The 72,089-nt window shown below is 41.3% G+C and overlaps 1 protein-coding gene across 2 annotated transcripts; it reads left to right on the forward strand.

The window, feature by feature from the left end:
* Positions 1 to 8,141: 8,141 nt before the first annotated feature.
* FAM204A (family with sequence similarity 204 member A) lies at positions 8,142 to 39,995 on the forward strand. Of its 2 annotated transcripts, none has more exons than XM_059173059.1 (8): positions 8,142 to 8,286; positions 13,378 to 13,619; positions 14,147 to 14,234; positions 14,368 to 14,398; positions 14,584 to 14,683; positions 25,341 to 25,430; positions 39,377 to 39,483; positions 39,763 to 39,995. In XM_059173059.1, exons 1-8 carry the CDS (start codon positions 8,214 to 8,216, stop codon positions 39,812 to 39,814), a joined length of 783 nt encoding a protein of 260 aa, XP_059029042.1. In that variant the 5' UTR covers positions 8,142 to 8,213; the 3' UTR covers positions 39,815 to 39,995. The 2 variants fall into 2 exon arrangements, with proteins under 2 accessions (XP_059029042.1, XP_059029043.1); XM_059173060.1 differs by lacking the exon at positions 8,142 to 8,286 and adding an exon at positions 8,335 to 8,806.
* Positions 39,996 to 72,089: the final 32,094 nt, after the last annotated feature.

Here is a 72,089-nt window from a genome sequence, read left to right on the forward strand (position 1 = left end):
TCTCTCTGCCTGCCTCTCTGCCTACTTGTGATCTCTGTCAAATAAATAAATAAATCTTTAAAAAAGCTTTGTTCACACAAGAACCTATATGCGAATGTTTTAGCATCTTTGTTTATACCTCATAATTGCTAAGGATGAAAAATAATCCAAATATCCCTCATTTGGTGAATGGATTTTAAAAAGTACATTATAGCTACACAATGGAACACCACTCAGCAGTACAAAGGAACAACGTGCTGATGCATTCAAAATGAATGATCCTCAAATTCATAATAGTACATGAAATAGAAGAGACAAAATTCTACATGCTATTTGATTTCACATACATGACTTCATTCTAGAAAAGGCAAAACTATGAGGACAGAAAACATCTCAGTGGTTCCAGGAGCGAGGGTGGAAGGGTGGTTTCCTGCTAAAGGGAGTATGGGAACTTGGAGTGATGGCAATATTCTCTATATTGTTTGCGGCAGTGGTTACATGATTATATGTAGTCTCACAGATCGTGCACTATCAGGGGTGAATATTATTGTATGTAAATTCTACCTCCATGAATCTGACTTAAAAAAAAAAAAAAAAAAAAGGAATGGACAGGGCACCTGGGCTGCTTGAGATTTTCGCTCTTCCTCACCCCTACCCCTCCCCACTGAGTGCGATCTTTCTCTAAAATAAATAAATCTTAAAATATAATGGAGGTGAAATAAAGATATTTTCAGAAAAAAGAAAACTAAGATAATCCAGGGCCAGCAAAACTACAGTATAAGATATACTGAAGAAAATTCTTTAGAATAAAGGTAAAGGAAAGCAGATTAAACTCAGGACCACAGGATGAGATGAAGAACGCTGGAAATAGTAAATATGTGGGAAAATGTAAATGACTTTTTTTGCTCTTTATTCTTTTATTTTTTAATTAAAAATTTTTTTTTTTTAAGATTTTATTTATTTATTTAACAGACCGAGATCACAAGTAGGCAGAGAGGCAGGTGGGGTGGGGGGGAGGGGGAACAGACTCCCTGCCGAGCAGAGAGCCCGATTTGGGCCTCTATCTCAGGACCCTGGGATCATGACCTGAGCCGAAGGCAGAGGCTTAACTCACTGAGCCCCCCAGGAGCCCCTATTTTTTTTAAAAAAGTATTTATTTGACAGAGAGCAAAAGCAGGGGGAGTAGCAGGTAGAGGGAGACGGAGAAGCAGGCTCCCTGCTGAGCAGAGAGCCCAACACAGAGCTCAATCCCAGGACCCTGAGATCATGACCTGAGCCAAAGACAGAGGCTTAACCAACTGAGCCACCCAGGCACCCCCGCTTTTATTCTTTTAAAATACATATGTTGTTCAAAGCAAAACAAAACACTGTATTGCGGGATTTACAATACATGTAGATTTAATGAATGTGACAACATTAAAGATATGTTAAGAACAGTAAATGAGCTTGTCCAGTTTCAAGGTTCCTCCAATTTACAGGAACTGTTAAAATATTAACCTTAATTAATCTGTGAAATGTTAAAGGTAGATACTGTAACTCTTATAGTAACCACTAAAATATAAGACAAAGATGTAAACATAAAAAGCCAATATATAAATGAAGGATGTAGGAAGTGAGCTGGGAGAAGGAAGACGGTCCTCTAAGGGGTGCACAAGCCTAGAGGCAGTATGGCAAGGTCTGTGGGGCTGAGTACCAGATTTGGTTGGATCACTGAGAACATGCCTATTATTCAAGACTATGGAATGGAATGTGCTTTTCCTAACTGGAAAAGATAGGTACACTCAAATTTTAAATCAAAGTTTAAAAATAGAAAACACTTCAAAACAATTTCCAAGATAGGACCTTGCAAGATTGTATGAGGCAGATCATTCAGGATGACCTCAGTTTAGCAAATACATAGTTGCAAGTAGTTATTTCTAAAGAATTATAGGAAACTCAGAATCGTTATTTCATTGGAGACAGTATCCTAAGTGCCGATTAGATTCCCAGGCCTTAGTAATGCCACATTGCAATAAAATCAGGCAAAATATTTAAATTATAATGCTAAATAAGAAATGACTCTCCCTTACTCTGGTGGAAACTTTGGAAGGCATTCTAAAGATTTCTTTTGAACACATTCAGGTGAGATGCTAGTTCTTTATTTAGCTATTTCACTTTAAACTTACAGCTTTCTTTTTCTTTGCAAGCACAGCATCATCTCGTGCTTGGCAGCTGGGATTGGTGTGGTGGGAAGTGGTGTTTAATAGGTCACAAAAAAGATGATGGGAGAGCAAGACACCAGCGCTACTGGGCTAAAACTGGAAAGAGATTTCTAGGTGGTGTACCTGTATCTGTGAAGAGGAGATTAGTTGACATGGGATTTCCAGACTCTGAACTGTAAGGATCAAAGGAGAAGCAGAAATCACATTCTCTCTGCGCCAAGCAGAAAATGTGTTGGGTTGCTCTGAAAGCAGAACACTAGGAGGCCACCTAAACGACCAGTATGTTCCTGGAACAGCTTTGTTATTCTTTCTTTTTTTTTTAAGATTTTATTTTTTTATTTTTAGAGTTATTCTTAAGAATGAGTCGAGGATGTGGTGCTGTAGGTGGAAAAGAAGCAAAGTGGCATACAACAGGTTGTTTGTGAGGGTTATTTGAAAGACTGATTTAATTAAAATTGTTTTGTGGGAGTTCATAGTTCATAGTAAAGGAGGTGTCCCTGAAGGTTGGGTTAAATTTGTAAAACTGAATGCAGAATATAGATTTTGGAAAGCAGGGAGCCAAAATAAGGTCAAAAGCATGCAAGTAAGAATGAAAGGAAATGAACGAATGAATTAATGAGTGAATGAGGAAGATACTAGACTTGATGCTCGATATACCCCCAGCCTCTATGACCATTGCCTTTGTCCAGACTCTGACCACTTATTCCATCATTGTCTTCCAGCTGCGTGCCTTTCATGTTGGCTCAACTACCTCCAAAATCATCTTTCCTATTCATAAGACGGTCATATTAATTTCCCTGGGGAATCTGCATCATCATATCCTTGGCTCGAATTCTCTAATTCCCTCACTGTATTCAGGCAGAACCTGTCTGTTTGCATGACAGAACGCTCCCAGAACACCAACGTGGTGTTATGTTTTACCTAAACCACAGCTTTCTTGCCCCTCGGCATTGGTTCACGTGATTTTCCTATGTCACCTTCCCCATCGCTCTTCATTGCATGTATTGACATTTTTGTTTCTGTCATCCATCCGTCCTCTCCACAAACATTTACTGACCACTTACTACTTGACAAGGATTGTGCCTTCAACAGAACTCACAATCTATCTGTATAGACTGACCTATGACAACTAATTGTATCTTGATGGAATAAAGCCCTAGTTGTGCTATGTATCAAGTATTATGAAGACATAGAGAAGAAAAGCATGAACTTCACGAGTCAGAGAAGGTTTAACTTAAGAGGTAACATTTGATCTTGTTTTTGAAGGATCAGAAGATGTTCCACATGTATAAAAGAGAAACAGTGGCACGTGAGTGGCACAGTTGGTTAAGCGTCTAACTTGGTTTTGGCTCAGGTCTTGATCCCAGGGTCATGAGATCAAGCCCCACGTCAGGTTCCATGCTTAGCACAGAGTCTGATTAAGACTCTTTCCCTCTCCCCCTCCCCACTATGGTCTTGGTCTCTCTCTCTCTCTCTGTCTGTATGTCTGTCTCAAACAAACAAATAAATAAATAAATTTTTTAAAAGAAAGCTATCTCAGTCAGAGGAAATAGCCTGTGTTGAATCCCACCTAGCTTATGTTTCCATTCTATAGGATTTCTATAGTTTCTACTTATATCATGCACCTCACAATTTTAGTACTTATGGTGTAAAATGTATAATTTATAATCACATTAGCTGTCTCAGACTACAAACTTCTTGACCAGCCAGTTTGTGTACTTCATTTGCATTCTCCTTGAACCCTAGCAGGATTCAAGGTTATCACTGGGCACGTAATATGGCCCACAAAGATGGTGTCAGATTAATCTGGTAATCTGTCAACACTTATGGACTCCTTACATTTTTTTGTGCATATGTTCTAACAGAACTTTATTAAGACACTAAAATTTGGATTTCATATGTTTTTCATCAGTAATGGACTATTTTTCTTTTGATTTTTAAAAGACTTATTTTTTTTGTAGAGCAGTTTTAGGTTCACAACAAAACTGAGGGAAGGTACAGAGATTCTTTCACATGTTCATTGTCCCCACACCTGCACAGCCTTCCCCATGATCCATATCGAGTGGTACATTTGTCACAGCTGATAAACCTACATTGACACTTCATCATCGCCCGAAGTCGATACTTTACATTACAGTTCACTCTTGGTGTTGCATACTCCAAGAGTTTGCACAAATACATAGTCATATGTAACTATTATTATGGCATCATACAGTAAATTTTCATTGCCCTAAAAATCCTCTGTGCTCTGCCCGTTCAGTCCTTCTCCCCCAAACACACACACACACACACACACACACACACACACACACACAGACACACTTAGTTCTTATGTGTAAGGGAAGGAAACTAGTATTTATTGCAGCAAACTGTTGACTACATACTAGATTCTGTGTTAAAAGCTTTACACATATTTCTTCATTTACATTAATCATGCACTGGGCTGTTTTGGAAGATGAAGGTATTCTGGAAAGGTAGATGAACATAGGCCTCAATGTAACAAACCAGAAGTAATTGAAGAGGATTCCTCTAATGGGATTTGATCACTTGCTATGTACTAATGGGGATGCAAAGTGGAGATACATTTTGCTCCTGAAACCTCTCTTTTCATAAACTCTCACCAAGTATGCATCCTACTTGGTAGCAATGATATCTGTACTTTTCTGACTGTGCTAAGCTGGGCTTCATTGGGAACTTCACCTTAAAAGGAGCAGTGTTGACCATGAAAAGAGCATGAGCTTCAGAGTCCGGTGAAACTTCCCACCTGGTTTTCCATGTTGTGAGCTGTGTCACACTAGGTAAGTTTCTTAAATTCTTGAAGACTTAATTTCCTTGTCTGTAAAATGGATATAATAGTAACTACCTCATGAAATGATACGATATCTGTTGCAAAATACACAGCATACAGAAGTGCTCTAAAAGCCTCTCTTCCTATGTACAACCTATTGGAACTGAAGAAGTTGAAAGTGCCAGACGTGACAATAGGATGTAATAAAGGATGTTTGGCAACATCCTTTATTACAGAAATTTTGTTTCCTCAAATGTCAACTCTTGCTGATGTCATAGTGTTAGTTGTTCAACTTACCCTTGGAAGGCCAGCACTGTTTATAGATGGTTCAGTTTGTAAACTTAGAAAGCAAATCCAGGGGGAGAAATTGTCACACATTTCCAGAAATTCAGAACTCCCTTTTTTCTATCCTTTTGCATTAAGTCGCTAGACTACTTTTTCTACAATGCAGAACACGAAGCATTTTGTACAGGCGGAAATTAATTATTCTCTTTCTCAGTTTCAGTAAGAAGGACATTTATTATATGTTCCACGAAGTCATAGTCAGTTTTCCAAACTGAGAAATATTTCAGGGATTTCATTATATTTGGGGAAGTTTTCATCAATCAGAGACTTAACAGCTACCAAGAAAGAACTCCACAATTAATCTTTTATAACATGAGTGTGACTTGTAATCTCCACACTAAGAAAAAAATTACTGAATATAGGGGAAAACTCTTCATAAACTATAACATTTCTTGGCAAAGAAAAACTGCTTTATGATTTTTAAGATATGTTTGAGAATTTAAATGAAATGTACATGTTTGAAATTAGTGCCAGATGCAACAATTCAAGCCCAATTCACTAGCTGCATCACATTTACTGTGATTTAGTAAAAGGGATTCAATAATTCTATGTTTCATAGAAATCTCACAAATACAAGTATTTCATTCACAAAATGTATGGTTTGGCAGGTTTCCAGGGCAGGAATTTGCTGGGGGAGAGGTAAATTTATTGATTAAAATAAATCAAATGACTGACAGTTCCCCAGAAAACTGGCAAAACAATGGTATTCAGAGACTGGAGGTCTTACAACCAGAACCAGAAGAAAAGTTTGAGCTATTTACGTTTATTTACATTTATTATAGGAATCCAATAATATGACAGAGTAAACAATCAGACATTTGAGAATTCTCAAATTTTAAAATACATATTTTTGGATTAGGACTTTCCAAACTTTTTTTAAAAAAGATTTTTTTTTTTTATTTATTTGACAGACAGAGATCACAAGTAGTCAGAGAGGCAGGCAGAGAGTGATGGAGAAGCAGGCTCCCTGCCAAGCAGAGAGCCTGATGCGGGACTAGATCCCAGGACCCTGGGATCATGACCTCTGCTGAAGGCAAAGGCTTTAACCCACTGAGCCACCCAGGCGCCCTTTCCAAAACTTTTAATATGAAACCTGGTTGTGTATGGGTCTTGGGATTAATTATATTTCTCCTCTGTCCTTTGTACATTTATATGTGTTGAAAAATGAGTACTCTGACAGACTATGTGCAGAAGCAGCTCTTAAACAGGTCAACATCCCTTCCCTTCTACCCTGTGTCTCAATTCTTCCCCCTCTGTGCTCTCTTCCTCCGCTGTGATCACACTTCCACCAATAGCATTTGTTATGAACCAAATGTTTATTGTACCCCCAAATTGTTTTGTTAAAACTCTAACTCCCCATTGTGGCTACATTTGGACACGGGCCCTACGAGGAATTAATTAAAGTTATATGAGGTCATAAGGGTGGAGCCCTGATCCTCTAGGATTAGTGTCCTTATAAGACAAGGCACCACATAGCTTTCTCCTGTGCACACGTTCTTTCTCTGCAAACACAACAGGAAGGGATCCTGTGAGTACACAGCAGGACTGCTGCCTACAAGCCAAGAGAACAGGGTCCTGAATGAAACTTGTCAGCACCTTGATCCTAGAGTTTCCAATCTTTAGAACTGTGTGAAATTAATTTCTATTGTTTAAGCCACCCAGTATTTTGTTATTGTAGCGTGAGCAGGTTAAGACAGTAATGAAGAGGCCCAAATGCATTAACCATAGCAGCACTTTTACTCACATCCTTTCTTTAACTGCCTGACTTGTTAAAGATTTGGATTGGGGAAAAATGCTATTTGAGACCTGGACACAGTTGGCCAGGAGACTTTCACACAGATCCTGAAGTCACTCAATCTGCTTCTATTGTAGAATCAGAGAAGGTCAGCAGGAGAAGGACTTGTGTGACCTGATCTTGTCAGTTCGGGTTTTATTATGATTCTGAGATTACAGAAATCTATGCCATAAACCTGGCATATCCCTCTGGGAGACCCTGGGGGTGAGGTAATGTTTAAGCTAATAAGCTTAAACATCTGTTTACACTAAATCATGATATATTAGAGTGCAGTGCAAAAATTCTTACACATTTTCAGAATGCTTCAAATAAAGACATTATAATGTTAACAACAGTAACAAGTAGCTAAGACTAAAATTACTATAGGCAAGATGATGTGTTAAGGACTCTATGTGTATTTTCTTTTATCATCCTCACGAGGATAGGAAAGTGGTCTTATCATTATTATAGAGCACTATTTCGGAAAGTGGAAGCATTTCTAAAAATCGCCCGCACTCTCATCACTATTACATTATTCTGCTTTGTATTCTTCATAGCACCTTTTTCCTCTTATTTTCTATGCTCCCCCAAACCCCTCCTCGGGACCCGAACCAGTGGCTGTCACGGAAAGGGGGCTCAATAAGCTTTTAGTCAAGGCCACACATCTGATCAGTGCAGCAGATGGTAAGCACCAGGAGAGCAGGAGTCGGGACTGTTCTCCGCTAAGCAGAGGCTGGCAGGGTGCCTGCTCCATAAATATGTACAGAAGGAAAAGAGGAAGGAAGGGAGGGAGGGAGGGAAGAGGGAGTGAGGGGTATAAGGCTGAAGGAATGGAAATATTCCTTTAAGAGCCTATAGAGCATCTACAGCGAACCTCCCGCCTAGGTGGAATGAACTCAGTTCAAGGTCTAAGCCAGCAGTTTCCTCATTCCCAAAACCAGCGAGAAGCGGGGAATGGGGAAAAGAACAAAGCCTTTAAAAACGTCCAGAAGAAAGGGGGAAACAGTGAGAGAAAAGAAGCAGAAAGAACGAATCCGGCGCTACAAACAGATCTGAAAGCAAAGCTAAGCGCGGTCGGTTGCCATGACGACCCTGGGGCCAGAACGGCCCCCGTCCATTGGCTGAGATGCCGGAACCAATGGGAAGGCGCGGTGTTGGCGGGGTCTTAAGATGGCGGCCGAGCGGCCGGCTCCTGACGGGTGAGTACCGCCGATAGCTGGGCTGCTTCCCGGCCGCCCCGACCTCCGACTTGGCGGGTTCGGGAGGGCCGGGTGCGGGGAGCCAATGAGCAGGTGTGGGCGGCCTCACGGCCGAGCCGGCAGAGCCCCCGGCTAGGCCCACGGAAGCATTCGTAGGGCTGGTCGCTCTCTGCTTCGCTTGGAAGGGACGTAGCGCCTTCCCGAAGCCTGTTGGTGGGAGAGGGGTTCTCCGTCCCACCCCGGCCAAAGAGAGAGGGTGAAGAGGCTTTCGACTGGGGAAACAGCCTCCGGTTTACAAGTGCTGTAGCCCGGGGAAGAGCTGCAGTTACGGGGAGTGTCAGCGGGCTAGACGTCCTGCATCCGAATCTGCGGCGCTTAGTTCTGTGCCCGGGACGGGGTGCTTCCCGCTGGGGGACCGGAGTGTGGCTCTGCCGCCGGCGAGCCTGCCGAGTTCCGGGTCGTGCCGCAGGCGGGAAGCGGCGTACCCTTCTAGAGCCACCCTCTTGCAGTCTTGAACCTTGTAAGTATTCTCGCGGCGGCATCCGCCTTAAAGTGAGCCTCGAAATGTTATTGGTTAAGTGGAAATCTTTCCGTGCGGGGCCTTGGGACGTGTTTTCCAGGCCCTGACCGAACACGGTCTTTTATTGGAACGTAAGCCTACATACAAACTCCTGCCAAGTAAATAGTTTGGGTAATCAGACTGGGAGCTTAATTCGAAGTCAGGCCTCTGATTCAGTTTATCTTTTTGAGAAAAGACAACACATTTCATGAATGGGACTTTTACATGAAGGTTGATACATGCTTGAAAGTATTTTAGTTAGGTCATTCCGAGTCATGGAAACTGGTTGTTGTGTGAATAATTTAACATGATGGTGGGTGGATGGTGGTTTATGGTTTTTATACAGGTTGGGATTAAATTCAGATCAGACAAAATTCAGGTTTCTGTGATTATTCTAATTGAATAAAAAATATGAGAAGACAGCTTCGTATGGTGAAAATGAGTTGAAATTCTGGAATAGTAGTGACAGGAGGCATTTACCCATTAAACTGCTCAGATTGGGTTTTGGTTGTAAGCAGTCGCCTGATCTTCCAGAAAATAAGACATTATTACCCAATGTCATTTTTATGTATACATTTAGTATAGGATCTTACGTAAGTTTCTGCTTTTAAAGAGTAAGACATTTTTTTTCTGAAGCAAAATTTTAACAAAATTAGAGGCTAGAGTCATTCTTTAGACCCACTCTCAAGTCTTTGTCTCCAAGAATATATTACTACTTAAATTGCATCCTCTAAAAGTTAGTAAGTTGATGCCCTAGAGTTCTGTTTTTGTAAAATAAGTGGATCACAATGCCTTAGGCAAGTCAGTTTCCTCACCTGTACAAGGGGTTTAGATAGTAATTTCTAGTGGAAGGGTCGTTGTAAGGATTAACGGTAAAAGAATTTCTGTCATCTTGTTTATATGTGACATTGTGTATATGCCAGATACATCATTGACTTGCTTTGTTTTTCTTCCTGGTTCTGCTTCTGTGTAACTGGGGTCTCCTTGGCTTTCTCCAGAGCATCTTTCAGGTGTTTTGTCTGACATGCAGTCTGACTGAAAACTAGAAATCTGTAGAAAGCTGTGGTAGCGGGGTTGAGGAGAGAACCCTTATCCTCTGGGGTATTGGGGTTTAACCAGTATTGCATCTGACTGGTACATCACATCTCTTGAGAATGGCTGAATAATTTTCACATTTAAAGGGTAATTTGGAATGATTTGCTTTAGAATAAAGGCATAGGGTAAGAGACATTTCAGAGAATTAGAGAATCATCTTTAAGAGCAGCCAAAACAAGTGAACACGAGGCCTAACCTAGTACCAGTTGATACCATAGTACAGTTGGAAATGTATGAGTGACATGTATATACTGTGAATTCAGAGTGTTTTCAAATGTGAGCCCAAAGCAAGTCACAAAGCAGCCACTCCGTATTGGCTGATTTACAGTTGAGCTGCTGCTCACGTGGGCAGCTCCACTTTGCAGTCTTCTCGGTGAGTTATCTGTGTTTTTCGCTGACCATGGGGTTGCCCTCGTGTGTATATGTGTGTGTGTGTGTGTTTGCAGTCACAGGAGAATGGCATGCCACTTGAACGATATTCAGGGATTGAGTTCAGACGTGTTATTTGAATATTGCCTTACTTTATGGATTTGGATGTAGAATCTGCTTTCTAAAATTTATTTTAGTTCTTCATTTTTCCATGGGCACACACAAGAAATTATCATACTAGCCAGTGTCATACTGAAAACAGTACTTCATGCCACAGCAACAAGAGCTAAAAATAGATGATTTTGAGAAGGTCCAAAATGTGATTAAAAAATGCTTAAAAGCTGATGGTGACAGGTGACTCCAGGGCACACGAGAGTGTTCCTCAGGGTGAGGCTCATGTGGGTGCCCAGAGCACAGACACACCCTGTAGGCATGCTAGAGCAGTGTGGAGCAGCAGAACTGTGCGCATCAGAGAGGCACATGCCTTTCACTAGCAGCCACAACGGAAGTCTGGGCCAAGTGGTACTTGGCTGCTGATGGACAGACACTTGCCATGTGTGTAGAATGCCGGTTCCCTTAGATATTTTTGCCTGTCTTCATGCCTTAAAGAGAGCCTGGCACACAGTGGCCATGCACAGGCTGCTATGGACAGGGAAAAGAAACTGGTTTCAAACATAGAATCCCAATTTTGCTAAGAACACTGAATCTGAAATGTGTTACTATCCTTAAGTTCTGAAATGGATAATGAGCCTAAAGGTTTATTATTTGTCAGTGGCAAAGTCATGTTGAAGCTTATTATCATTCCCCCTCCATCTACTCCTCAGAACAGTAAAAATATTTTTATTGATGGCATAACATTCGTTTTTCAGTATTGGCATATTTCACATGATGTCTTTTGTGCTAACAAAGTATCTAAAGTTTACCCATTCCAACTATTAAAATCCTCAGTCTAGGTTTAGGCATCGGTCCAGGTTTTATGGTTGAAACTTATATTATGTTGGGTCTCCTCTTTAAAAAAAGGAATACAAATTCTAAATAGAAATTGGGTATAATGCTTTGGAAAGACCTGTGCAAAAGAGGAGCCTTGACACTTAGGCTCCATTGTCTTCCTGAATCTGGTTTTATTGCTCCATTCAGAAAACCAGACTCCAATATTTTTTTTATAGAAACTTATGTTAGACTTTGGAAATCAGGGAGGTAAATGATTTGGATCAATTGCTAAGTGAATGCACCTCAAACTTAGAAACTTCAAAACTACCTTGTGAATGCTGCAACCCATAACAGAAATGATAAAAAATATAATACATGGCCACAGAAATACTAATAGCAAAAAGAGCTCGGCATTGATCAAGCCCCTAGAACCTCCTAAACATTGTGGTGAGTGTTTTCATAGCTTATCTCATTTAATTCTCAGAATAGCCCTGTACACAATATAATTATCCTTGTATTACAGCAGAAAAAACCTGAGGGTCAGAGGTGGTAAAAATGATTTCTGCATACTGCTAGTATATGATAGGTTCAGGATTACAACTGAAGCAGGTAGATGTCAGAGCCCTTCTTAAAAAGCCAAAAGAGTATTTTGGTGAGGTGGTTTTAGAGGGCTAACAGCTCAGGAGGCTGGGATCCATACTGCCAAAAATAAGATCTGATTCTTTGGATCTGGGAGGAGATCCTGAACCGGTATCTGGAATCCATTATTCAGATTAATGCAAAATCCCGTGATGCCTTTGTCTCAGAGACAATGGTGGTGGTTTTCTCATTAGGTTAACCACAATAGAGCGCAGAAAAGTCGGCAAAAATTTCCATCCTTGCATTTTATTCCTTCAGGTAAACCATGAGTGGGCAGTATAACTGACTTCTCTTATTTACGCATCTTTTGAATGAAGTGGTTTTGAGTTGATACATGTGCCATGTGATTAATATTGAAAATGTACTCCGTTATTATTTTAGCAAATGATTATAACTCCCAATTTTAAAGGTCATTTTTGATAAACTTAACAGTAGTTAATATTCCCTCTACCAATGGGCCAGATAGCTAATGATAAATATTATCCTGAACTTGAACTGCAGTTTCCTAAACACGATATTGTTACTCAAAAAAGCTGTATCTTTTTGTTAAATTGTTAGGATTAACATTTAATTTTCCATTTGGTATTTTAGCAGTCACTCATAAAATTTAAAACTAGGACATTCTTTTTACCACCATGCTTTCCTCAAACTACTTGCACAGCCTAAAAATTTTCCTTTGCATAATTGTTTTTGTACTCCTTTGGCAGTAAGTCCCCTGAAAGTTCATTTCAATACCAGTGAAACATCTGACTTTGTTTTCTTTTTTGATTATGATAGCTTGAAATATAATATTATAAATCTTGAATTGTGTGATGTATATATTGTTAGGTTCCTAAAACAATGAATGCTTTTACCGAATTTACTTTTTTTAGACAAAATTATCTATATATATTAGAGAATCCAGGTCCTATTTTCTTTAAGTCATTCATCTGTAAGTTTGTCTTGTAACAAATTAACTACTTTGTACTCTTTAAAACATCTCATACAAGCAAATTTTCTTTATGTAATTATTTTTATTGACATATAATGTATTATTTGCCCCCAGGGGTACAAGTCTGTGAATCATCAGGCTTACACATTTCGCACTCACCATAGCACATACCCTCCCCAATGTCCATAACCCCAGCACCATCTCCCTACCCCCTCAGCCCCCAGCAACCCTCAGTTTGTTTGTGAGATTAAGAGTCTCTGATGGTTTGTCTCCCTCCCGATCCCATCTTTTTCATTTTTTCCTTCCCTGTCCCCCAGACCTCCCACCCTGCCTCTCAGATTCTTCATATCAGAGAGATCATATGATAATTGTCTTCTCTGATTGACTTATTTCGTACAAGCAAATATTTTAATTCTTTTAATATGGAAGATACATGTGATTTTAGATTAAAAGAAAAAAGTCTAGATGGACTGTTCCCAAACCATTGGGATAATTACTACACTCTTGGGGTTTTAAATTCCTTTCCATGTCCACTTTGTATGTCTAAATTCATTTTTTTTCTCTTCAGAAGAAAAGATGTGGAGTGGGCTGCTACCTCCTGGCCTAAATGAAAGTGATGTTGAGTTGAATTCTGAAGATGAAGCCCCATTAGAGAACTCTGGACTTAACTTGCAGGAAGATAAAGAAGATGGGGCCATTACAAAAACAGAGATCTCAGATGGCCAAAATGATGGACCAAAACCTGGGGCAGAGGCAAATGTAAATGCATACAAAGAGTGCCCCTCTGGAATTCCCTTAAATATGTGGCATGTAGGTTTTCTCTGATGTGTTCTTATTAAAGCCTGTGCATGTGTGTTTGTGCACGCTCCTGTCTCTGCCAGGGTCAGAGTGCCTGCCTCTACTTGGGAGGTAGGGAAGATTGACTCAGAATACTCTGGGTTTGTGGTCAGCTCACTGGGCACTCAGATACTTACTCTCATCTTGGTTGTGTGTTTTATAAAAAGAGGAAGTAAAACATTTAGTAGGATTAGCTACTTTGCTCAACATAGTACATGAGCTTCTGTTTTAATTTGATCTCTTTGTCATCTGTATGAATCATCGAAATTTACTCTCAGCTAATCAGATTGACTTATGTCAAAATAAATGAAGATAAAAAATCAAGTTGTCAAAGAATCTTGGAAAATAGGGTATCTCAAGAAGAACTGAACTACTTTTGTTAAATTTGTATTTTTATAAATGCTAAAATATATTTTTATCACATGTTTGTAATTTTTGAATATATGCTTTGCTTCAAAATATATTTACTACTTTTTCTCTTTTTTTTAACTTTTATATAGAAATTTCAAGAATTGCATAAAAAACATGCTGAACAGAAAACCTCAACTTCAGGATTCAGAAGGAAGAAAAGGAAACGCTCCAGGAAAGGTGTTTTGTTTTCATTTAATTTTAAGTATTGCTAATGTTAAATTGTGAATGATTGAGCTCAACAGTTTTTAATAAACATTAATTTTGAAATAAATGAATATTTAGGTATTGACACTTTGTGAATTCTTTTCAGGTAAATTGAAGAATGAGGAAGAGACTCATAGGTAGGTTCTATGAATGAATAGGTAAAATATCTACTTACTCTGTTATTATCTATTCTAGATAATATTGTAAAACTTGTACCAATAGTTGAACTTCTTACCTCTTAAACATAAGAACTAGTTTTTATGATTTATAATTGTAGTAACCAATTAAAAGCACTAAAAATAAGTTATTGTCTGTCTTGCAGTGAACAGACCTCAAGTGAAACCCAGTGGAAGGAGCTTACTCAGTATTTTGGAATCAATGATAGGTTTGACCCCCCTGTTAAAAAGAAAAAAGTTGACAAGGTAAGATCTTTTTTTATCGCATCTTATATTAGCCAGTAGAAAATGGTTGTGGTTAGCCTTGCCTAAGGTGTTTTCCTCATTAATTCATTCAGTGAAAAAGTTAAAATGCCTACTGTACACAAAACAAGATATTAGGTAATAAAGTAAATATATAGTTAAAAATCATTGAAAAAAAATGGTGTTAAGGATTTAAACAGGATGTTGCGAAGACATGAAAATGGAGATTCCACTTTAGTGTAGGTGGTCAGGGAGGACCTTTCTTGGAAGATGCCACTTCAGTGAGACCTGAAGGATGGGAAGGAAGCATCTATATACAGATGCCTCCTCCTGTACGCTCGTGTAGAGGTACTAACCTGGATAATTAAAGGTCCTGGGGAAAAGGAGTCATCATGGAACATTGGAGTAACTGTAAGAATATCAACTTGGCTGTATGGGGTCAGTGAGGAGAGTGGCCCAGCATGGGTTTGGAGAGGCAGGCAGCCAGGGACCAAACTGTGAAGGCCCTGAAGGGGCAGACTAAGGAACTGGGTTTTAGTTACAATGGAGTTGAGAGTCTGAGGTTTTAAGTAGCTGAGGTTTTAAGTTAAGGGAGTGATATGATCGAAGTTATGTTTGTAAGATCGCTCTTGTGTAGAGAAAGGGCCAAAAAACAGAGGCAGCAAAAGTAGACAAGAAGAGACTCTTCTAGGCATAAGAGGATGGTGGCTTGAGCAGGAATGGTGCTCCTGAAGATGGAGAAAAGTGGGTGGATTTGGGGTCTCCTCTAGGAGGAGCATGGACAGTATTTACCTCTGATGCTTTGTGAAGTGGTGGAGAGGAAGCGGGGCGTAAGGAGAGGAAGAGACCCTTTCCAGTTTTTACCTTCAGCAGCGTTGTGAATAGTGACGCTAGGTACAAAATGGGAAGGCTGGGTGGGGAGAGGGGTGGATAGGGCCTGTCCAAAGTTCACTGGGGCATGAGCGATATCAGTGGGTAGGAGTAGAGAGATGGTTGGTAAAAATGAGGCAGGAACTCCGGAGAATCTGAGCTGGAGATCCACATTTGGATGTCATCAGTCTATCGATGATGTGAACACTTAGTAGAGTCTTGAATGCATGAGTGATTTATATATTCACATCAGGGAGTGTGGACTCCAGGAGCATGAAAATTGAGCACTGAATGATAGGGCTAGAGGTTCAGGGGCCTGCCTTATTGAAGCCCAAGTATATTGTATCCTGCCTGTGTAGACAGATTCCTTCTTCATGGATCATTTCTGTAGACTTGTAGACTACTGTGGGTACATAGAGACCATTCTGATCAATATTTCTTGTGAAACAAACCTCAGAGATTAAACCCATCATTGGGTGGTACTGCATCATTGAGGGTGTGTGCATGAAGGAACTGACAGTAGAATTTTGCATGTGAACCTTTTGATTCCAGTTTTGCTAAGAATTTTTGTCATTTAGTCCCCAGAACCCTGGGGAATTGGAACCAACACCACTTCCTTTTCTTTCTTTCTTTCTTTTTTTTTTTTTTTTTCAGATTTCTTTATTCATTAGAGAGAAAGAGAGAGAGTGCATGCATGCGTGTGAGGGGAGGGGTAGAGGGAGAGAATCTCAGGCAGACTCCCCCTGAGTCGGGAGCCCGATGTGGGGTTCGATCCCAGGACCCTGAGATCATGACCTGAGTTGGAAATCAAGACAAACCCTTAACTGACTGAGCAATGTCTGTTTTACAAATGTTCAAGCAGGTGCAAAAACGCTTACATTCTTACAAAGAGAGATCGCTGGTAGAGGTGACAGTAAAACCCGGGCTTTATGACCTCATGCTCCGTTCTCTAGCTTCACTGCAGAAGAACTGGTCAGTGCTTCAAAATGCAGTTACTCTGCTCTTGACCCCTGTGAGTCTGGTGGGTGGGGAGGAGGGATCTTGCGAGAAGGATACTCTGGACTGCGGAGGAGGGCCACGGCTGATGGGAGTGGGCTGGTCTCCAGCCGTCCTGCTGTACAGTCCCCACTGCTGACTCCGTTGTTGTTTTGAAGGAAGGAATGCTAAATATTGGTTCTAATAGGAAAGTATTTTTAAGTTTTACTCATGAATTAGGTGGTTTTTGATCTTCCCTTATTTATAGTATTTGTTATATTTTCTCAGAACTCTTGACTTCAGAATGTCTAAACTATTCCTTAGTGAAGCTGTAAACCATTCCAAAAAGTAAAAAATTAATGATTTTTTTACAATTTCTCCAAATTAGAATTTTATTGTTATCCTACATATAGGAAATTGTCCCTTCTTGATCCTGGCTAGGTATGGCTAACTCTTACTCATTGTCTAGAATTTGAGATTTGCATAGAGTTATCTTAATAAAGGCTAGAATGACTTGGGTGAATTCTTTTAAGCAACTTGGTTTTATGAACTAATGTTCTGTTTCACATTATATGTTAGATGGACTCTAGGAAAAGAAATTTAAGTCAAACATCATTTTAAAAAACAAGATTTCTGTTTTAAGGAAGCCCCCCCTAAATCCTTTTGTGATCACTCATTAATCTATTTGATGAGTTTGGATTTTCTTAATGACTGAGCCACCCTGAGTTGGATTTTCTGAACAGTAGACATTCCTCTGTATGAATGACAGCTAAGAAAGTCACGGCATTTTTCTAAACAAGGAAACTGGCATTGGCCAGGCTTGCCTCTGCCCAAGATTTTGCCAGCACATACTGTTCTATTAAAAAATGCAAGCATGAAAGGAAGAGAAGGATTTAATGGGCCAAATGATGTCCTCTTCTCTTGATAGTTCAGCATGAGTGTGCGCCCGCAGGTTTGTGCCCCTCCTTCGGATTGGGATCACTGTCTCCCTGTTTTACTTGCACCCCTTTTGCTGTCATGCTAAAATCACTGTGAATCCAACAGAGTAAATAGACATTAAGGAATGTCCACATTGGAGGCACCAAGATAAAAGCTAAGAATAAATGTAAGTCTAGCCGATAATAGCTGTTGCTGAAGAAGTACAGAGAGGATCATGAAAATCTGTGATGCAGTTTGGACAAAGCTCACATGGATTTCTAGCCCATTATTTTATTTCTCAGGAGCAGAGGCTCGTCTCTTACCATATCTGACAGAGCCCTTTTATTCTGTATCTCACTCAGTCCCCAAGAATGGAAAAACAAAACTTCTTAATCTTGTGTCTGTAGTGCAGTCCTCCCCCCACCATGTTTTCTTTCTTGCTTGCTTTGCTTGCTTCCTTTCTTCCTTTCTTTGGAACCCTGCCAAGCTAAAACTTGCTCAACCAAGGATGTGTATTTACAACTGTGCTGTCACCTGCTTTCCTCACAATACAGAGAAGATTGTTTGTTTTTTAAAAATGTAATTTCTTAATATGCAAAGCTGTTCTAAAGTGTTCTTTGTATTAATTACAGCTTTAATACTGTTTCTATAGTACTGGGACTTAATAATAATTCTGTAATAATAATAATTATTATGAATCTATGTAGGAATATCTTTAGAACAAATTTAACTAATTAATTTCATCAAAAGTATCTCAAGTATTCTTTAGTTGAATCAGTTTGATTCGTCAGCAGTTACTATTGAAGTAGTTTTATATATACTTAATGTATACTTTTTGGCATGAAAAAAACCAGACTTAAATTTTAATAATTTTAAGAGTGGTTGCACAAGGTCTTTGATAATTTTTTTAGTTGTTTATGAGAAGAAACTTGAATTGTATAGTGTAGCTTTTTTCAAATTTTTTTTTTTTAGTAGGATGCTTTTTCTAACCAAAATTTTACTTGAAACTCCAAAACACAGATGAGATAAAAGACTGACTGCCCGTGTAGGGGTTGGTGGGGGAGGGATGTAGGGTAGTGGTCTGGAGGAGGCAGAAGTGGTGGTGTGAAGGGGAGGGTTGGAGTGATTCCATGACCATTCCCCTGGTGTCAGTTACACAACTACAAAGCATTATCTTTTTTTTTTTTAATATTTTATTTATTTATTTGACAGAGAGATCACAAGTAGGCAGAGGCAGGTAGAGAGAGAGAGGGAAGCAGGCTCCCCGCTGAGCAGAGAGCCCTATGTGGGGCTCGATCCCAGGACCCTGAGTTCATGACCTGAGCTGAAGGCAGAGGCTTAACCCACTGAGCCACCCAGGTGCCCCCAAAGCATTATCTTTTTTTTTTTTTTTTTTTTAAATCCCGCCGCCCCTGCCGCCCCTGCCGCCCCTGCCACCACCGCCGCCCCCGCCGCCCCCGCTCCCAAAGCATTATCTTTTGATCCCCAGGTGGTGATTCAGATAATTTAAGTAGGTATGATTTATACATAAAGGTAACACCACTAATTCTTCGTTATTTTCCTTCTTTATGGAGAGATTGCCTAATTTTTTTCTCCCTCAGATATTAGTTTTAATTAGACACAGCAAACTTCAGTGGATAGTTCATTTGTATTAAGCTTTAAACATTGAATATATTATCCAAATATTTAGTAGCAACATTTCTCTAGAAATATATCCTACAGTTTGCCCGGAGGTGCTCTAATCGTATGTTCAAACAGATTCTGCATGTGCACATATGGGTGGTTGGCCCTTCATGTTAAATAAACCTCGTACCCATACATTTCTTTGATATTTGTCTTCTTGAGATCTGCAACAAAACTGTTAATTAGAGGTTATTTATGGCCTCTTTTATTTAGGTTATTTATGGTTATTTATGGTTATTATGTGGGAACCTGTTAGATACTGGCCTAGGATGTTTTTCCACCTGTGGCCGAAATGCCGTCTCTAAATTTGTTTGCCTGTATTGAAGTGCATGTGTCTTAAGCTAAGTTCTGATTGTTGACAAGAGGCACCCGAGAAGCATACCGAGGACCCGCAGAGTATCATCAGTCCCACTTCTGTGCTATGAGAGACATCAGAGATAATTCCAGTAAAGGTACTCTTGGGTACCACTTAATTTACTTCATGAGACTACTTTCTGACTCAGAGTTGAATTCTTGGGTCTTACGCTTGGGGCTGAGGCCTTGATGAGTTATGAGGAGATCTGTAGCTGTATGGAGCTAGACCGCCTGTTGGTTTTAATGGTATCCTGATATTTAGATAAAATAATATGAACAGCTTATTTATCGAATGATGCTATATTCTAAAGTTTCGCTCAGCATTTTACATCTATTTCCTTTGACCCTTACTGTAAACTTGCAGAGGATTCGGTATTACTCTCTTTTCACAAGTGAGGTAACTATAAGCTGTAGAGGTCTAGGAATCACTGAGTTTCTTAGCCATTAAGTAGAGGAGCTGGAATTTGAACCCCTGGGTCTGACCTTACCAGCCATATTCTTTGTAAACTGTTATTATGGTATTAAGATGATGGAAATGTTTTACCTTAAGATATTTTTTTTACTAATGCTGGTATTTTGAGTGTATTTACAATGTTAGTATCTTTTTAGATGGAACCAGAAATTTTTCAGAGCCAAAAGGAAGTATTATATTTACTTAAATATATTGTCCAAAAAAAGAAAGAAAGAAAAAGGGGAAAGGGGAGAGAAAAATGAAGTTTTACCTATTGAAATTTTGTTGAATTAAAAAAAAAACTTTTAAAAGAGCTGAAAACAAAATTGAACATGTAAGTGCAATTTTATTTCTAGGAGAGAATTTTGGTTATCATGCCTGTTATGTTATTTTTCTTGAAGGAAACCGAGGCTTTGCTCTTCCTTCGAGGAAATCTCATTTGCCGGGAGCCATGACCACTACTCCCGACCACCGCTCTGTTCCAGTGCTCTTTCTGCTATGTTGTGCCAGTGCTCTGAATGGCTGGGGGAATGGGAATTGGTTGATGGTGGAGAGATAGATGTGTAATTTTAGCTGACTTCTTTTTAAGTGAAAATTTATACTTATAAACTCAGCAGTTCATATAAGTTTCTAGAAGAGGGGAGTATTTTTGGTTTCTCCCTTTGTGACATTAACTATAAGCAGTGGCTCCTTGATAACCAAAGGGAACTTAGCAAGTTGATGCAGCAAAATGACTTGATAAGCAGACCCCTGGTTTATTCAGGGTATTGGTGGTAATAATAGAGTGGGTTCCTTTTTACTCACTCATCTGATTACTCTAGGTCCTAGACTAAAGGAGTATAGCACCCAGGTCTAACTAATCTTAGGAAAGCTACATAATTGGAGGGAAACATACAAAGCTATTATGTGGAATCAGCTGGACAGGCCCAAGAATGGATGACATTAGGGACCAGGTTGCTGAAATGAGAGGCTGGGATAGATGAAGTCTGGGTTGATTTAACTGGCTCGTCCAGAATTTGTGGTGCAGGGAAAATTGAAGTTTGCTGTTAGTATTTTATTTTCATATATATTTGAGGAGATAACTAATATTCTGTGCAGGAAGGAGAGCCATTTATTCTCATTTCTTAAATAAGATATTTTATTTCTATTGTAAAAACAAATAATAAAATTCTAGAGACAGGGACTGTGCTACGACTCTGGGAGTCCAAGACGAAGAAGATATTCTCCATGCCCTCAAAGAAATGCATTTGCCAGTAGTGGGAAAGATTTATACATCAAGAAGTATAAGAAAATGTGGCTCTTGTTTAGTCATAGGGGTACTATTACCCCAATATTACTGTTGTAGAATTCTCCTGGGAACTTGTCAAAGCAGTGGCTAGGTCACGAATGGTCCTCATTTGGGTGGGATCCTTTCAGTATTAATGCAGCCATGGATTATTGCACTGTGACCGTTAACTCAGTAACAGAAGCTGACTGAGTGCCTCTCAGTCAGGTTAGGTGCTTAAACAGGTCTGTGCCTGGTGAGCCTAGAACCTGGGAGGGGAGAGAGACCCATGGGTGCTAACGAGAGTCATGGAGTACAGTGACAGCACAGCATGGGGAGAGCAGTGCTCATGGCACTTAGGTACTGGGCATGGGGCAGAATAAAGCAGGGTCTGTGGGTGTGTACTGGTGAGTGAACCTACAGAGGTAGGAAGGTAACATTTGACATGGGACGTACAAGGATGGTTAAGATTTTCCCAGTAGAAACAAATCAGATGCATAGGGGACAGTAAGAGAATGGTAGATGTGACCAGAGATTGGCAAGTAGAGCATTACCCAAGGTGGGACTGAGAAAGCATTATGGGAACCTATTGTGAAGGCATTTTGGTGCAATTCAAAAGGAATAAAGAAGTGATCTTGTTTTCAAACTGGCTAGTGACATGGTATCTCTACTTTAGAAAGACAGAAAACTAATTTGGAGAAGACTATCATCTTCCCAACAGGAGATGATGAGACCTTGAAGAAGCCCAGAAAGGAAACATGAGACACTCTACGAAAAAGAGTTAAAATAGGAGCAAAGGATTGGAGTCATTGAAGACCACTAAGGATTCTGTCTGGGGTGACTAAGTGGGTTGTCAGCTCTGAAGGGGAAGCAGGGCAGTAAGTGATGAGCTTGTTTTAGGCATAACAAGAAGTTAGAGACCCTGTCTTCATAAGGCTTCAATATGAAGATAACTAGCAATTAGCTGGCGATATAGATCTTGGAATAGCTGAGATATTTTGAATTAGTCAGCGATCTGTAAAGCAGCTTATAAGAAGTAATTGAAGCCCTAGGACTGCATACATTACTGAGAAGAAGGAAGAGGAAGATGTTAAAGTAGTAGAAACAAGTGGTTGGGAGTAGCCAAAACAAGGTAACATGTGGAAGGAAGTTGAAGGTATTGCTTAGGTCAGTGGTTCTCAAACTTTGGCCTGGTTAGCGTCAGTGAGTTGCTGGGCCCCAACCCCAGTTTCTGATTCAGAGCATTTGTATTTCTGACAGGTTCCCAGTAGTGCTGATGCTGCTGGTCCAGACTTCAACTTGGAGAACTCCTGGCTTAGAGTTAGAAAAGATTAATCATGGGCGGCAAGCCAGAGAAGAAGGTTAGGAGAATCCACGGAGGGACTGAAGGACTCAGAATGAATACAGTGGTCCCGGGGCAGGGTTACAAATGAAGACAATGCAGGTTCTCTGGCTATGAAACTTGGGATAAGTCAAAGGACAGAATCTTGAGTTCAGAGAGAATTCCAGATTGTAAAGCTTTGGAATTAGAGCTTTCAGGTGATGTCTCTTGCCTGGCCCAGAGCAAGCCTTTTCAAAGAATTGGTCCTCCAAGAGATACAGAGCTTGTATCTGAATATAGCTCAGTGTACTACTTCCTGATCTGAGAAAGTCTTGTTGTCCTTCTCCCTTTAAAAAAAAAAAAAAAAAAAATCAAAGCTGAGTATAGTCATGTAGTTGATTTGCATTCTGGCACAAGCTCAGTTCATAGACTGGCACCATTCACAGACCTGAAGAGGTACACAGACCTGTCACTGGTCTGGAGTATGGACTGTGGGGTGGGGTATTAGTTAGAGGTCCCTGAGGATGAAGGATGTTGGAAAAGTGAGTCCAGGATGTTTTTTGGATGGTGATAAGAGTTCTTCAGAAATACAAAAAAGAATTTCTGTTTTGTTTTTTTTTTTAAAGATTTTATTTATTTGAGAGAGAGTGAGCAGGAGAGAAAGCACAAACTGGGGATAGGGCCGTGGGAGAGGGAGAAGCAGACTCCCTGCTTAGTGGGGAGCCTAACCTGGGGCTCGATCCCAGGACCCTGGGATCATGACCTGACCAGAAGGCCGATGCTTAACTGGCTGAGCCACCCGGGTGCCCCTAAAAAGGAATTTCTGGACACTGGTGATCATAGGGCCAGAATGGGAAAAGGACAGGAGAGCCACCTGGCCTAGGATCAGAGACTGAGGCCTGCTGAGTGATGGTCTTAAGCTACAGCTGGGAGCAAGTTTGTCATCCTATCAAGACCTTAGGTAGGATGAGGGATTGTGAGAAGGGATGATCTTCATTCAACTAGTGATAACCTTACAGGTCTGTGTTCTATCATCTTTTTAAGCAGATTATGTGTGGGCATTTTTTTTTTTTCTTTTCAAATTTTCATTTAAATTCTAATTAGTTAACATAGAGTGTAATATTGATTTCCGGAGTAGAATTTAGTGATCCATCACTTACGTATAACACCCAGTGCTCATCAGAACAAGTGCCCTCCTTAAGACCCATCCCCCATATAGCCCCTCCCCCACCTACCTCCCCTCCATCAACCCTCAGTTGGTTCTCTACCATTAAGAGTCTTTTATGGTTTGTTTCCCTCTTTCTCCCCACCCCCTGCCCCATATGTTCATCTGGTTTGTTTTTTAAAGATTTATTTACTTGGGGAGGGGGAGGGTGTGAGTGAGCAGGGGGTGGTGGGAGAGAATCCTAAGCAAATTCCGTGCCCAGCGAGGAGACTGATGTGGGGCTTGATCTTAAGACCCCCAAGATCATGACCTGAGTGGAAATCCAGAGTTGGATGCTCAACTGACTGTACCACCCAGGTGCTCCTCGTGTGTTTTGTTTCTTAAATTCCACATATGAATGAAATCTTATGGTATTTGTCTTTCTCTGATTTATTTCCCTCAGCATAATACACTGTGGCTCCATCCACATCATTGCAAATGGCAGAATTTCATTCTTTTTAATGGCTGACTAGTATTCCGTGTGTGTGTGTGTGTGTGTGTGTGTGTGTGTGTGTGTAAATTGGCATTTTTAAGTCTTGTTTCCACAGAGGCTGCACAGGAACAAAATGTCACTTAGTTGATGGGTGTAACCAAGCAGTACACTGACAGGCAGAGGCATTCCTGGCGTCCCATTTACTAGATGAGAGAGAAATTGGGAACTAAAAACATGGAGGACACACTGGCTAAGCCATTGTTCGGGCAGAATTTTCTTGTGGGAACCATACATTAGACTATTTTAAATATTTTTTTATTTTATATGGTAACTATTTCCACAGGCTAACCTCAGTTATTTAAGTCTAAGCTTCTTTCCATAAATGTATGATGAATCCTACCTGGTATGTTTGGTAATCACATGAAAATATTAATTATGATTTCCCAAAGCATCTTCACCTAGTAAATAAAAACATTTCCATAAGAAAATAAAACTTGTTCTCTTATGTAGCATTATTCTCCTATTTAATATCTAACTTAATACCCACCGCCAAAGACTAGAGGGGCTGTTGAAGGAAGGCCTCAAACTACCCGAAGGGGCAGTAGAGAGAAGAGGCAGAGGAAAATGGTGGTCGAGAGCACAGGCTCTGGGCAGACCCATATTCATGCAGTGGCCTTACCGCTTCCAGATTCTGACCTTGGCCACGTTAGTGAGTCTGAGGCCTCTGTTTTCTCATGTTCAAAAACAGGGTAACAGTATTTTGTGAAGTTGTTTGAAAGATAAATGAGCTTTCTTACAGTTATAAGTCGGGGTCTACTACATAATAAGCGTGATATCATTTTAACTGTTGTTATCATTAACATTATATTGTTATCAAGGGAAAGCGTAGTCCTTGAAGTCACAAAAGTCTGTATTGGCATCTCCTTTTTCTCAGTTCAGGAAGTTATCTGGCCTTGAATAAGCCATTAGGTATCTCTGCGTGGCCTTCTCATCAGTAAATGGAAGTTGTACCAACTACCACAGGGGTCATCATGAACATTAAATGATCTAAGTATGTAACGTGTTCAGTGTAGCCCTGTGACATAGTCTTTGCCAGCAAATACTTGCCTTTTTTCCTGCTTTTAAGCTTTATATTTCTTTACTTTCTAGTCTCCTGCTTTTAAGCTTTATATTTCTTTACTTTCTAGTCGGGCCTTGAAAAGAGCATAGACCAGGCTGTGGAAGAGTGGAACATCGAGAAGGCTGAGGAACTCAGCAACCAGCTAGCTACTCGGGAGGTGAGTCAACTGTAGTATTTCCAAATTTTCTAAAATGAATGTACATTCTTTTTGTGACCATGAGTTTCATATTCAGGTATTTTCTTAGCTTTGTTTGCTTGTTTGTTTTTTAAGTAGACTCCACGCCCAGTGTGGAGCCCAGTGTGGGCCTTGAACCTCATGACTCTGAGATAAGACCCGAGTTGAGATCAAGAGTTGGATGCTTAACCAACTGAGTCACTTAGGTGCCCCTCAAATATTTGATTTTAGGTTTTCCTTTCTGTCCATTTTCTTTCCTCTCATGCTGCCATTTATTTTGAAGTGCTGGGTTTTTATTTTTGTCTTTAATGTTTTAAAATTATTCTGGTCTAAAACTTATGGTGGAAATAATCCATGATTGATATTCAGTCCTAGATTTTACCTAGTTCAGAGAGTTTTTGCCAGTTATGATTAAAAGACTAGCTTTTTTTTTTTCTATTTGCATCTTTAATTTGCTTTAACTCTCCCCGAAGGCAGCTGTGTGTTCTAATGTCATATCTCAAAGTTTCCTCGCCCTCACTTCCCCAAGTGCCTTCTTGCTGCACATTCTAAACTTTTCCCCAATCCTAAATAATTTTCAGCTTTTTAAAACTTATAGTCTAGAATATAAAACTAATAAATATATTGAATATTCTTTTTCCAAGTACAAAGAACCTTCCAGAAGGTTCTCACTTGCACCTTTCATGGGAGATATTTCTACATTCGCTGCTGCATGTCACTAGGCAAAGTCACACATTGAGTAAAGAGCTCATCTCAGCATATGTTGTTTGTTGTTACTGTGTTTTGTGATTCTTTTTGTCCTTTTTAGGGAAAGAGTTCTACCATAGCTTTCTTTTTTAGTGTATCCCTATGTTCTTCACCTTACTCTTTTTTTTTTACATTTTTTTTTTTAAAGATTTTATTTATTTATTTGACAGAGAGAGATCACAAGTAGGCAGGCAGGCAGAGAGAGAGAGAGGAGGAAGCAGGCTCCCTGCTGAGCAGAGAGCCCGATGCGGGACTCGATCCCAGGACCCTGAGATCATGACCTGAGCCAAAGGCAGAGGCTTAACCCACTGAGCCACCCAGGCGCCCTTCACCTTACTCTTAAACTACACTCCCTGGGGTTTAATTACCTGGAGAGCACCAGCAGTCACCTGTGCAAATGGCTGGCCACATGCCCTGTTCTTTCTTACTCACCTCCAGGTGAGCATTTGTTTTGAACCGAGACTAATGACAAACTTAACTATTTTAGTAAATTCTTCTGTGGAAGAACCGTTTTGCTGTTCCATCTGCTAGTGTCAAAAACCACTGTTGATTGCTGTTTGTTGGTTTGTTTCCTATTTTTGGGTGCTGGCCATAAGTATCTTGTAAGCTATATGTTTTTATATAGGGAAATAAAGAAGTTCAGAAGTGGGGCTTCAGGATTCAGAAGTCATCTTTTTTCCCACAAACCTTTAAGATCAGTTGACACAGTAAATACTTCTGTTTGTAACATGTCTATGTATTTGTGCTTATTTATTAAATGGCTAATCTTCAGGAAATTATGAAGCTTGGAGCTTGAGTTTAGGACTTAGGCAAGAAGCAGCCTAAATGGCATTAGGGGACCTTTCAAAAAGTGACATTTTAAAAAATTAATGTTTACTTTTTCCTTGGAAGAGTCATTCTTCCCTTTCCAGCTTATGATATTTCTTGTGCTTCGATATTTGCTCTCTTTCTTTTTTAAAGGAGCCATATTTTGATTTTATTGATTATAACATTCATTGGATATAATAGCATTTTATCACTCTGTCTTCAAATAAAATGATTTAGGCATTACATGTTTTTAAAGATTTATTTATTTTTGCAAGAAAGAGTGCACATGTGTTCAGGTGTGCAAACACGGAGTGGGGGAGGGGGCAGAGGAAGAGGGAGAAAGAATCTTAAGCAGACCCTAAGATCATGACCTGAGCCTTAACTGAGTCGGACACTTAATGACTGTGCCATCCATGCACCCCTGTTACATTTTGATAAAATGAATTTGTTGAGTGGTACCACAACCCCCATAGGATTTAAGTGTCATTTGGCAGTTAGTATAGTGGCTTCTTTAGCTTGGTATATACCTGGCACTTACCTCTAAACATCAGCTTTTTGTTAAAGACCATCTTTAAAGTTCTGTTCAACAGTAGAGCACTTAATGTTTGTTGGTACTATTTTGGTACCTGGAAATTATTTTTCCATAGAACTGTTGTTAGAGGTAGTAGTTATGTTTCTTGGGTAGCCTGCAAGTATATACAGTATAGCAAATTGTATCATTAGATCTCATCTTCAAATTTTGGGGAGTTGACCCTGAAATGTCAGAGAAGGAGGGGGAGGGACATGCTTTGGAGCTTGGAAGAGAGTCCAGTGGGAAGGGTAGATATGGCTGCAGGGATGGGGAGGAGTGGGCACAGTAGGACGTATGAATGAGGGAGTGGCTGAAGGCATTGGTCGGCTTTCAGAATCTGAAAGGCACATAGGGCAGCAACACCAGTCATTAGTCTTGGTCACATCTAAATAGGCAGGTGTGGAAGCTGTTGGCAGCTTTCTCTGGATATCCATCTTATTTGGGTGAGAAGCAAAACTTTCTGGAGAACCGGTCCTTAAAGGCACCACTTAGGTCCATGTTGTGCCACATGTTTGAGCAGGTGTCTCTTGAATCTCTTTAAAAACTGTTGGTATTTGTGACTGCTCTCCAGCAAATGCTGTACCATTAGCATGTGGCTGCTCTTGGGATGACTGTGTAGTTCCAGTAAAGCTAAGGATAGAAGCATAGTAAAACCAGCAAGGCCTTAGGGTTTGGCCTCCTGATTGTTTTCAGAGACACTGTAGACTTCTTCGTCTTTACCTCTCCCTCCTGGATCATAGGACTCAACAAACTGATGTCCCCGTGTCATTGTCCATTCTTCCTTTTGGAAGACCTGAGAGTTGTGTATTTTGTAATCTCTACCAAATAACAGGCTGACTGTGACTCAGCCAGAGGCCCAAGGTCTGTAAGTTTTCTCAGATCTTGGCTTAGTAACAAGAAGGAATAAAGCAAGGCCTAGTCTGCAGCATTATAATGTGGGCTCCACATGACCCATGCATGGCTGGCTGTTCTTTTTGTCTTTTTCTGTTGGTTCTCACCCCCATCTGAGGCAAGGGGAATTCAGAGAGAAGAATTTACTTTACTGCAGGCCCTGTGTGTTTTCTAGGTAAAGTTAGTAATGCTGAAATTTTAAGAGTTACATTTGACTTTTTTAAAAAAAAGTTTTATATTGAAATAATTTTGGACTTTCAGAAAGTTGCAAAGATTTTCTTTTTACCTTCCCCTAGGTACCCAAGATGTTAACATTTAATATTTTCTTTGTCATTCATTCCAACTTATATACCTCATTTAGATTTGCCAAATGTCTCACTCATTTCCTTTATAGAGGAAAGGATAGTTTCTTTTTCCAGGTCTAGGACATTTCATTTTGTTGTCACGTCTCTTTATTTTTCTTTAATCTGGGAAGTTCTTCAGTCTGTCTTTACTTCTCAGCACGGTAGCATTTTTGAGCAATAGAGCTAACTATTTTGTAGAATGCCTTTCAGTTTTGGTTTGTCTGCTATTTCCTCATGCATTTTTGGCAGGAATATCACAGAAATGATGCTGTGTTCTTCTCAATGCAAGATATCAGGAGGCACATGATTTCTGTTTGCCCCATTTATTGATGATGTTACTTTGAGCTTTTGATTAAGGCCAGGTTTCTCCACATTATAATGTTACTGTTTTCCCATATGTAGTTAATAAGTATCTCCTGAAGAGATGGGAGATAATTTGAGACTAGGTAAATCTTCTGTCATTATACTTTACCTACTAGTTTTAGCATCAGCTGCTGATTCTTTTCCTGTTTGGGACAGTTACTGTGGTGGTGGTTGCCTAACTAGATTTTTAAAACATTATTGGATTGTACTTTTCACCTTTAGCTGGCAAAGCAGACCTAAAATTTGTCTTAAATGAGATATTGAATTATGTAATCTTTTACGTATTTATTAAATCTTGCAGCAAAACCTGGACAGTTGAGAACTGAATATAGTTTTTTAAAATGAGGCACTGGGACCCTGGCCTTGTGCTCAGTAGCAGCTGCTTCGTCAGGGATCACGCGAGAGCTTTCCTTCCTCTGCCGTTGGAAGCTGCGTGTCAGAATGTACACAAGTAGCTCCTTACCAGCCTCAGAGATGCGTGTTTTCTTTCAGGATATTAGTTTCTTTTTTTGTGTTTGGTTTTGTTATACTGCTGTTGTAGAAATGAGAATTGCATAGCACTGACTAGGTATTTTTTATTTTAAGAGTGTTATTTCCTATTACCTTTGTGATAAATGAGGTTGCTTCAGAAATAAAGGATATTTTCATCACTTGCAAGGATAGTAAACCTTTTTCTCAAGTGTTTTGTTTTTTTAACTTCCATACAAATATAATGCCTGATTCTAGTAAAATAAATTAAACTTATTTAGTGTGGGCTTAAAGAATTCTGTTTAGGAGAAAAAATAAAATGTATTTTATTCTTTTCCTTACGTAAATGGCAAAACATTTGGAAAGTGTTTGCTGTTCAGACAGACTTTGGAAAGACACCGATGCTGTGTTCATTAAACACCCGTGAAGAATAACTAAAGTAATCAAGATGGAATTCTTGAATAAAGAGTTTAGTTTGAGATTTAATTTTTTCTATTTATCCCTTTGGTGCCAATCACCGTGGATATGAGAGATGGGATTTTGAGAAGTAAGTAATTGTGAGTTTGGGGCAGAAACCCTTTATGAATTAACTGTATAAGTGCATGGTAGGTGTCCTTTTGGAAATCAGGTATATTGGTTTTTAATCAGTTCCGTTTTCTTTTTTCAAGAAGCAGTGACTGGGACCTGCTGATAAAGCCCGTGCTCAGAGGCACAGATCCCAGAGTTCTTAAAGCCTTTTCCAACCGTAATAAGTGAAACTAATTTTTGATGTTTAACATTTTTAAGCCTGTGAAACCAATAGGGCAGCATCAGTATTGAAAAAAAGGAAGCCAAAAGTAGGACTGTGCCTGCGAATGGGCCTTGAAAATTGTTCCTCAAAAAACAAAAATAAAAACAACCGTGTGCCGTTTGTCCCTGCGCTAGCATTGTGGCAGAGCAAATACGTATTTTCCAGAATCACCTTCCCTTAAATTAACGATCACATCAAGGATGCATATTTTCTGGTTTGAGGGGACAGCTCAAATTCGTATGTTTGAAGCGTAGATTCTGCTGACATCTTTGGTTTTTGTCATGTAGTAACATAGTTGCCTTGGACTGGCCCTCCTGTTGATTAAAACTTCTTTGTCATTAACAGTCTTGGAGGGGAGATAGTGGAATAATATACTTGGGTTTGTGTCAAAATGATGAAACTGTTCTGGTTTTAAAAAAAAAGTTGTTTTAAAAAAAATGTATCAGTTTTACATGCGCACAGAATATCTGAGCGTATTTGTGGCTTGTTAACCCAAGGCCTGGATTGGAAGTACATTGCATTCATTGATAGTGATCCTTAAAAATTCCATCCTTTGGTACTGGTCTTTCATGACATATTTTCTTTTTTATAATTCAAATTATACCAGTTAATAGAAGTGAGTAGAGACATATATTTTAAAATTAAGTGCTAAAGCCTAGATTAAATTAAGTAGGCAACACTTAGGTTGAATGTCACATTTTGGAAAGAGAATTTTCTCTGGCATTAGCCTGCTGTAGGTAAATGAGACCCCCTTGGTTTGGCAGCAGTGAGTTTCTGCTATGGAGTGGATCACGTCTCCGCTATCTAGATAGATTGCTCAGGTTGATTTCATTTATAACTGTACAGTGTCAGAGTAGAAATGAATGAGAGAGGTTGTCTGTGAATTTTGTTTGAACTTTGTATAGCTAAAAGTCCTTAAAAATTACTTTTTCTGTAAATGACTCCAGTAGGATAGTGTTTGGCACCGAAACATAGGTAAAGTTCATAATGTTGAAATATGGGTAGTTTGTTAATATTTAAATAACAAAGATGGGAATGGCCTTTAAAAAAAGAAAAACACTAATGTTTGAATTGAGTCGTGTTCTTTTCTAGTTAAATAAACAGAATGCTCTCTGATTTGGGGAGATCATTAATTTATAGCCTGAGCTCTGTTTCTAGAGCAATTTCCTAAAAAAATCTGAAGGCATTCTCATCGAAGAGGGGCAAATATACATTGGAGGAGATCGTTGCTGCATTTTAGGTTCCCGTCTAAGAAGGGGTCCTTTCTCAGAGATGCCGTGAATGCTCCTGCAATTGCTGTCGCGTTCAGAATTTTTCCAGTGCGCTGCATTGTTTGGCTTTAGTTTCTCTGAGAGGACTCTGGCTACAGTTTACTCTTTTCATCTTGGGTTTTAGTTTTATGTTGATGTACATGTGGTGCTGTCTTAATGGAATAAGAATTTGAATCACCCCACTCTCCCCAGATAATGCGGTTTTGGCAGATTTACCTGTCAGAGTACCTGGAACATTATCATGCGTAGCATTCAGAATTGATGTATTTGTTTAAATTGTTGAAATAAAGATTCTGTCAAACTTGGTAAGTTTAAAGTTACTTTTTGTCAGTGCTATTTTCAAAGCTCTAATTGTTTGCATTACATACAAAAAAAAAAAAAGCTGAATTGAAAAATATATTACAGTGAAGCAAATCTTGACATTCTGAGCTCTTTTAGGCTATAATCCAGAGAGCAAAATTATTTTCTTTTCATTTTCGTGAATACTTTTTTTGGGTAGAAATATCTTAACAACCGTGTTTCCAAAGGTAAAACAGTTCATTCAGATACAAAACTGAATGTACACTCCAGTTAGCTATTGTAAGAATTTATCATTGGAATGTGTGACTCTAAGAAAGATGGTACATACTCTGTTTTCTTAATTATTGTAATCTCTTACCACTAAAGATTGGGTATACAAAATATAATGCATTAAATATTATATATAGAGAGAGAGGGACTCTAAAATATCCATTTCAAGGAAGGATATTATTTTTGTTGCTAATACCAGAAGGTGTAGGTGAAGAATACATTATTTCATACAAAATCATCTAAATGTCTGCCAAGTATTTTTTTGTGTCTGTCCTGCCTTCTGTCCTTTACTTTTTCTTTGGGTTTCTTTTTGTTTGTTTCCTATTTCCAGTTAGGAGAGTTTAGAACCATTTTCTTTGTGGTATGTTTCCCTGATATGCAGCGGAAAGGCATCTAGGACACTGGGGAGAGAAAAACCCTCTCGGAACGGCCTTCTGCTGGACGCGGTGTGCTCAGCCACCTGGGGAGGCTGGGCCTTCTCTGCTGTGGGGGGCTGTGTGTCTGGTAAGGATCATCTAGAACTGACTGACTTTCATTAACTTTGGTCATTTCTCAGTGGTTTCTTAATTTAAGTGTTCTTCTGTCTATCATTCCATACTCTGAGCATAGTCCGGGGGGCTTTTTAAATGGTGATTTTAATTCTTTGAAGCCTTGTTCTTCTTAGTTCTTAGGAGTAATTTCAGTAATTTCATATAGATGAACAGTTAGCGGACTGTATGGGAAATAAGCTGTGCCTATCCTGGTAAGGGAAGGTGTAGCTGTTTGAATTCCTTTACATTGAGTTTAAAGACATATTCATTCCCATAAAAAATTGTGTATAGCCTTGAAGTTGGAGCATATTAATACAGAAAAAATAAAAATGGGGCCGAGTGATAGGTTTTCCTCTCAGGTTTTTAGGTGTGCCTGCTTAGATCTCCTTGCATTGAGGATGTCTTCTTTTAACCTTTTCTGTATGATTGGGTGATCACCTAGAATGGTGTTCCTTATGCTCTCTTTTAATTATGTTTATCTGTGCTTTAACAAATCTTAAGAAAAGATTTCAGATGTTACAAGTCTAATTAAAGAGACAGACAAAGCACAGTTTATACTGTAGATTTTTTCTGCAGTTCAATTAATCAGCATGTTTTCTCTTTTAATTAAAACCATTTTAGTAAATTAAAGCCCACAGCAAAACACATATATAATTTGTTTGTAATTAGCTCTTAATTGGTGGTAGTTGAAGCTTAGCACCCTTGGTTTCTTTCTTCATGATTGCCATTTTATTAGCAGCCAGTCATTAATTAATCTTTTTCTAATTAGCTTATAAAACTGTTGATGGCACATTATTGTAAATGTGATTTTAAGTTCAAAGCTTGTTAATAAGCTTTCTTACTTAGAAGAACGGAGATAAAGAAATTGCTGAAAACAGTACTACAGTTCTTTAAAAAAAAAACTGTCTTTCTTATGGGGACTGTGTAAAGCATCTAACAGCTTATGGTTAATTTTTTAATGCTTTTTTTCCCTTATGAATGGGATAAGTTGCTTGAATATAAATGTCTATATCCAGGACTAATTTCAACAGTATAACATCTTTTCGCTCTCCTTTGGATTACTGTAATCTACATATAATTTGAAGCCTTAATAGTCATCATTAAAACAGGTGTTGTATAAACTATTTCACTGTGAAATCAAAGTTGAGTTGAGGAAGCAAAGTATATCTTCTTTACACCTCATGGACCAAACACATACTGTTTCTATAAATTGCAGATGAATCATATATGAGTGTGTATATGTGTACACACGCACTCACGGTATATATGATATGGCTAAATATAAAGATCTTTGTGATGTGTTTGAAAAATAGAATTTGATGGCTAATCTTGGAAGTATAAAAACTACTTGGCTTAACTCCTAGACAGTTGAGGGTATAAAAATAAGTAATAGGTGTTTCTACAATTGAACACATACAGATAGGTGTAGCACACAAACGTGTAAACCTGTGCGTGCACATTTTAAGATGACAGTGAAATTAGTTTGTTTCTGTAACAGAAGACGACTTGATGTAGAAGGTGACTGGAGAGCGCGTGGCCTGTTTGCAGACATCACAGCTTTGGCATCTCAGGTGTGACCACGGAGAGGACCCAGTCTCAGTGCAGACACCCCGGATTTACTACAACACATCGCCACATTACATTGTAGTTTGAGTGAAACACATTAGCCACATCATATTGTTTGTTGAAATTTACTACTGATTTCCCAAAACTCCTTAGCTGCGTGGTGTTCTGAGCCATTTATCAATATTAGCGCAGAGTTTTGAAAGTTGTAAAAAACAAGAAGCATCATCAGTCACTGAAAGAGCTTTTTCTTATTTGCTTTTTGAACTTTCCATGTTATTTCAACTTTGGCTATTTCTGTGCTTGTTTTTATGAAGGCATTTTATGATGCCATGCAAGAGACACTAGAAAGGGATAGCTGACAAGGAAAAAATTAAAAATTGGATAAAAAGTAAATGAATAATGTCATATTACCAAAAAGATGAGAGGCTAATTTGTGCCGACTTTTTGCTAATTTTGTTCAAGCCTCAAAATGAGGAGCTGTCACCCGTTCTGTGTAGCACTGATGACAGTGCCAATGATCCATGAAATAAGCTGCCGCTGGCTTTGTTCTGATAAGAATGAACAAATCTGCACAATGTTCGGCTCCCAGAATCTCATTTTCATACTTGCATGCAGGCTAAAAGAAATAAGCTGTTTGCAGGCTTGATTAATCAGACATTGGAGGGGTTTTTGTCTCTTTGATCTCTTTCGTCTCCTAGGTAACTTGCTTGACATTAATGTTGAGCTTGAGTAAAGACAATCAGGAATTGTCGACCAAACTGATATAAAAATTAAAGACCTTAACACTTTAAGTACTCCAGTAATGGTTCCGCTTTACTTCAGAAAACATCTGTTTTCATTTAATTAAAGAACAAAAGAGAATAGCATAAATATTTTTCATAGAGACCTATTATTCCATAAAAAGTTAAAGTATGATAATTGGTATTTTTAAATAAGTGCCTTGAAAGTGTTCAAAAGGGAAGAAAACTTCATAAATCTGTTACGAGCTAGTAATTTTGAGATGAGTAAAATATTTTATGAAATGGATAAGAAGTTTACAGTTACGCTAGATGAAGCTGTTTGAATCAGATGCCTCAAATGATTATCAGCAAACTTTGGAATGGCACAGGTTTAGCCGGAAAAACCAACTTGATTTTGAAAGTTTGTCTTTTAAAAATCTCTACTATGTTACAAGATGCTCCATTATGTCTGTTTTACAACCCAATATGATTTACACATGCTAAACCTGTAAAATTGAAAGGAATTAAAAAAATGTCGCCGTGCATTTGCTTGAGGTTATGCAGACGCTTTTACAAATCTTCCAAGTGGCTGTAAAGATGAATGCCCCAAGGGTCCAGCCAGGGCCCTGCTTTTCCAACCAGCTAAAGCCCTTATCTTAAATCCAAGCAAAGTACCATTAATCTTTTTGAAAGACCTTTTATGGCTTTTAATATATCCCAAATTAGAACATTTTACACCCTTGGTTCCTGAAATATGGTGATAAAAAGCCTTTAGAGCTTAATTTTCCTTACCGCTTGCTCTGACCAATTTGCAGTTCTTTGTGATAATGTTTAGACACCTTAATTAAAATGCAGCAAAATATTGGATGTTCTATATGGAAAATGCTGATACTTTGGCTACACATACAAGAGATTCTGTATATATTTTTATTCATTTAAAACATTTTCTTTCCACACTGGGTTGCTGTAGTTATCTGATGACCCAAAACATTTTTTTTTTTTTAAATATGAAAACCATTGACCAGGCTTTTGTGATGTTTACTTTGGACACGAAGATGCATTTTTCTTTTTACAGAAGTGAAAGGGGGATTCTTGTTGGCCTATATTATTTGTAATACTGAAACATAGCACGATATTCTTTTATCTTTGGGAACTCGGGTTAGTCATCTTGCCTGGGAAAATGCGTTTCTTCTCAACTGTCTCTTCCATAGAAGATCTTATTATCCTTTCATATTTCCAAATATTTCTGTTCTTTTTTCTTTCTCCATAGGAATAAGTGAAACACATTTTAAGCATGTGAAGGACACAAAATTGATAGGACTTTTCATCATCATTACAAGTTAAGAGATTCTTTCTGTAAAATACATAAACGAGGCTTGTTGAATGTTTATCAGTTGAAGAACATTTCATTTAACCTAACCCAAGGCAAAATATAGTTGGAAAATATACCTTTTATACAGACAGGTCTGTTTGAAAGTATTACCTGTATTCCTGGACATTTATTATTATCTACTTAGTCCACAGAAATGATGGAGCCCTCTCGTGTAAATATGTGTCTTATACATTTTAATGAATTATTTTTAATAAATTTATATATGCCTTAAGAAATATATGCTCTAAATCCTTACTGTGATGCTGATTGTGCTGGTCTGGCCTAAACGTTGCCAGAAAACTAAAAGCTTTTACTTTCGTAGGGTGTGTGACCATGTTGAGATGATGAGTCCCATTTAAATGAAACACATTGAGGTATCACTCTTCGGCTTATTGATTCCCAATCCAAAAAACCCGTGTTGGGAAATTTCAGTAAGTCAAAAATACAAGCTACATGTTAATTTACAACAGTTTTAGAAAATAATTTTTTCACATGCTTAATGGTACATGGCAGATATGGTTCAGACCATTTTTGCTTTATCCTCCAAGTATATTCTCAATTTAAATATAAGATAAACTTGCCAAATGGGACTTTTGTTGGGAGGTAGACTTGGCAAAACTGTATCATATATCAAATTTGCATTTGATACATAATACATAGGAATATAGCTAAATAGAAAAACACAGAGTTCTACATTTTACCTTTTGGAGGGTGGGGGCAGGGAAGTTGCTAAATATTTTGCAGGGATGTGGAGAGACATGGCGTGCATCTTCACACAGGTAGCAAGCTGGGCTTTAGGACAGTGGACAGTTTATTGGGTGCATCTGCTGCTCCCCTGGGAGCCCGCAGCCCCCACGTTCCCAGCCGCCTTACTTTAGGTGGAACTATGTGACTAGTTGTGAGCAGAGGACTGTGGGCAGAAAGGATGTGTGTCGCTTCTGGACGAAAGCATTTAAGAACCAACGTGAGACCCTCCACATCCTTCTCTTCTTCCGCACCAAACTGGAAAGTCATGCATTGAGATGCTGGCGTCACAAGGTGGAGGAGCGCCCAGCCATGCAGTGGCTGACTAGAAGGGACAAATGGAGAGTTTTTCTGGTGGAATCCATCTTCGTGATTAATAGCCACCGTGTCTTTCCGGCTGTATTTTCTCCTCAGGTGGTGCTGCTTTTAAGCCCTTTGATTTGTAGCCTTTTCTTAGTTGACTTATCTGAACTTTTCTATGATGAAGAATTGGAAACAAAAGGCAACCAGGGGAAGGAGACCAGTATTGAAAGAGTCAAACAGTTCACATCACTGGCAGCCCCTTCTGCCTAGGCCCCCAGTGTGAAGATCAGCTTTTTTTGTTCAGTGCTGTACCTTTAACGCCTAGAACAATGCCTGGCCAAACAGTGCCTTTGGGCCCTCATGATAGTTGTTGAATGAATGTTGTCTTGTGAAAAAAAGACGATGAAGGTGGCGGTGCTGGTCATATCGGTGTGAATTTGGGGACTCCGAAGTTAGTCTTTCTCAGGTGCTCTCCTAAGTCGCAGTGGATCCTTCTCTGGTCAGTGGTTTTCCTGTGGGTGTTGACCAGTTCAGCACTCTGGTTTGGTTGTCGGGTTGCTTCCATTCTTCATGTATATTCTTACCTGGACTAGAAAATGAAATCGATGTGTGCTGTCCTTCATCAACTCTAAGCAGTGCTCGATTCCTACTTGTTCGTTTCATCCTAAAGGAAACTGTTCTCCAGAATAAGCTAAAAGAAGTGTCAAGCGTGTCAAACCTCACTTTCCTAAATTGGCTTCTCATACACGTGCTCTTAACCCACCCACGATGCCTCACTATTGGCCCGCAGGTCCCTGAAGCTCGGGCTTTACCACCTGGGCCTGACAGTGGTTTCTTTCTTGTCTTCCCATCTGTTGTCCACTCATACGCATTTGAGTGAGTCCAGGGACAAAAAGGGAGATTTTCAGCCTTTGTTGTTCAACCTGGGTGCTTAACAGATATTTTTATTTTTGAGCTATCCATGTAGGCAGGCATTTTGGAAAATCAGAGCCACTACAACAAGATCACCCCGCTTGTCCCGGAGGTACTTGCTGAGCAAGTTCAGCAGCCAGAGAGCTGTGTAGAGTATGCAAACTGTATGTAGGCTAAAGGGCTGGAGAAGTACAGAAAGGAAGACTGTTTCAGGTTGATTTAGAGAAGAATGCAGAGGGGTGGGGTGGGGGGCGGGCTAGGGTGGGTCGGAGGCTTTGTTTTAATGGGACCTTACAGGACTGGTGCAGATGGGTGTCAGGCCAAGAAGGAACAGAGGGGCCCACAAAGGGAACACTTAGGTGCTCTGGTCCTCAGGCCTGGCCTTCTCGCCTCTTAGCACCCCCTATATTCTGTTTTCTATCAGTGAATTAAAAGCTGTCGCCCATCATACCAAGTGCGTTTATGAAGCAGTAATTAGCTTTCCCATGTTTTATTAATCACATCTATGACTGCCAATCAGAGCTTCTGATCAGCATGAGATAACTGATGTGACCATACTGAGTTGCTATAATTCTAGCCCAGAGCAAGGAAACTTGATGTCTCTGTCAGTCTGCGCAGCCTTATCAGGGGTAAATTCCTGTTTGGCCTACTGAAATGCTGGAATAGCTTGAAGATCTTCATCATATCCTTGTGGACCCTCGAGGGCCCTCGGTTTGGGAAGGATTTCCATCCAGGAGACTGGTCTAACCAGGGTATAGGGTCTGCGGGAGGTAAGGGAATACAGGCCTCCTCCGTGCATTCGGTGACTTCGCTTCTTCAAGGGAACCTGAGCATAAGAATTTCTAATTTGTAGCTACGGCTTTCATACCCATAAGTTCTCAAGTATTTGTCTGACTGTCATTCTTGTATTAGCTGGAATTTTTTTTTCACTTTTTTTGTTTTCTCCTTTGTAATTCATAGCTGGGTGTAAAAATTGCTAAGGCAGTTGCCTGCCACAACTTTGTAAAAGCCAAAAAGGATGCTGAAAATTCACAGGTTGCCCGAAAAAAGAAGAAACTTGCATGGGGGTAAGTTTGTTTAAGACTTAGTAGTAATTCTAATAACTTCATGGGAATTACAGAAATCCTGGAATACATCATATGAGTCCAGTTTGTGTGTGATTGTTACTCATTTTATTCTTTGTGTCTTTGCTGCATATTTATCATACTGTAAATATGGAGGCATTTCTTTATCCTTTTTGATACTTACTTTGTCGTGGCAATGTTTCATTTTACTGTGGCACTTAGAAAGCATGTTTAAGAAAGCATTTCAAAAATAAATTGAGATTTCTATGTTCTTTATTTTAGGTTTGAAGCAAAGAAGAGATGGGAAACCAAGAGCAACATGGGATATATGTAGCTTGCCACAATTCCTCAAGACGTTGGAGTCTTGACTTGGGTTTTTGCTTGAGTCTCCAACTGCTCAATTTACTGAAAAGATTTTCCTGCTTATGTTAACTATGTCGGGAAACTGGTAGAAATTGGAAAAATAAGCATAAAATTTGGGACTTGATTATTAAATCTTTTCAAGTCTTTCTAAAGAGTTGATTCGATTGAAGTGAATGAGATGGAGCATTCTGTTGTTTGTACAAGAAATGTCCGCATATGTAGCAGGAAAAAGGATAGGACTTTGTTTGTGTGTTGATTTATTTATTTACTGAACCCTCCAGTATAAAATCAGTTGTACTTTTCATTCATCTGGTGTAGCGTACCCAGTGAGCTCCTTCTTCTTTCTTATCTATATCCAGTGTAACTGCACTTATTCTGGAATCGTGTTTTTAAGATTGACGTTTGTTTATAATGGATTAGTCATAAGTGCAAGAAAGTCTCAGTTTATACTGTCTTTATAAATGACTTTAATTATATTAATGTTATAAAAGTAATTACTGGTTCTTTATTGGAAGCAGTAGAATTGATATTTCATAGTCAAATAATGAAAGCAACTGACTAATTTTTATATACCTTCAGATAAAATATTAATAATTTTTAAAAGGTCAGAATGTAGTATTTGGACAATGATTCAGCTTTGCCTGGAAATGTCTTCCTGAATATCTCTTTCAGCCTTACCATTTCTTAAATTATGAGATGGTTCTTAGAAGAGAAGAGGGTATAATTGTACTAGGCAGTTACAACTCCAGGCGATACAACTTGGAACCTTCTAAGAACAGTTTGATTGATTTTCCTCTTTCCCATTACTTTTTTTTTTTTTTTTTAAGAGGCTTTATTTGAGAGAGAGTAAGAGCATGACCCGGGGGAAGAGCAGAGGGAGAGGGAGAGAGATTGCAAGCAGATCCATGCTGAGTGTGGAGCCTGACCTGGGGCTCCATCCCAGGACCCTGAGATCATGACCTCAGTCTAAATCAGGAGTCTGACGTTAAACTGACTGAGCCACCTAGGCGCCCATCCCATTACTTCTTAAAAGATTGAATGGATTAATGAGTATAAAGGGGATTGGTGCCACAGGAAGTAGTTTTCATTAGATGTGTGTTTCATAGACCTAACTAAAAGGGTCTTTGAGAAATCATATAAGAAGTAGGCAAATAAGACTGGATGTTTAGTGGTTTGACATCTTCGTGCCCAGCAAGTGCTCAGCAAAGGTAGAGAACTGCTTACTGCTGCTTTGCTCAGTTTACCTCCCTTCCTCAGCCTTCCTCAGAGGTTTGGTAGCTGCATTTTATTTTTTTATTTTTTTTAAGCATTTTATTTATTTATTTGACAGGCAGAGATCTCAAGCAGGCAGAGAGGCAGACAGAGAGAGTGGGGGGGAAGGAGCCTGCTTCCTTCCAGAGAGCCTGATGCAGGGCTCGATCCCAAGACTCCGGGATCATGACCTGAGCAGAAGGCAGAGGCTTTAACCCACTGAGCCACCCAGGCGCCCCAGAGGTTTGGTTGCTGGCTGGTATGAACTTTCTCTGGGTTGATGATATAAATTTGGGAACATTAGAAAATAAGTTGTGATTATTGTTTGATTATTGTTTTATTATTAGCAAAATTCTAATTTATGGTAGCATATTTAATGTTCTTCCTATGTTCTGGAATAAGGAAATAACTAGCTGCTATTTAAGAGAACTAATATCATATCTTGCTTCTATTTTGGTGAGAAGAACCATTATAGAAAAAGCAAGATTTTAGGAGATTAGGTATCTACTTATAGAATTCATCATAAAAAGGCATCCAGACCAAATATGAGAAAATCTTTTATTTTATGATTCAATATCCCCTGTTTTGTTTACCTACAGCATTTCATTTCAGACTCCTTATAAGGGAATACAAACTTCCAGTATGGAAACCTTTTCCCTAAAAATCCCATTGTGGGGTATCTCTCTATTGTGCAGTCCGGTGGTTTTGCTGAAGCATTAATACATCACCGTGGCACAGGCGGGCAGGGTAGGTACTCGCACGCCCAGGGCCTGCACACCGCCGGTTCCCTGCAAGCTCTGTCTGTTTTTTCTTTCCCTTATCCACTTCCTTCACTTAGTGACCCCTGCAGGCATGTTTCGCCTCTCTGCTAGCTGATGCCTTGCCAGCGAGGCCTCTTGAGGGGCTGATTTGGGAGCCCGTGAGCAGAAGTCCAGCTGTAGAAGCCCTTCTTCAGCCTGTCTGGTGCTGGCGGTTGTCCTGCCCTCCTCCGGGCCCTAATGCAGACGGGAGCGTTTGAAGCCCGTGGAAGGCATCCCGGTGGGATTGAATGTAGCTGCGGACTCATTTGATGAGGGGGCCGCATCTCCTAGGTTTTCATTTTTGGGGGGCCTGGGTTGCGAAAAGCTCCAAAATGCGGTATAGCAGGAAAGCGGGGTCAAGGGAGGGAATTGAGGGAGAGGAAGGGACTGGTTGTCTGCGATGAACCCGGCTGGTATGTCGTCAGGACTGGATTTATTTTACCAGCTTTAATTTGAAGTAGACATTTTGCTCAGTAAAGCAATAAAATGGGAACATTATTCTTAGAGCACCCGTGTTGCCCAAAAAGTGTAGTCATTTGTCTTCTCCATCTGCTCACAGCAAAATGAGGATTCTTTTTGGATCAGTCATAACTTCAGTTCCTGAAGCTTCAGCGAGTGCATTTACTACTGCTTGAATGCCTGAAGTAGACGAGGGATGTAGACGTCAGTTACTGTGCACTGAGATTAGTACATTTCAGGCCATTGGTGTAGCATTAACGTAACTGTGATTTACGGTTTCAGTCCTTCAGGCTAAAACAACTTACTAAGGAACAGTAATTTTGAGCTTTATAGTGCTGGTTCTGAGAAGTAAGGTTGGTCATGTGTTCTTGTTGGGAGCCCTCGGGTTGTTTCTGATTTTCAGCAGAACATTCTATTTCTTTCACCAAAAGGAGAGTTTGAATGTATAATCTCAGGTTTGCTATAATTAGTTCTGATGACAGAGTTAAATACCTTGGCCAAAACTATAAATCAGTAGTTAAACAGGTTTCTGCAACTGATCATAAATCTCAGACTCTGTATTTTAAGCCCATTTATTTTTTCAGAGAGACAGCTAAGGGAGGGGCAGGCCAAGGATGGGAATAAAATGTTATCTGAACTTTGAGTAACAGCCTAGAACTTCACCTTTAAAATCTACTGATTTCCCTGCTACCTTTGGTCGAAGATGTTCTCTTTTCAGTATTTTAGTAACCTCACTTATTTACTCTAAGCCAAGTTTGAATTTAATTCTTAAACTATGAAGGTTAACTTCCAAAATGTCCAGATTTTTATTTGCTAGGTAAAGATACTGCTGCGGTCCGGCTACCCTATTAAAAAAAATATTGTATGAGGTCGATATTTAAATAAGATGCAATTGCATGTGTTTTTTTATGAGATAAGGTTTTGGGGAAACAAGGTAATATTATGTCAGACCTCATTTTGGAAAATTAACTTAGTGTGAAACCCAGTAGTCAAATTCAGAACCAACTGAGACAATTCAAGTTTTTCCATGTTGGCAGAAGTTGCTTTTATTTTTAGTATCTGGCAGAGCAACAAATGCTTTGCATGTCAATTTAATATTTTTTCAAGCCAACTGTTTATTCATTGGCTTAAAATTTACACTCTACTAAAGTCTTAGTCCTGACTTTCATGAAACAAATGGTAATATTTGGACAAAATATGTACATGGAAATCTTTTTCCAAAGCCAAATGTAGATTGGTATTTGTGGCATCAGTGCCTTTTAACATGGTAATGGATCTAAAAGTACTTTGCAAGTCTAAGGCATTTAGAAACCCAGGGCAATGAATTTCAAGGAATTAATTTTTATTACGAAGTAATCAGAGGATCTTTCTAGGTTTTCAGGTTTAAATTAGTGAGAGGCTTTCTGCTAGGAAGTGGAATATATGTAAGAGTAAATTTCAATGAATCATCAAAAGATTATTTTATCCGTGTGTATCTATTCATGACCTCCATAGCATACTGAGACAATAAGACCCATTTTCCGTTTTGAGGTTGGGACGCTCTCTGTAGCTTTGGATAAAATGAGCAGAACGGCCTTTCTCAGTCTCTGTGATCTTATCCTCCTTCCACACTGCTCGCCTTGAAGGAGACACACACACACTTACACACTCTCAGTGTTGGAGTTGTCAGCCCCAAGACTTCGTGGGAAAGCGATTTGTGACTCCAGTCAAGAACATGGTAGTATGTAGCCAGTCAAGATGGCCACAGAGAGACTGAGAAAGGAGCCTCCAAACCATTGTGCTCTAGTGTTAAAATGAAGTGTGTTGCTTCTTCAACAGGATCTCCTCCTTCTCCCCTTTGAGTATTCTAGAAATAAGCGTTCACTTTGCTAGACTTTCTTCAATAAAGTGCTGCCGTCAGAGTAGCTTCCTGCAGCATCGGCTTTTGTGATCTGGATCCCTGGAGCATAAGGACAGGCTTTGGGTTGGGGGGATACTCCATTAAATGCCACGCAGTGTTCTGTATTTTTACATGGGCTTGTAAAATCAAGTAACTGAGGGATATTTCTCTTTTTTATTAGTATTAGTAACAAATTTTAGACCTAAGTAGAAAAGGCATAAAAAGATTCCTAGTGAGATGGCATTTTTTAAAAAAAAGATTTTATTTATTTATTTGACAGAGAACAAGCAGGGAGAGCAGCAGAGGGAGAGGGAGATGCAGCCGCCCTGCTGAGCAAGGAGTCTGATGCAGGGCTAGTTCCCAGGACCCTGGGACCATGACCCAGGCCAAGCCAACTGAGCCACCCAGGTGGTGCCCTGTGTGATGGCATTTTTAAGACATTGAATTTGGGTACCTGCCTTTTATGTCCAGAACAAGTTTCTTTAGAGGGCACAGAATTCAAGGGAATGGAAGGAGAGAAGAGGCTAGTGCCAAAGAGAGAAGCCTTAGCTCCTGGGAGCTCCTCTGCCAGGTTTCCATTTGTGCCTAGTCCCTGGCATTGTTCTAGAAGCCTCGGCCATTACCTCCTCTGGGGCCCATGGAATGTCTCTTGCTGAATTGCTGCAGGGGGCCTGCTGTGTGATAGGTATGGAATGAGGTCATCTTTTCCCACCTCTAATTTCTGAAGGGTGTGTCTGTCCAGTTATTACTTGTTCATTGAACTTAAAGGTTTAGAAACCAACAGCTCCAGTACAAGCTGTGATTATTGATGTCTGTTTCATATTCATCTCTACGTTCTGGCATTTGATCAAGAAGTTAATATATCACTTCATCTTCAGGCTGAATGTGCCTCAGTTATAAACATTTTATTGTTTGATGGATAGTGTATAATTATGACTGCCCAGAATAAAAAGTTCTCGTTTGTAATGTGGTGATACTAGAAGAAGTAATTAAGAATGTCACAAGGAGGAGTGAAACAATGCAGCCTTGGATTGCTGTGAATTCCTCCCTACATAACATCTGAGAAGCATTTACTGAGCACCTAACTCTTGTGGTTGCACAGTTGAGTCAGCACTGTCGGTTGGGAGATCGGGGTAACACATGTTCGGACAACTTGATTTTTTTAGGTGGGATATTAGAAAATCAGTGACTTTTTTCTTTGCCAAATACAAAGGAACCATGTACATGTAATAAATTAAGTAACTTTAAAAAATTGAGTCACGTGGATGGTTAGGACTTCTTCCAGGATGGAGTTTCCTAGCCGGCCAGCTAGCCACAGCCTCTCACTAGCTTAGTGACTGACACACACGTACACACCTCACCGTGAGTGGGCTTGATCCTGATTTTCTCTTTATTTCCCGGACTTGCTACAGGGGTGAGGGTCATTGACGGAGTTGGATTCAGGAATGGATGCAGCTCTTTTTGCACAATACTTGGTAATTTTAGGCTTTATGTTTTTCTTAGACTGACTTAGACTAACACAGACTGTCCTCTTTGTTAGAAACGCTGTGTCATAGTGTCGGTCCATGTGAGGGTGACGTTAACTACTGCAACAAATAGGCCGCCAAAATAGGATGGCTCAACACAGTAGAAGTGTACTTCTTGGTCACGGAACAAAAGAAGCTCTGTCAGTATGGCCTCTGCTCCATATAGTCACACAGAGACCCAGGCCGATGGCAACTCCCATCTTCTTTCCCTAGTAACGCTGGTGTCACCATCACCAGGAACCGGAAGGGACGAGAGTATGGGAGGGCACTCACGGGAAGTTTGGGGCCTGGCCTGGAAGTGAAACCCATTACTTGTGCCTCTGCACTGGCTCTGGCTGGAACTTCGTTAGGTCCCCACAGCTAACTGCAACGGAGGCTGTAAAGTGTAGGTTGGCTGTTCCCCAAGAAGAAAAGGAAATATATTTTAGCAAATCCCTAGCCGTGCTTGGCACCTTGCCTCAGTCGCATAGGACCTTGACTTGGAGGCGTAGCTAAGCTCTGCGGAGGCATGATGTTGAGTGGCGGCGACTGCTGTTTGTGACTTGCTGTGGGCATTCTCACTCGCACGTGCTGACAGAGCTGATCAAAATTGCCCCTCAGTTATCAGGCAATGTGCATGGTAGGGGTCGCGAGGATCTAGGATGGTGTGTTAAGTGCTGAAGTAGAGCTGTACGCTCAGCGAGGCCGCCAGTGAGAATGTAGTTGCGACCCATGGAAGGTCGATCAAGGCTTTGCGGCAGAGGCGATGCTTCACAGCATCCGAGGTCAGAGGTCAGAAAGGATAACTGGGACTTCAGCCCGAAGACACAGTTGAAGCACGAGGATCCCGGGCAGGAGCAGCGTGGCACAGCAGGAGCACAGCAGAGGGTCGGCAGCGGGGCGGATGGCCCTTTGGAGGTCAGTCAGCTGAGTGATGACACTGGAAAGGGTGCCCGGAACCCACTTGTACAGCTTGTGAGACACGCCAGGAAGGTTGGGGTGAGTGCAGGGAGTAAGGGGACCCTGACACCTAGTAAGTGAGAAATGCGCAAACTCATGTATGAGGTATGGGGGGTTGGAAGGCAAAACCAGAGAGGCCGGTTAGGTTGTTCAGTAGCCCGGGGAAGAAGTGAAGAGAGCCTGAACCAGAGCGGTGGGCCTCGAGAGCAGGACTCCGGAGGTGCTCGGGCAGCAGACCCGGCAAGGCGCAGGGACCGCACGGGGCGGGAGGGGCGCGGGCCGGACAGCCGCCTCTGGAGGCCCCTGCGGCATGAGGGAGGCGTTGGAGAGCTGGTCATGCGGGTCATTTAGCAACTGAGTCCCATTTAGTCATGCCAAGCCCGACATTTTGTAGTAAGTCGTCTTTGGTGACGCAGACCCGGAATCCCAGTGTGTGGAGGTACCTGCGAACGTTGCTGAGCCGCCAGGCAAGATAACCGTGCGGGGACAGCCCTTAGACACAGCATCAGATAGCCCTGGGGATCCAGGCCAAATCCAGGATCAAGGCATGATCACAACAGACGGTGACTTTGTTCCAGTTTCTTAGAAGGGATGTCTCATATGCCTCGTGGAAGTTATTTTTAAAGGTGTGTGCTTCTGGAAAACCTGTAAGGGAGGGAGGGAAGCTGATGTGGAAAGGAAAAAGCTAGTAGAGTCTTAGATCTGTGAAACCCCTCCCCCGAAACCCTTGCAAGCAGAAGAGTCTGCCTCTCCTGCCCTCACCCGGGTCAGTCAGGGGCTGTGCGCTGCCCTTGGGGCGGAGGGTCATGGCTTCCCTGGGCAAGGTGGCCTCCCTCTGTGGTGAGCAATCCTCTGGAAAGGGGGACCTGCCAGCAGCCTAAATAGCAGCTGCGGGTGGGGGATGGGTACACCAACTCAGTAAAGGGGAGATACTGGGAGTGTGAATTCATACGGGTACGTGCACAGACAGTCCCAGTTGTGGCTTGGGCCCAGGTCTCCCCGAGCAGCGTGGGGTGGTGGACCAGAAGCCTGGAGCATGTAAACAATCCACAGCTCGCCTAATGTCCTGAGTAAATGTGAATTGATGTGACCGATGGTGCTACATGGACGCCTGCTGGATTTGAAATCCGAAGTGTTGGGAGTATTGATTCCAAGAATAAATTAAACCTTTTTTGAGATAGTATGAAAACTAGTGAGCTGTTTAAAGAATTAAACTCATGATTAACCTATAACTGTGCATACAGCAGGTGCTGTTCAGACAGTGGAAAAGGAGTAAAAAATAAACCTACTACAACAGGGTATGTGCTTATATATGTAGATAAATAGGTATCTACAGACACATACATAAATACAGATACAAACAGAGAGAGAGTAACTTCTGAAATAAGTTCCATGGAATCTTGTCCCATAAGAGGAAACAGATTTCTAGGGCCAGTTACAGGAAATATCACATGCTGTTGTCCCAGGGCATGTCATCAGCACATGAAGGGCTCTAGAGCTCAGGACACCTCTGCTGATATTCATCACGATGCTTATCAGTTTTTGTTTAAAAACATGTTTTTGTTTTGTCACATAACCATTTATTAACAGTCCACATATTTAGTTGCAGCACCCCAAGAAATCCAAATCTAACGTATAATACTGATGGAATGGTAACCTTCTAGACTAACAGCTCTCTTGCTCTGGGAGCTTCCGGAAGAGCCCGTGTGCGCTCTCCACTCTGTGTTTGTGCTGAACTCCTCCCATCCCCATCGAATGGAACCCATCCTTTATTTGCGGCTCACCTCAAATTCTTATATTCCCAGGTTTTCCTTGACATCTTCCTCCAAGGCACGGAAATCACATCCTTGGTACTCCTCTATTATGTAGGTTTCCAAGTCCGACCCAGACCTACTGAATGACTATGTGGTTTGGAACTTTTGTTTTAAACCTCTCAGGTGATTCTCGTGCCCAGTAGCTAGCTGGGCACAGAATCTCAGGCCAACATTTTATGTGGATGAGAGGATGGATGGATGGATGGATGGATGGATGGATGGTTGGCTGGATGGGTAGATGGGTAGATGGGTAAATACATACATACTTGGTCCTTCCTGTTAAACCATTTAAAATCCTGTCTTGATGTTCTCACTAAATACTCATGACTGATTGAGAACAGAAACCTTGGGACTATTTTTCCAAGGAACTGTTCTACTGAATATTTTTTAAAACTCAGAATTCAGTGTTGTCTGTGTTTCTGCCTTAAAGAAACGCCTGAATTCCTCATAAATCACAGAAATGTCTATCAGGTTGAGAAGCTAATGTGTTCTCATTTACTCTTTCCATATGATGCTCTTGGAAGCCAAACACACATCGCTCCTGTTTTATAGATGAGGAAACTGAGCTGCTGGGACCTTTAAGAGAGAACTCGAAAGCCATACATGTAGCATAAAGCATCAGGATTGGACCCGGGCTGGGCCTTTCCTCTTTCTCCCCACCCATTCCAGTGATTCTCAAAGTGGGAGCCAGGCACTACCTATAAGCAGAAGAATCACTTGTTAAATGTGTAAATTACAGAGGGTGGACCCTGGAATTCTGCATTTTAATAAGCTCTCTGTGGTTAATGCATGCTAACATTGAAGAATCATTGTCCTGGAGTAACACCTCTTTGCTCCAGGGGGAAAGCTAGAATGGGAAAGAAAAACAAGCCATTGAAACTTGCACATGTCTTATCACAAACCGTAGGGAGGGAGGGAGTTGTACCATGTAGTATAAATTCTGAGTCTAATTCATTAATGTAAATGGTCAAATCCCCCAACTGGCCGGCTCTACTCAGCAAACCACTTTCATTAAAAAAAATAATAATAAAAACAAAAATAAGAACTGGAAAAAAAGGTTCCGTGTCAAAGAACTCAATTGGAATCCTTGCTTGGTACTTGCGTCCTTGCCAAAAGTGCTCAAAAATGAAAAAGAAAAAATCCAAAGTCCCTGTACATAAAAGTTCCGTTCCCCATGGTGGAGGGCTTAATTAAAGTCCTCAGATGTTTCTCTGCACCTTGGAAGGCATTTTTATGAAATCCACAAATTACCAGAAGTGGCTCCAGCAATTCTTGAGGTCAGAAACTGTAAATTGGGGGGCTCCATCAGGAACAAGCCGCCTTCCGTCAGGATTCAGTGTCCTGGTTCCTTTACCTCTAGCCTCCTGGCAATAAGGACCACTCAGGGTTGGTGGCACTAGAACATTCTCCAAAGTTAAGGGCACATAACAATTTGGAAGACATAAATATTTCTCCCATTGTCTTTCCTGATTCTTTCAATAAATGTGTATCGAGGGCCTGGGATGTGCCAGGCACTACTATAAGCTCTGAGGATGTGGCAGTATGGGGTGGGGGGGGGGGGATTCTGAACCTTATGGCTTTTCTGTTCTGGTGGGGAAGACAGATAATAAGTTAATTATATGGCATCATGGTGGTCCCCAGCATGGGGTGCTGGACCAGGAGCACTTAGGAAATTGCACATACTCAAGTCCCAGGCCAGACCCAAACAAATCCTCCAGGCGACTGATGCAGACTCACATTTGAGAACCGCCGGGCTCTGTAATGGTGAGAAGCTATGGAGAAAAAGAGAGGGTCCAGGGGGGTGTTGCTGCAAATGTTCAAATAGTGAAGTGGTTACACACAGACTCTGGAGAAACCCAGATTCAAATTCCAGCTCTGTCACTATGAATCACGTAACCTCAAGCAGGTTACTTAATCTCCTTCTGCAAACTGGGAGATCATAATAGTACCCACCTGATAGGGCTGTGGGGTGCTGAGATCCTGACACACAGCAAATAATATCCTTGTGGGGAGACAGTTCTACGGGGTCTCTTGTGTTTCTGCACATCTTTCAAGCAAGCAGTAACTACCCTTTGTTTCCAAACTATCTTTTCAAGGATGTTTGTATATGAATCTTCGGAAGATTGAGATAGTGCCTCCCTCTGGAGCTCAGGCAGCCATGCCTAACTCCCATTATAAAAGATTCAGTTTTCTAAACTCAGACTTTCTGTCCTTTAATGAGAGCCATGTGGCTTGCAGGTAGCATCTGGCCCTCTTCATATCACACTGTAGGAATTGGCGTGAATAATGCCAGGACGGTGGCTTTCTACTCATGAGATAGAAACTGTCCCTTTGTCTCTGAATATAAAGTCTTTCCGCCAAGAAAATGGCAGGCTCACTTCCTAACTCAAAGAAGGGTGTCTCAGCTTGTTCTCAGCTCTTCGTGATACCATGTAAGTGTTTCTGTGTGTGTCGGTATCACTGTTATTACTCCCCATGGTGTGCCGATTTTCTGGAAGAAACAGAAATGTAACTGGTAGCTCCAGCCTTCAGAGAGTTTCCCAGTGACCCAAAGAGGTTAAATATTTATGTAAAGCTGACATGAAAGACAGTAAAGCTTGGGTTTGAATCTAGGCTCTGGTCTCTAGCTATGGGAACTGCCGAAGTCTCAGTATCTTATTTAGAAAGTGGTGTTAATGCTTACTTTGTAAAGTTGTGAACATTAAGATCATGCATGCAGAGAATTTACCAGAAGACCTGACATGCAGTAAACAGTTACCATTAGCTGGTTTTACTGCATTAATTTTGAGGCTAGAACAGAGCATTTTCTGTTTTCTCCCTGGATCTTTAGGGAAATAAGACCCAGTCCTGTGCTAGAATGCAGGTCAAAGTTGTTTTGTCTGGAACTACCCAAACCTCAACTCAGTATATCCCCGGATTCTGTCCAGAGAATTCCCCAAAGCTGAGTTCCCATAGGTGAAGTGGATAAGGAACAGGACGTAGAGTCAAAGGCTCTCAGTTCATACATAATTTGAGGTTTAAGTACGATAATATAATAATTTGAAGTTTATATGGCTGTTGGTGAAAAATTATATTAGTGTTTGTAAAACTCTTAGGATACAGTATGTATTCAACTAATATTACTCAATCCCTTAGGCCTCAGCGTATGGTCATTTAAGGAACTGTCCCCTTTTCATGACCCTATCTGTAGGACCTTTCACACTGACAGGTACAGAGTAGATGCTCGGTAAATATTTGTTGAGAATTATATTCAGAAGTACCTACTAACTACTAACTAGTTAACAGATTCTTTCTTTCTTTTGTCTCTTTTTTAGAACATTTCTGCTTTAAAGCATTATCACTGTATTTGTCTGAACACACACACAAATCTTGACAAAGCCTCATTTCCTCATCTTCTCTGCCACTGGCTTTTAACCTCCTGGAGGCTGCAGACAGACCCTGCCTATGAAAGGAGACACGTGTAAACATACACACTGCATTTTGACGTGATTCCAGTTGTCCCCAGCCCTCTTGAGAACCCTGCTTAAACACTCCTGCCCTAGGAGACCCAGCCCACTGAGGTGGGTACAAAATCACATCCTGTCTCTCTATCAAAATCAGCAAGCTGTCACAGAAAATCTACAACACAGTACCTTTTCCTGTCTCTCTTCAAGGCTACACAAAACCCACTTCCAATCTATTTATGATTTAGGGGTAGCAAAGCGTTAAAGCAATTCAGGTATTTTGGGTTCCTTACAATAGACTTGTGGTTTTTGAGATAAGCTAATGGAAATGTTATTTGTAAAAATAAGTAATTCAGTCTTACTGCTCATGCTTATAACCCTGAAAATTCTAAACATACTTTCTATAACCATATTTCTCTTCCCTCTCCATGCCCTAGTTGTGAGAAAACCCAATGGCCAGAGAATTACCAAGTTTCTCATGGCCCTAGGGAACTGAGCAGTCAAGACCCTTCTGGAAGTAGAAAAGAGGATAAGGCAAGGGAAGACTTTCTAAAACTAAAGCATGTCAAATGCCTTGCTTGACCTCAGAAAAATACTTAACCAGGGTTGGTAATTGATTGACAGGAGAACTCAAGGGGGGAAATGGGGAATGTATGAAAACACTTATGTAGAACCGCCCAAAGGAAGAACCTATAAAGTTCAGCCATAGATTTTCTGAGAAGATGAAAGTGTAGGCATTAGTGTATTCAAGAATTAGGCAGTGAGTGTTCCCCATTTAGAAGCTAAAAAAGGAATGATCTGCTGCCCAAGACAAAGAAGAAAATGATTTGGGCCCAGAGGGAACTGTCACTCACATATACACTGTCCAGGGGGCTATAGAAGGATTATAGCCGCCATTTTGGCTTCTCTAGAGTGAAGCAGCAAAACAATGTCTAGTGGTTGCTAGGCAACCATTAGCCCATTGCTGCCCTTTTCCATTAAACATTATCTGCCTTCTTAGATTGTTTTAATTTATTTTTTTGAACAGGAAAGGTAACGCAACAGAGAATTACCGGTGCGACCTAACAATAAAAATGCATTTGAGGTGAAGGCTTTGCACATGTTAGATCACTCTTGGGGGGGATGTTAAAGATAGTGACAGTTCGGTGAAACCTCTTCCCCTCCAAAATTTCACCCTTTGACCTCATGCTTCCTCATGCCAAGAATAATGACACTGGAGATATCATGATAATCTCTGAACATTGTGAAACTTAAGGCCAAAAATATTTGTCCTGATCCAGTTTGAATGATCTTTGTGCTCTGCTATGACCTGCCCCAAGCTAGTTCTTGTCCTGAAGCAAGTCTATCAGCGAAGAATGATGGTCAGAGGTGCTGAAATGAAGTTCTAGCTCTGATCAGCTTTGCAGACAGCTAAAATCCTATTATTCACAGTCCTCCAGCATGGACACATGGGAATAACACCTGTTTATGAAAGGAACACTTACTGGGACATAAAAATGAAGAGCACCTGAAAGAGAAAACAAGAGTCTTTACTCAAAACCCGTTTGCATTCAAGTTTTAGAGCTACATTTAGGACTTTCCCAAGAGGATGAGGAAGTGCCCAGCAAAAGGATGTAAAATCAGGATTAGGAAAGAGTTACTGCTAGCCTGTCGTGCACCATGCACAAACGTGTTTTTAAATTCTGCTGGGTTCACTGTCTGCCTCAGAGGACCTGTCTGGGAAAGATTCAGGGAAGAAAGACACGTTGATTCCATGCACTGGGCTCAAACCCTTACAGCCACACATACCAAGTTAGCTCTCTCACTCCCACGGACCGCCAAGATAAAGAGATGGGACAGGGTGGATGGCCAGGGAGAAAGGAATATGTGAACACCTAGGTTCCAAGCCTGATTCTCCTGCTCAGCAGTTGTGAAGACCCTGGGAAACTTCTCTGTGTGTTTTTTTTTAACTGTGGGTGAAGGTAGTATAACCAGTTATCAGGGCTGTTATGAGAACTAAATGTGGAGGATGGTAAAAGGCAGCTACTATTGTGATTATTACTTTACTGTTGCTATTACCATCACCTCCACTACTAGTACTGTTACTCTAGAGCAGAGAAACACTGTTTCAGGTTGCCCATTTCAGACATCTTCTCTTCCTCCAGGCTGCCTATGGTGTTCCAAAGGCAGCTTCATCTGGATAGCAAGAATGTATAAATACATAAATATATCTACATGATATTGCTCAGATAACTGGCCTGTGGAGTAATTGACACCTTTGGGCAAAGGTGGCCCCAGAATGTGATGACTGCCAAGCTGTGGGGCCCTGGCTTGACAGGTGTTGGTCTGACTGTCAGTGTTTATGCTCACCCGTGCTGAGATATAGCCACCATAGTTTGACATGGTTCTAGGTATTTTATAGGCAATATCATTTAATTGTGCAACTCTGTGAAAGAGATACTATTATCCTTATTTTATACATATGGAAGCTTAAGTGCAGAGAAGTTCTAGAACTTGCCAAGACCAAGGCATGGTGAAGGTCAAAGCCAAAGTTCAAAGCCCTGCTAGTGCTGTATTGACATAATGGCCAGGTCTTGACAAGATCTTGATGAGGCGGGACATCTGGCAATAAGAGAAAAGAAGGCCTTGTGCAAGTCACACATCATCACAGAATTTTTAAGCCTCTCTATTGTCTTCTGATAGGTCTAGGAGGTACAGGACCACAGAGGACCCAACCAGTGCAAAAATGGAAGCTGTCAGCAGAATCATAAATATAACCTGAATTCCCATACAGCCAAAAGGAATGTCCTTGTTCAGGGTATTAGCTCAAAAAGAACAGCTGACAGGAGACATTATATGAGATGTGCATTTAAGCTCTGTGATTGGCTGGGGATAGAAATGAGTAGTGACTAGGAGGAAAAGGAAAACTGGAATCAGAGGAATTTGGTGTCTAGAATTGGCAAAATGAAAATAAATTCATTCATTTACTCCATAAGTATTTACTATTACGTGCCAGTAGATGCCAGGCACTGTAATAATCCTAGCAAGTTATTTACGGATATGGACACACAGACTCTCAAGTTCATATGGAGAGGCAAAAGACACAGAGTAAGCAACACAACATTGAAGGAGAAGAACAAAGTTGAAGGACTGACACTACCCGACTTCAAGACTTCACTATAAAGCTACAGCTCTCAGGAGAGTGTGGTACTGGTGAGAGAACAGATAGATCAGTGGAACAGAATGGAGAGCCCAGAAACAGACCCATAGAAATAGAGTCAACTGATATTGGCAAAAGAGCAAAAAGCAATACAATGGAGCAAGGGTAGTCTCTTCAACAAGTGGTGCTAGAACTGGATGTCCACACAAAATAAAAAAGCAAATCTGGGCACAGACCTTACACCCTTCACAAAAATGAACTCAAAGTGGATCATAGATTTAAATGTAAAATCCAAAACTATAAAATTTCCAGGTGGTGCCATTTTAAATACAACACCAGGCATGAACCATGAAAGAAATAATCAAGAAGATGGACTTCACTAAAATTAAAAAACCTCTGCTCTGAGAAAGATAGTATCAAGAAAATTAGAAGACAAGCCACAAGTTGGTGGAAAATATTTGTAAAAGACAATCTGATATAGGAAATTATCCAAAATGTACAAAGAAGTCCTAAAATTCAATACCAAAACAAATGACCTGATTAAAAAACAGGCCAAAGTTGTCATTTTTGTTGTTGTTGTTGTTGTTTTTAAGATTTTATTTATTTATTTAAAGGACACACAGCTAGAGAGGGAATACAATCAGGGGGATTGGAGAGGGAGAAGCAGGCTTCCTGCTGAGCAGGGAGCCAGAAGCAGGGCTTGATCCCGGGACTATGTGATCATGACCTGAGCCAAAGGCAGACACTTCATGACTCAGCCATCCAGACGCCCCAAATAGGCCAAAGTTCTTAACAGATGCTTTATCGAAGGAGATACATAGATGGCCAATAAGCATAGGAAAAGATGCTCTACATTATATGTCCTCAGGGAAATGCAAATTAAAACAACAATGAGGCACTACTATGTATCTATTAGAAAGGCCAAAATCCAGAATGTAGACACCACCAAATGCTGGTGAGGGTTGGAGCAAGAGAAACTTATTCTTTGCTGGTAGGAATACAAAATGGTATAGTCACTTTGGAAGACAGTTTGGTGGTTTCTTACGAACTAAACATACTCTTTTCATATGATGTAGCAATTGTGCTCCTTGATTTTTACCCAAAGGTGGCGAAAACTTAGGTCTACTAAAACCTACACACGGATATTTATTCATAATTGTCCAAACCTGGAAGCAACCAAGATGTCCTTTAGTAGGTTAATGGACAAATAAACTCTGGTACATGAAGACAATGGAACATTATGAAATATGAATATGAAGAAATGAGTTATCAAACCATAAAAGGATGTGGAAGAAACTTACATGCATATTACTAAATGAAAGAAGGCTATGTATGATTCCAATGTCTATTTGAAATTGTGGAAAAGGCAAAACTATAGTGACAGTAAAATGATCAGTGTTAACCAGGGTGTGGTGGAGGGAGGGTAGGAGAGAGAGATAGAGCACAGAGGACATTTAGAACAGCAAAACTATTCTCTAGGATGAAATAATAGTGGGTACATGCCATTACACATTTGTCTCAACCCATAGACCACCAGGAGTGAACCCGAATGTAACCTATGGACTCAGGGCAATGATGATGTGTCCGTGTAGGTCCATTAATCATAACAAACATCCCATTCTGGTGGCGGGTATTGGTAATGGGGGAAGCTGTGCATGTGTGGGGGCAGGAAAATCTTTATGGGAAGAGATTTTGGGAAATCTCTGTTCCTTCCTCTCAGTTTTGTTGTAAACCTAAAACTGCTCTAAAAAAGTATTAAAGACCAAAAAAAAAAAAATAAATAAATAAAAGGATGCAGCCTTCCTTGTTGCAGACACACACCTCCCTCTTGTACCTTACAGTCCAGGGCAGGAGAAAGACAAAGAGGCAGCTAACCAGATAAAAGTATAACTGGATAAGTGGTCTAAAGGATTTTGAAATTCCAGAAGGGAATCTGATAAGGAGATGTGACCTGATCGAGGAGGACTAAGGATGCTTCCCTGAGGACATGAGAATAGAGCTCAGCTCCAAGGGCGAGGGAAGCAGAACAGGTGGGCATGGAGGGAAACTCTGCCCAGAGGAAAGAGCCTACGCTATGCTCACTTAGAGGCATGAGAGGGGGTTGTGAGTGGAGGAGAAAAAGGAGGGATGAGGTCTGAGATGAGCCTAGGGGGAAGGGTAGAATAAGTAAGGCTCAACTGCACAGCAGGATAGAGACCCAAGCCCTTCCCTAATCACTAACATCTGTCAAGCCTGTCGGTACCCAGGCTCTGAGACTGCCTGGTTGCTAACTGTAGTGGGCTGGCATCTGGACCTCCCTGTCCCGGCTCCCTTCAGCCGTGAGCTCAGCCTTGTCCTGAGCTTCTTCGGGCTTTGCCGGTGGCCCGCCATTCTGCACACCTGCCACCTACTCTTAGCTGCGTCGTTTAGTTACAGCCTGTGTTTTCCTCTGTGGTTGAAGAGGCTTTACCTGGGAGTTCTTATATCTGCTATGATCCCCTATTGTCCCAAAGGGGACTGTGGTTCTGGAAGTGGCTACATCAGATAGGAAAACAATCCTTAGGAATGCAACAATGTGACTGCTGGCCATCCAAAGAACTTGCCCTTCAAATCTCAGAAGGACTCGGCTCCCTATCGCCTCCCCTGCACTCTGGGAGGGTGATAGTTCACTGATCTTTGGTGTCAAGCAGACATGTGATATCATAAGAGAACAGCAAAACCGGTTCTCTGTTTACATCAATCAGGCTCTTATAAGTTTAGTCAACACAAGTCAACTTCCCCACCTAGGAATAATTTTGAGACTTTGGCAAGGCCAGATAACTGCAATCTCAGAGCCCGGACAGATAGTAGACTTGACAGATGTTAGCGATTACAGAAGTGCTTGGGTCTCCATCCTGCTGTACAGTTGGGCCTGAATTTTTCTACCCCTGCCCCTCTCTAGGCTCATATAGCATGATAAAACCCTGTGCTGGAACATCACCCCTATCGCCATCATGTAGATGTTTTTATCATCAGTTATGTATGTATGTATATATTTATCTATTTATTTATTTAAATTCAATTTAGTTAACATATCCTGTATCATCAATTATTTAAAAGGATTTACTTGAAGAAACTCCAGGTTTATTTCATAAGCATGATTCAGTTGACAATTCATTAGCAAAATTAACAAATACTTGTTTGCAAATACAAAAACTATCAATTTGGTCACTATTGTGAACCACCCAGCTTATGGATATCAAGCCATTACATTAGAGGAAGGTTTTTCTTCCAGTTTCAATTTTTAATCAAAAAGTCATTGTTATAGAAAATGTCTAAACACAAATCCCCTTCATTTTTTGGTTTATTAGAACTTTGAAATTGGCCCGTTGCCCTAAGTATCTCATTAAATAATATTTTGTTAGGAAAGGATGAAGCTTTTCTGATTGGACAGCTTTAGGGGAACTTCAGTCCAGGTTTTAAATTGCAATAAGTCCATTTGAAGCCAGAGAATTTGGCATTGAAGATCAATATTTAAGGATTTCCTGGTAATGGCACATGACTGGAGCTGCCGGCAGCCAGCCTCCTTCACAGAGCATCCTCGCTTATGTACTGCTCTCAGCTTGGCTCATAATCACACCCAGAAGGAGCCTACACTCCTCTGTCTGATTGCACAACCTAGGACCGCTGCCTGGGCCAGGTCCATGGTACATGCTGCCGCAGGCTGAGGCTACCCTGAAGACAGCCCAGGCCACCGAGACTTTCCCTGCAAGGCCAGGCTTTGCGTCAGTCTCACTGTGCAGATCCATTGGTCTCAGAAGTATTCTTAGGTGGGGCAGTTAACTCATGTTGACTAAACTTATAAAAGCCTGATTTATGTAAACTAGATGTTAATTTATTACTTTACATCAAGAAACAAAACTACCCAGGAAATGGACTCTGGTACTTCTTACCAGAGTCTCTTCTGGTAAGAAAATAACACAGGGAACCTAAATCACCTGCATCTTTAGCCTTGATGACATCCTTCTCCATACTTCTATAGCTGGCCCCTGCTATCCACCCACCACCCTTCTGATGGGCGCCATCTTCCTTTTGCTATGTCAGTATCTTCTGTCAGGTTCCTGTCCTCTAGGTCTTTCTGAAGTGACTTCTATATTACAACTGTTTAAGTCTAGAGTTAATTCTCTGAAACTAACCTATTTTTGGGTTCTTAGGGGTGGTGGTGAGGTAGGTACCCACTGATGTCCTATTGTACCTCTTCCGTTTTACAAATTGCAGTAAAATGTCTGGTCTTTAAAGAAAAACAAAACTAATTTGGGACTCTTTAGCCAAAGAGTCTGTGACTTAAGAGGGAAAGGAAATTAGTTATCATCAGACTTTTCCAGACAATGCTTTAGGTCATAAGAAAATGGGATAACAGAGGAATATGTTTAAGATACTCAAGTTAAGATAATGTGAGCCAAGGATTTTAATCCACCAAAACTGATCTTTAAGTACAAAGGTCATGAATGAACTAAATTGTCAGGCAGAAACTCCAGGAATATTGTTCTCATGAGCTCTTCCTAAGGAATCTTTAGAGTGGAGAGACAACGATGTAAGGACTGGTGGTGAGCATTCTTAACACCAGCAACTTGTAGAGTTGAAAACAAAGAGCATCAAAGAAGTTTATAATACGTGATGGCTATAGGCTCTGACAAGGCACATGTGAGACAGACAGAAATTGAGAGGAAAGGAACAAGAATTACATAAACCAGAGCAAATCCTAGCAAGGCATTAGGGAAAGTCAAATCTCTAATCCCAAATTCACAACCACTAGGATGACTATGATTAAAAAAAAAAAAAAAAGGGAAAATAAGTGTTAGTGAGTATGTGAAGATATTGGAACCCTCATGCATCTCTGAATTTCTGAGGAGGAGCATAAAATGGTGCAGCCACCGTGGAGGACAGTTTTGTGGTTTCTCTGAAGAGTTAAACAGGGTACTGGCATATGACCCTATGTGATTCTACCCCTATGTGGATACGCAAGAGAATTGAAAACAGATGTTCACACAATAATTTGTGAATGTTCATTGCAGCATTACTCATAAGAGCCAAAAGTTGGAAACAATCCAAATGTCCATCAACTAATGAGTTGATCGACAACATGTTATACAACCAAACAACGAAATATTATTCAGTCAGGAAAAAACCAAGTAGGGGCCCTGGGTTAACCAACTGCCTTTGGCTCAGGTCATGATCTCAGGGTCCTGAGATCAAGTCCCGGATTGGGCTCTCTGCTCAGCGGGGAGCCTGCTTCCCCCCATCTCTCTGTCTTCTTGTGATTTCTCTCTCTGTCAAATAAAGAAATAAAATCTTAAAAAAAAAAAGAAGGAACAAAGTACTAATACATAAGACAACATGGATAGACATTGAAAGCATCACGTTAAATGAGAAAAGCTAGATACAAAAGACCACATACTGCGTGATTCCATTCGTATGAAATGTCCAGAATGGGCAAATTCATAGGGACAGAAAGTAGATTATTGGGAAGGGAAGTGAGAAGGGAAATGGGACAGAGGATGGGGAGTAACTGGTAATGGGCAGAGGGTTTCTTTCGGGGGTGATGGTAATGTTTTGGAATTAGGTAGTGGTGATGGTCGTACAACTCTGTGAATTTACTAAAATCCACTGAACTGTACACTTTTAAGTGGTATTTCTTACTTATGTGAGTTAGATCTCAATTTGAAAAAAAGTAAAATGCTGGTGGGCTGTAAATATGACAGCTGAGCTTACGTTTACTCAGCGATTAGTACTCTTGTTTAAACTAATGTTTTGCAGATGTGGTCCAGGAGCCACCTGTACGGAATCACCTGAGGTAACTGGTCAAAACGCATTTTCTCCGGGGTCATTCTAGACCTCAAACAGAATCTCCTAGAATAAGAGCAACCGAATTTACATTTTTAGTGAGCCCTTGGGTGATTCTTTCACACAAAGAAATGTTTGAAAACTCTGCCTTATGGTTAGGGTTTTTGTTTTGTGTGTATGTGCGTGCCTGTGTGTTTAAATCTTTTAAAGCATGAGATCTAACTTGGGCTATAAGCCCCTAACAGGAAAAACAACTATTAATTACAGACCAAAGTTATCATCCTGGGATCTCTCTACATGATCATTCTAGCAATTTCTTTTTCCTTCCTCCTAAGTTGAGCTCTTATTACCTGGACCCCACATCTTTCTCAGTCTCTCTTTGTGGGGGAACACATCTTCCAGACATTCTTGAGAACGAGGACAGAGGTGATACGATTTATTGAGAGCTGGCCTGACTGAAGATGCCTGCCTTATCCTACCCTGTAATTGATAAACAGGCTGAATTTGGAATTCTAGGTTGGAATTAATATTCCTTCTGAATTTTGAAGGTCTTGTTCCATTATTTTCTATTTTCTAGCATTGTTGTCACAATTCCTGACCTTTGTGCCTTTGACCTGTTTTTCTTTTCTCTTCCCTCCCCTCCCCTCCCCCTCCCCCCTCCCCTCCCCCTTCCCTTCCCTTTTCTTCTCTTCTCTTCTTTTTTATTCTCTTTGGAAGCTTATAATCTCTTCTCTCTGTCTCCTGTGTTCTGAAATCTCATGTTGATGTGCCTTTGCAATGTCTTTTTTCATTTGTTGTCCTGGGCACTTAGTGGGCCCTTTTCATATACAAACTAATATTTGCCAATTATAGGAAACATTCTTGATATGTTTTATTGATTTCCTCCCCTCTTCTTCTTCTTTTTTTTTTTTTTAACAAGAAAATTCACCTATCTTTCTAGAATCCCTTGTGTGTGTGTTCATCCATTTTTTTTCAGGTAATATTTTCAATTTCATCTTCTGAGTTTTCAAGTGAGGGGTTCATTTCTGCTATTTTATTTTTTATAATTCTTAGAGCTCTTTTTATAATCCTCAGAATTTTCCCTTTTTATACTAGTGTGTTCTTGTTTCATGGCTGCAATATTTTCTTGGTCAGAGGCTTGCTTCAAATGGCATATATCTGTTTCCTCTGAATTACTTTATGTTTATTTGTTTTGTTTTCTATGCTTAGCATTGTCATCCTTGGTTGTCCTGTTATATTTCAGAGTTGGGGGGATGAGATGCTTACTTAAAGTGCTGAGAACATGAGGGGAGCTCAGCTACCATGGCCTTATCTATGGTAGGATATCCTCACTGGGCTGTGACTTGATGATAATATTTTAGGTCTTTCCTTTCAGATTGGTCACATTTTCCAAAGATTCTACTCTCTCCTTGGAGGTTGAAGGCTAGGCTATAAACTTTCTGGGACCTAAATGAGAAAATGGGCAGGAATTTCAACTCCCAGTGTGTCTACATCCTGTTGTTGCCCTGTTTTTGCTGTGTTTTTCCCTCCCTCAACCATGTCTGGTATCTCTCAGTGCCAAGCCACTGTCTTCTTCAGAGAGAGGGTGGGGAAGTCTATCCGTGTAAAAGTTGAATGTCTATGAGCAGGTTTTCAGTCAGTCTCATTTACCCCACCTACCTTCACCTTCATGACTAGAGGTAACTGGGGTCATTGTAATATTAGCCTTATCCTTCGTGCAGTGACGTGGTCTTGGCTGTTCCCACTGGCCCCTTAGGATTCAGTCATCTCAGGTTTACTCCACCTTTCCAGTTTCTATGAATTTGGTGGCTGATGCCTCCTTTTTCATGTTACTGTCTATATAGATATACATATATGTCTATATGTGTGTGTGTGTGTATATATATATATATATATATATATACATATATATATATCCTACACCACTGGGAAGTGAAACAAAACATGTCAGTGAATTATCCAGGTAACTTAAATGCAGTTAGCATTGAAAATATTAAACATTTTATGGAAATATTTCCAGACTGAGTTACAAATGCCTTTATCTTCTCAACCAGATTTATCTGAATGTAATTGACACATGTGTGTGCACGTGTGTGTGTGTATGCCTTTTTAAAAAGTGATTTTACTATTATTTGGTCAAAGGATGAAAGGAATAAGTTCCAGCCTGTATCTTTGTCCAGGAGTCCATCTTGGTTTTTAAGTATTTTTTAAAAATTTATTTATTTGAGGGAGAGACAAAGAGAGCACAGAGGGAGAGGGAGACTCCCTGCTGAACAAAGTGCCCAAGGCAAGGCTTCATCGCAGGACCCTGATATCATGACCTGAGCTGAAGGCCGACGCTTAAGTGACTGAGCCACCCAGGCACCCATAGAAGTCCTTTTTAGTTTTTAAAATCAACTTTAGTGCAGTGTGATGTATGTACAGTAAACTGCACCTATTTAAAATGTGTAGCTTGCGGCACGTGGATGGCTCAGTTGGCTTAAAAATCAGACTCTCTGCATTGCCTTGAGTCATGATCTCAGGGTTTCGAGACTGAGCCCCATGTAGGGCTCCGTGCTGGGTGTGGAGCCTGCTTATGATTCTCTCTCTCTTTCTCTCTCTCCCTCTTCCTCCAACTATGCTGCTCACACCCTCTCTCTAAAAAAATTAAAAAAGAAAAAAATGTGTAATTCACTAGTTTTAACAGAAGCATATACCTATAAAATCTCTACCACAATTAAGATCTAAAACATTTCTATCATGCCCCCAAATATTTCTTGTGCCCCATTTGCCATCCAAACCCCCCTCCAGCATCCCAGGGAACCACTGATTTGCTTCTTCTACTATAGATTAGTTTGCATTTTCTATAATTTTATATAAATGGAATCATACACCATATACTGTCTTTTGGGGTGGTGTTCGGGCTTCTTTCACTCAGCCTGATGATTTTGACATTCATTGTAGTTGCCTTTGGCGGTAGTTCATTCCTTTGTATTACCAGGTCGTATTCCATTGAGTAGATAAACCACATTTTATTTATCCATTCTTCTGCCTAAGGACATTTGGTTGTTTCCAGTTTGGGGCAGTTGTGATAAAAGCTGCTATGAGAATTCATGTGCATGTCTTGAACCTTTACATGGACTCTTCCGGGAATTTTTCACCAAACTGCTTCAACCTCTTACTGAGTCGCTGTCTCTAGTCTTTCTCTGGGCCCATACAGCCTACATATTACTCCCAGAACATTCTTCCAAAGGCTCAGTCCTGATGATATCATACCTTTAATGATGTCTCATAGTCTACAGGTAAGTCAAAACTCTTTATTGTCAATAACATCCAAGTATCTTCCCATATCACTCATAATCCACCCCTTGGCATTTTCCTCTGGCAACACTAAACCCTCCTGCTCTCTGAAAGTACCCTCCACACTCCTGGACCCTTGAAACTTCCCCTTCTTCTTCCAAGAGGGTCTTCCCCATCGCTGTCCAAATGATGCTCTGCAGCCACGACAGGTGTGGAAGAAGGGCTGTTATTTCCCTGAAATTCAAATTGGTTCTCTCTCCTTTGTTTAATTTTCCACCACCATTTTATACTTCTTGTAGGTGGGACTCTACCTGTTGACTCCACAGGTAAGTGCATTCATAACCTGCGCGTAAGATGGTAGCAGAATGTGGTTTATCCCACATCTTTGGGAAGTGAAACAAAACATGTCAGTGAATTATCCAGGTAACGTAAGTGCAGTTAGCATTGAAAATATTAAGCATTTTATGGAAATATTTCCAGAATGAGTTACAAATGCCTTTACCTTCTCAACCAGATTTAACTGAACATAATTGAGACATTGTAATGGGTCCGGGTAATCACTATAATCATCATTTATAGATTTGCATTGTGGCACGGGGATGTCCACGGGGCAGCTGTGTGTAGAGTTTTCAACCCTTCACTAAATGACCCCATACGGCGATGCTTTTGTACTTTTATTTCCTTTCTCCATTAGGCTGTCATTTCTTACCACACTGTGCCTAGTTACTGCCTTATGTTACTCATAATTACCCATGTATGGCCGGCAGGGTAAAGAAATAGGTTTTGTTCAACTGTATAGACATCAAATTCGTAAAGATAGAGATCATGTGGTTGCAATAAAATCATCCTAGGCACAATCTAGAGAACGGCTCATCTGGGAGAGCTATTTGTCAGCTCACATACATTACGTCCCAAGCAAAGGAGGGAAGGGTCTGGAAAAAGTGAACTGGTAATGGCTCGTTGGTTAGCTGCAGAGCTGAGATCCGAATCCAAGTCCCAGTGCTCACCACAGGACCGTCCCTCGCCACGTGCTCTCAGGAAGTAGAAATACTTACTTCTGTTCTGGTTTATCCTACATTTTGGGTGGCTGAGTTTCTGGAAGCATGGCCATAAGATACCTATGAATTGACTATGTAAATAGTCACAACTGTGGACCTCCTGGTGTTCCAGTGAACTTTTTGAGACAGTGAGATGGAGAACCATGCCAGCAGCTGGCAAAGGGAGAGGGGTTCCTTGGTCTGTATGTGTCCCCAAGGGGATCAGCGACTAAACGTGCCAGGGGCTAGGCCGTCGAATCGTTACGGGCTCTGCCCCAAAAGCTCCTCCTCATGATCTTCCACATCAGCGCTTGGCTCCGGGCACGTTTTCAGACAAGAGTGGTAAAGATTCCAGGGGGACCAAACTTTATAGAGAGCTATTGCTTATGTGCACTTGGTGGCTGCCTGTCCAAAGCCCGCTGCCGTGTCTTTCTTCCTTATGTAATCCTAATTTTATTCAGGATGCAGAGACAACTTAAAATAGATCATCTCCCAGCCTGCTGGGAGCAATGTGGCCCATTTGACACACTGCTGGTCGATGAACGGGCAAGGCAAAGCCTCGCGAAGATGCCAAAGTGTCCGGGAGGAAGTGTACCAATGTCCTCAGTGTACTTGGAAATGCCTCAAAAACCGACACCGTGAATCAAAGCGCAGGCAGAGAGCCGGCTCGCTGGCTAGCTCCGCGATAAGGCAAGGTTGGGAAAAGGTTAAGGATAGAATCTAGGCGTCGGGGAGACAAACGCCTCCTGTAATACACTTGCAGCTTCACCATGTGGTAAACATTTCGTTTCAAAGGAAAATGCTGGGAGACCAAGGTTCCGTGGAGAAGGCATGCGGCCGGCCGGTAGCCTTTCATTCCTCTCCTCCTTCATCCTGGACCACATGCAGGGAGGGGCCGCCATCCTGTGACAGCAATGCTGGGTCCGCGGCCCACAGGACCCGAGAGCAGGAAGACAGGGGAGGCGGGGCCTTGATGAAGTCGTTGCTTAGCTGCACCAGTGATTCCCTTCCGGGCCTCTTGCCACTTGAGGCAAGGGAATCCGCTCATGTTTGAGACCCGGCAGGCTGGGTTTTCTCATGAATGCTCCTGGATACTCCAGGAAAAAATACTTGTTTGAAGTTTCAGAGAGAGTGTCTGCTGGAGGGACATGTGCCCAAACTGCTTTCCTCCTGGGTGCTGTTTGCAGTGCCTCGGTTGGCATTTCTGCTCTGGGGTCTGGAGCCTGTGACCCTTGTTCTCATTACATGAACTTGGAGGGAGGATCTGAAGCCCCAGGAGGGCAGCAGCTGCACTTGGCGGGCTGGGGGCGGGGGGTGTCAGAGATGGCCTGATTCCTCCTTTTGGGGAAGCAGCTTTAGTCAAGCGGCAGAGGGGTCATTCCTGTGGACACAGGGTCACCTCTGGGAAGGGCAAAGTAGAATGCAAAAGTGAAGCTGGGATCCTCTGTCAAGGACCGACGCAGTCAGGGATTTCCCCATCAGGGTGTTCACTCCGAAGGACTTCATGCCCCCTGCCCCGTGGGGGACTCCAACAGGCTGATTCTAACTTGAAAAAAAGCAAGATTCCCAAAGTCGGGCCAACCGCAAAACTCCAAGTACTCTTGCTAAAAAATAAACTGCAGTAGGAGTTCTCTTTTGGTTATAGACAGATTTTTAAAAATTTATATTTATTAGATTTCCTGCATATTTCCTGGAAATGACCCAGCAAAGCATTCCCTCTCCCTTCCAAGCCAAGTCATTTTTCTTTTTTCATCTGCTCTCATTTCAGTTGTGTATCTCTTAGGATTCGCCCGCAGGAGAGAGACACTGCCGGCCTTGGACTGTTTGTACGCAGGTGCGGGAACTCGCTTACTGGTGCGGCAGCTGGTGGAGGTTACTACTCCAGTCTCCGAAGACTGCAGGATGGAAAGGGCTTCCAGAACATGGTCCAATCTGGCTCTCCCCTGTGCCCATTCTTATGTCGGAGAATGTACTTCCTCCACTCGGGCCTCTTGAGCTCCTTATATCTCCACCATCTCCGTGTTTGCTGGTGTGTGATCGACGGGCCAGCTCAGTGTCAAGGCCCTGCTGCTGCTGTGGGAAGCACAATGACACAGGTGAGACAGTCCTTTCACTGGAGCTCTCTGGGTTTCTAGGCTGTGGACCTCCCGAGCGGCCATGGGCATGTGCCGTGTAGATTGGTTCTGTCCCCCTAGTCACAAAGCCCCCCTGGGAGGCACCTCCTGGATCCTGGTGGGCTCGGGGCGGGAAAGTCCTGTCAGAGCTCCTTGGGACCAAGTGGCCAGGCGGTGTGGGGGCAGCTGCAACTGTCTGGGTCAGGAGCCTGACCACCAGCCTTGGAGAGAGCAAGCCTGGTTTTAAGACACACAGCAGCATCTGATCTGGGTTGGGGGTGGGGCAGGGTGCGAGTTTCCCTTGGGGAAGTCTTCTTGCGCTGGGCGGGGAGAGGTCCCCTAATTTACCTATGACATGCTTCTGATACTTATCTCACTACCTTCCACCCAGACCTCACTCTCCTGGGCTCAGACAAGAATCCAGTTGCCAGCTGAACATCTCTTAACTCTCCTTGATGAGAAGGCCCAAGGAGTCACAGGGGAGCTCGCTACCTCCTCCTCACCCTCCAGGACTCAGATGAGATGCCCCTTCCTCCAGAAGCCTTCCTGACAGAGTGTCCTGAGAGATGCCCCGTCCTGTGACCCACACAGTCCCATACAGTCTCCATCAGAAGCTTTAGCATATTCTGCTGTGATTCCTTACCTGTGTCCGTCTCCCCGCAGGACCGCAGGCTTCCTAGGGGCAGAACTGTACCTCTGTGCTATTCACGGCTGGATCTCCTGCTCCCGGGTCTGGGCAAGGGGCCTGGGCAGTGCTCTGTCAATGTCTGTTGAAAGACTACAGGAATTACCATGCCATCCGAGCCCGCATGCACACGGGTGAGTCTGAAGCATGTTCCATTCCTCGGCTGACTTTAAAGGCACTTACCAAAGAGAAATTTGCTTTTACAAAAAAAAATTAAAAAGAAAAGATTTTATTTATTTGAGAGAGAGAGAGCGAGAGCACGAGCAGGGGGTAGGAGGAGACGGGGAGAGAGAAGCAGACTCCCCTGAGCAGGATCCTGAGTTCACGACCTGATCCAAAGGCAGACGCTTAACCACCCAGGTGCCGTCCAAAGAGAAATTTCTAAGATGGTTTGAGCAATGAGTTAAAGAAATCGTCCAACCTAATTGCCTCTTTGAGAGAAATTTTGCGCCTTTGAATGAATATGTTTTAACATATTAGTTTAAAACAAAGCAAAACAGAAACAAAGAAGTCCTGTCGATATTGCCAAACCTCCAACAAAGATAAATGATAAAACATTGGTTCTTTCTCCTGCAACTGTTCTGCAGTTTTTTTCTGTAATTGTTTCTCCTTGCTGTCTCCAAAGGTCAGCGAGGGAAGGGGTTGTGGATGGACCTGCTGTCCACCAGCTCTTTCCTTTTATCAATCTTTGAGTTTAAAAAAACAGAAAAGGGGGCTCCTGGGTGGCTCAGTGAGTTAAGCCTCTGCCTTCGGCTCAGGTCATGATCTCAGGGTCCTGGGATCGAGCCCCGCACCGGGCTCTCTGCTCGGCCGGGAGCCTGATTCCCCTTCTCTCTCTGCCTGCCTCTCTGCCTACTTGTGATCTCTCTCTCTTTAAAATAAATAAAATCTTTAAAAAAAAAACAAACAGAAAAGAAAACAACCTTGGGAACCTATTACAAACTGTTCATTCTAGACATTGCCTAGAGGAAAAAGCAGGGAGGGGAGGCTTCTTGAAATGATCTGAAAAAATAGCTATGGACCCTCTTTTTTTAAAAAAGTGTGCACATATGCATACAAATTAAGGAAGATGCAGAAAGCCCCAGAATTGGGAAGTGGTCAAGAAACCTGGTCTAGACACCAGACTCTTTAGGGACAATCTAGCTGTGCATGTGCATGAGTGTGTGTGGGATTATACATGGAGTGGAGAATGAAGCCAGGGAGAGGTAGGAAAAAAAAAAAAAAAAAAAAAAAAGGCTAACTGCATTTTTCTCAATCTATCCGGAGGGTAGATTGGAACTACTTTCACGTGTCTCACTCTGTGGATGACTGCCTCCTTGAGGGTAGGCTCTCCCTGCCTGCAGCCAGACGCACAAGACCTTTAACTCACCTGGCTTTTGGTGGGTATTTGCTGACCTAACCAGCGTTCCTGTGATTCCCCAATCGCTTCACCAGCCTCCTACTTACCCCATGGCAGAGTACTCTGTATTACCGTAGAGAGATTGCAATGGGATCTGGTCCCCACATGGCTGTTTCTTAGACTATACGACTCTGGTCAAGTCCCTCCTATTTTCTGGTCTCGTTCATTCATTGAACTTGTATCTTCTGATGCATCAGAGACTGAGCTGGAAAATCACGGGGGTTACAAGATGGGTGATGCAAGGTCTCCAACCTTAGGGAGCTCTCAGTCTTGCAGAGTCTTGAATATTTAAAAAAAAAAAAAAAAAAAAAAAAGCAAGGGTGATATTTAAAATGTTGAACAAGCAGAGAGACATAGGGGCTAACCACTGAGCACACTCACACTGGGACATCCCAGCCGAGGAGGAAGTAGCCCTCTACCAGAAGACCATTGCCATGGTTCAATGTGAGATTCAGTGATGGCGGAAGGATCCCGAGGTCTCAGTTTCCACTTGTGCCCGAGGAGGGGTTAGGTTAGAGCAGAGGTCAGCCAGTGATGAGTGGCCTGTGAACCAAGCGAGACCTGCCAGCTGCTACAATGAAGAAAGTTCTGTTGGGGCACGCCACGCCCATTTGTTCACATGTTGCCTGTACCCGCGTTCATGCTACCACGGCAGAGGGAAGACGTCGTCATGCAGACGGTGTGGCCCACAAAACCCAAAATATGTACTATGGGGCCCTTTACAGAAAGGTTTTGCCAACCCCAGACTGGATAAGCTCTAATATTCCTTCCATCAGGAAACCTCCATGCCTTCCTGAGCAGGTAGAACATGGAGTTTGCATTAAGTGTGATTTTCTAAGAACTCCCGAGCGGACAGTGAGCATCATTCTTTAGGACAGCAGGAGTAGAGACCGAGTCCTTGGAAGACAGAATGTAGGCTGGGCTCTGTTCTTTGGGGAAACAGTTTTTTATTCTGTACAGAAAGTTCTGCTCATCCTCATAAGGACGCCCACTGGGGAACTGCTGGTGCTTAGGGGTTGAGGAGCACATGCTTGCAATTGAAAACAATGAAGCTTCCAGGGAGCCACTGTCGACAAACACACTCATTTGTGTAAGAGGTGATCTGCATGCACACTGAGGGGGTCTATCTGGCCTGGTTGCACTGGTTTGGAAATCATCAGTCCTGTGGGTATTCCTTGCAAGACTGCAGGAGAGAGCAAGAATCAGGAGCTTGGAGCTGGGCTGGCTCTAGGAGAGGCTCTGATAACTGTAGACCTGAACCATTCTTGGGAGGGTTGGAGAAAGCCTTGAGCAAGTAGAGAGATGGGTGGAACCAGGCTTGGCTGCTTTATACTCAGGTCATGCACCCTTTCTTCTGGATGCCATTCCTCCCCCCAGACTATCCCTTTGCCATCTTTTCTCTTGAATCCTTAAAGGCAGGCTTCAAGTCAGATTTCTTATTTATCTTCTTTTTAAACATTTTTAAAAGATTTTATTATTATTATTATTATTATTATTATTATTATTTTTTTTTTTTTTTTTTTACAGAGAGAGGCACAGTGAGAGAGGGAACACAAGCAGAGGGAGTGGGAGAGGGAGAACAGGCTTCCCTCAGGGCAAGGAGCCTGATGAGGGGCTTGATCCCAGGACCCTAGGATCATGACCTGAGCCTAAGGCAGGTACTTAATGACTGAGCCACCCAGGCGCTGCTCTTATTCATCTTTGAGCCACTGTGGGGACATTCCTGGCCTCAATACTTTATGCCTCCTGTATTCATCCTTTCCTAGTGACTTTGTAGTTCTTTCTCTATGTCCATGCAGAACGGTAGAATATCATTTCATGCTCCTTGAACTTGAGTTTGGCCACGAGACTTGTTTGGTTGATGACATATAGGTGAAATGATAGCACGCCAGCCCTGAGCCTAAACTCATATTTCCACTTGTTATTCGGTACATCTGCTATGGCTGTAAGAAAAATATGCCCATATAGGGCATAAGAACCCAAAGGAGGATGGTCAGAGGAGGACGAGAGACATGGAGTGAGGACACCCCAACCAACCAAGAGTCCTGCAGTGAGAGCTGCCGGGATGTCTGAGGCGGAGCCCTTGGCTGAGCCCAGCTTAGGTCAGCTAAACCATGACAGAAGCACGGACGTGAGCAGTAATGAATCCTTGATATTTTAAGCCACTGAGATTTAGGCGGTTTGTTACACAGTGAAGCTGACTGATACCAACAGTAGGAAAGTTTTTATCAGAAAGCCGGAAAACAGTTAAATGAAAGGGCCAGCCAGAGTCCATCTTCTATGTTCAGAAGCAAACAGCAAACATTTAATAGAGACCTTTATTCCTGGAAAGGAGGAAAAGGAGAGAGAGAGAGAATATGGGGGCATTTGACTGAGAGAGATAAAAACAGAGATGGCCTACAGCTTAGGAAGAGGAGAACATAGTCTAAAGTTGTAGAAGACCCTTATTCTGGAAAATATGTACCTATGGAGGCAAACAAAAAAGGTTTTAAAGAGCTTTCCCTTGATACTTATAGTAAAACTCAAGAAAATATGGACATTTGAGAATGAGAAATTAAACATACGACAACAGAATTAAGAATATGCACTGTCTTGGGGCGCCTGGGTGGCTCAGTCTTCAGGCCTCTGCCTTCAGCTCAGGTCATGATCCCGGGGTCCTGAGATCAAGCCCTGCATCAGG

The sequence above is a fragment of the Mustela lutreola genome, chromosome 4 (assembly GCF_030435805.1).
Source record: "Mustela lutreola isolate mMusLut2 chromosome 4, mMusLut2.pri, whole genome shotgun sequence".
NCBI classification, from domain to species: Eukaryota; Metazoa; Chordata; class Mammalia; order Carnivora; family Mustelidae; genus Mustela; species Mustela lutreola.

Excerpts from the sequence above, each read along its gene's own strand:
- FAM204A (XM_059173059.1), top strand. The coding sequence starts at position 8,214 with ATGCCGGAACCAATGGGAAGGCGCGGTGTTGGCGGGGTCTTAAGATGG. Across the intron at positions 14,399-14,583 it reads AATGAGGAAGAGACTCATAG|TGAACAGACCTCAAGTGAAA; the intron begins GTAGGTTCTATG and ends TCTGTCTTGCAG. Across the intron at positions 14,684-25,340 it reads AAAAGAAAAAAGTTGACAAG|TCGGGCCTTGAAAAGAGCAT; the intron begins GTAAGATCTTTT and ends TTTACTTTCTAG.